Below are 72,089 nucleotides of genomic sequence, written 5' to 3'. Positions count from 1 at the left end.
GTTTTCTATATAGAATATGTTTCATTCCATTAACCAAGCGGCACAGGTCAAATCGCTGGCCAACTAATCCGATACAAAGTTTGGTGTTTCGTCAACCCACAAACGGTTGTCATGCACTAACCTCGCACCATATCTAGTAAAAATATGTGCAACATTATTTAACTATCTGTAACAAAACGACAACTGATCCGGGGCTAAGGAAACTAGATTTTTTGCTTCTCTAACCAATATACCAACAAAATTGAGATGGTTGCTCTTCATTGCTGAAATAAGAACGATAGAGTTTTATTCCAAAATTATCTTCCCAATCCCCAGGCTCGCATCTAGATCGATTGCTGCCAAACAAGCTTCAAACTCATACTGTAGCGCATCTGTTCATGAGCCATGTCGCCTCAAACATACGACGTATTGAGCTACATGCTACAACGTAACTCGTATTTCTTACATGCCCATGATCCGCCAAAAATCTCTCACAGCCTTGCACTTTAGAAAACAACTAGAAAGATAGCACGGCGTTGCCTGATAGCCCCCATCGCTGATTATGGTTAATTATTGAATAAAGCACTATTAAATATTAATTGAATGATAAATTACTTAGTGCAGGTAGTAATAGATATTAAAGTGTGCGGTTAATATATTATATATTTGGATACCAAGAAGATAGGAAATATAGCGACGTGAAGTTTGTTATAGCTGGTAGTACATATTAAAGTCCGCAGTTAATATATTATAATATAGATAATTTGTTCTTTAGCATCTAATGGCATAGTTGATAAGCATCTAACCACATAGTTGATAGTACTTATTGGATTCTAGAGTGCACCCTCATTAGGTTAACAATACTATGATCATTGCAAAAGAAAAGTTGTGCTGCAGTTGGGCTTTTTAACACCTGCACCTTGTCATTGGAGCATTAAGGAGCTGATCACACAGAGATGTGCTACATACATATGTTGCACTGCAATAAGCCCAGAACATTACTAACCTATCCATGAGTCTATCCAATAATAAAATTTTTGACAGTACATCCTTTGTAACTAGAAGTATAATTGACCAATTATCACACAAAGAGATATAATTATATCATCACACTAGCAAAATTAAACATCCTAGCAAAACAAGGAACAAGCATCGATCATACATTCATACCACAATAAGATAGATAAACAGCACAACAACTAAGAGATATCAAACTGACATTACAACCTAAAAGACAATGAGTAATGAGTAGAGGTGATTTGTGCAAAAGCTGTGCTGCTACCCATCCCGCACGCTCGACGTTACCGCAAGGCGCACATGGAAAGATAGCAAGGGTGAGATTCAAAAATCTCAGCAAGTGAATTACTTTAATAAGCTATTGAGCTATAGTTGATTAAACATTCATGTTTAACAAAGATATTGAGATGAATAGCTTAAAATTATCTGAAAAACGTAAATAAGCCTGACGAATATAGCATATGCGTTGTATCCCTTCTCGGGTAACATACGTCGTTGTACTGGTACGTGTGTGGCTAAGTGCAGCAACCAAACTTCCTATTCAAGATGCCAAGCTCATGATATGCTTAAAGAAATAACTTCCAACATGTGAATATACTTCAAGTATTGCATACGAAGAGTATAAACATCTGCAAGTAAATAACATACCCCACTACTTATCTCATAATCCATGAAATCATCAAATATCAGAACGTACACAGATGTAATATGCGCACATTCAATTTAAAAGATTATTAGAGAGTGTGGTAACTAAAAGATGGAGACAACCAAATAATAAACCATAACATAACGCAACCACTACATTCACTTGCCTTCACCGACGATAAAAGCGAGAACTAGATGCATCCCGAAGTGGCAATACCTGAACAAGTGCATAAATTAGCACCAAAATGATGCTGCAACAAAAAGTAAAAGGAGGCACATACGCCTACGCCCAAAAACCCTACAAACCCGACAATCGAGGTCTATGGAACCATATCTTCCACTTAGCTTGTAAGACATCAAGTGAGAACTTCCTCTAAAGAGGTCGAATACCTAAGAACAATAATCGACAATGCGCAAACTAACTCTCACCGGACAACAACACTGATTACCCAAAACCTCCTAAACCGCTCAACCAACATGACCAAGACCCACACCATCAGAAATAAAATGACAAGACCTATGACCTTCATTATAACCATACGATCGAGTCTAACACCGGTTAAACCTCAATTTTCAAATTAGATTGCTACACGCGACGGATCGACCAAAACACTAAACTGGTGATGTAAACGACCGATCTTCGCTATCTACAAGCAACTAAGGACTAGAAGAAATGACCTTTGGAGCGAGATTGCGAATGACGAAATCCGACTAACTCGCAAAAAACCCTTCTTCTCTTTTCTTCTTCGTCCTCCTTCCATTTCTTCTTCCTCCTCCTTCCTATTCTTGTTTCCTTTCCTCTTCCTCCTCCTCCTCCTTCTTCTTTCTTCTTTCTTCCTTTCTTTTCTTCTCTTCTGCATGCTTGGCCTACCGGCCCTTCTTCCCAGCCCTCTCCACGCGCACCCCCTCGCCCCTTGCTTCCCCCATGCTCCACCGACCGGCAACTAGTGGCCAAGCGGCACGGCAGGAGGCTGAGTGACCGCAGCTGAGTGAGCAGTGACCGAGAAGGCAGGAGGCAGTGGTAGACGAGGGCGGCGACTTGGCGACTAGAGGCGGTGGCAGCAGCAACCAGGGGGTTAGGGTTAGAGAGTCAGCGATCAGATGAGTTAGGCCGAGCGAGCGGAGTACGGGTAGGCTTATCCTTATTTTTGTTTCCAAAGGTTTAGATTTATTGGACTTATTATGGATTTACCAAATACCTAAACAAGGCGTTAGATAGCAAAATGGAATCGTCTCGATGAGATCTGCCACCGGGCACTATGCCCATTCGCACTCAATACAGGTAATATGGCGTTCCCACTAAAATCAATGGAGCTATCTGTTTCTTACAATTGTCTTTGCAGCTCCATATGGCTAAGGTTTGGTAGATCAAGTAGCAGCAATGAGGCTGAATTTCTCTTCTCAGTACAGGTCATTGCGATTCTTCTCTTCGTTTTTCAATTGGCAAGTGGCATACATGTACGACTACTAGTTTATTTATGCTTCCCTCTCATGCTGATGACTGCAATTTTTGTATTGTAATGGTCGTGTGAAAATTAAACAAGCTTCTGGAAGACACTGTATTCTTTTCGTGTTGGTTGATATATGATTATTACTCCACTAACTCATGCGCCCATGATCGGAGACTTGATCTGCTTTCTAGAACCGGGGCCCTTCTGTACCTCCAGATCCCACTGCTACAAACATTTGACTAAGCTAATATAGTTTCATAATGGTGGCTTTGGCAGATCCCTCAGTTTATGGCATCAAGCATGCAAATAAATAAGGAATATTTAATTTTTAGTTGCCTTGTTGTGCTAACACAACTGCTGCTTTATTGTTTGTCAGGTATATATACACAAGGGCCCTTTGTCATAGCATCATTTGCTATTCTCTTTATCAAAAACATAAACTTTCTATTCTTCTCTATTCTACTAGATTTTTTTTATAATAAAAAAGAGTTTCGAGCCTCTGCACTATACACTACTGCATAATACATCATCAGTATCGGTTCAAAATCACCATCAGTGACGGATTTTAAACCGACACTGATTACTCAACACTGATAGTCAGTGATATTAGTGTCAGGTACGGAACCGGCACTTAAAATCACTACCAGTGCAGATTCCATCCACGAACCGGCACTGATAATAAATTATCAGTGTCGGTTCCCTATTAGGAACTGATACTGATACTGATTATAAGTGTCAGTTCTAAAATATAACCAGCACTGATAGATCTCGGCAACCAAAAAAATTGCAGAATCCAAAATACACCACATGCACGTGCATTCCTTTTTCTAATGTTTAAGTCACGATAAACACTTAATACATTAATTCAAACTACATGTATTTCTAAAATTACATCAAATACCATTACATACATAGTTGATATCTAAAATTTCAACTCCAAATATTGCATCAAATGATTCAGTGCATAAATGAGTGCACTGGCTGTTGCTTCAAACGGAAGTTCCATTAGACTTTTGTAAATAACGAAATGATTACTATCACACTGAAATTTAAGGTTTGACTGGTACTTTCCTTTTCGGACCTTCCTGCATTGAGAACCAAGTAATGTGTACCCCCACTACTAGGCAAGAAGACGTAAGATTGAAGTCAAGCTACGATCCATCCGCATCTGAGTGTTCCAGTAAAAATCATATAGACAAAGAGCAACAATATAGAGAAAAAATTAATATTATTGAAATAATCCTAGCTACAAACTACATGTTCATGTCATCAACCGTTTCAGCTGTATGTAACCGCGAGAGCCTAGGAGTTATTGAAAGCACATCCTCATTCTATTCAAGCACTTTCAATTTGAAATAGCTGTAGTTCAAAAATATGTATCCAAGTTGCAGGTTAACCAATTGTAGAAGTGCATGAATAGTAGATCTTTCAGCTATAAGTCTTTGGTCTGTTTCGGTGCTCAATGCTGTTAAAGTGATATATCCTTCTTTAGGAAAAACAATGCTAAAAGAGATAGTGATCTTCATTTTATTGTTATCAACCAATGTGGTCGTCACCACAGGTGGTGTACCACCAAGGTCCGCAATAATATCATATAGCCATTGTAGATAAGGAAGCATCTACATCAATCAGCATGTTAGTTTCTAAATTTGTTAGCTGCAAACTGCAATATTAAATGACCTTCTTATAATTTATAGCAAAGGGATTTTCATTTCTAAGCATGCAGATTGTCAGAGGGTTAACTCCTGTCGCAGGGATCCTGAGGGACCCCTTTTTAGAGGTTCGACCGGGGGATGATCCTGAATATGTTCGCCGGAGAAATAAATGGGTATGAATGCGATGGCCGGTGGAGTGGAATGATCTAATGCGGAACGGAGTAAATACACCGGCGGTTAGATAGGTTCGGGCCGCACGGAGGCGTAACACCCTACTCCTGTATGGATACTATAAATTTCTCCGGCCTGGGGCTCCTTGTTCTTTGGTCTATATGTAGCCGCCGGCTTTTTTGATGCTCTCGATCTTCTCTTCTCTGCTTATGGGCAATTATTTCCTCTTCCAAAGCTTATCTTTTTTCCCACACTACTCTCTTCTGTGCCGCCGGCAGCAGTGTGCCCCAAACAGGAGGGGGAGCACGAGTTCCGAGACACCATAAATGGAAAGGGCGTCATCATTACCTCTGGGCGAAGTGACCGGGGTGAAAAAAGCGTCTCACGCCCGGTCGTCCGTCACCATAAATGCACTGGCAACGGGCGCCGTGGAGAGGGCCCACCGGGCAGCCACAGAGCGGCTCGGCGTGCCCGCCCTGTCTTGTTCCCCTGCCACAGCAGCGCGGCAAACGGAACGCCTCGGCCCTTACGACGTTATCCCGAGACGGGCCGGATGGCACGGGATGGGACCCGTGCATTCAATGACCCCACGCCCTTCTGCCAGAGTATGGCAGGAACTGACACCGAGCGCGGCGGGAGCAGTTGGAGGTGACAGGCCACGCACGCTCTTTAAATGCGGCCTTGGGCCTTTGACTGGCTGACACCTCATCAGTGGGCCCCTCGGGGGCCACTGTCAGGGGGCTCTCTGGGTCGTCAGGGAAACGAGTGCTCGGGGGTCACTGTACGCCTCTCCGAGCATTCTCTCCCGAGAATGCCCTTTCTTGGTCCTCGGGGAACCGAGTACTCAGAGGTACTGTTCACCTCCCCGAACACTCTCTCCCGGGCACACTTGTACGGATCCTCGGGGGACCGAGTGCTCGAGGGCTGCTGCACACAACCCCGAGCACTCTCTCCCGGAACTTCCTTCAGTGGGTCCTCGAGATATGCCCAGGGAGCCACCGCTCGCGGCCCCGGGCACACTTCTCCAGGTACTTAGCTTTTCTGACCGTCGGGGGACTCGGGTGCTTGGGGGCCACCGCACGCATCCCTGAGCACTCTCTTCTCGGCACTTAGACTTCGTGGATCATCGAGGAACTGGGGTGCTCGAGGACCACCGACTGTGGCCCCGAGCGCCCTCTCCCGGGACTTAATCTTTTTTACCTCGCGGAGGAAACTCCGCGGGATAGCGCCATGTGGCGGATTGCTGGCCTGGCCTTGGGATTCGGGGACCTCCGGTTCCTGATACACCGACACAGATGTACCTAAGACAAGTCACAGGTACGTCTACATGCTCAAAGAAAAAAACGTCAATACCATATCAATCAGCACATGTGGATAATCTCGTAATTATATCAAATCATCAAATGCAGAACAAGTACCAAACTAGTTACTCGCTAGGAAGTGATGGTAACATCTAAAACACTATTATAGCGATACACATCTAATGTCATGACATATACATCTAATAATAAGCCAACATATTTTGAACTAAAATACATATCTAATTTCAGGACCTAAATTGTCTAACTAAAATTGCTAACTATAATTTGCTAACTACGATTTGCTAACTTGAATTTGAGAACTAAACTAGGTGTTTCGTGGCCCTTCCGGGTAGGAAGGGATACGCCGTTGAGGATCTAGAGGCTGGGAGTACGAGAGTGGTCACTGGACCCGGGTGGCTGGATAGGATGGAGCGGCAATCTCCATCCTGCCTAGATCTACGCCCTCCACCTCCACTGCCACTGTTGCTCGCCATGGGGACGTCAAGGAAGCAACGAGGAGGCGGTAGTGGGCCGGCGTGCGATGAGGACGAGGAGGCGGCGACGGGCTAACGCACGATGAGGACAAGGAGGAAGTGGTCGGTACGCGACAAGGACGAGGAGGCGGCGGCAGGTCGATGCACGACGAGGACAAGGAGGCGACAGTCGGCGCATGACGAGGAGGAGGAGGCGGCAGTGGGCCGACACACGATAAGGACAAGGAGGCGGCGGTCGGCGCACCGCGAGGAGGAGGAGGAGGTGGGCCGACGCATGATGAGGACGAGGACAAGGAGGCGACGAGCCGACGCACAACAAGGAGGCTACGAACGGGGAGGAGGAGGCGACCGGGGAGGATGAGCGGCGTCAGGCTGAATGGAGCAAACGAGGAGAGCGACTAAGTGCTGGATATAATTTAACGCATGCATCAGTGCCGGTTCTAGTTCCAACCGGCACTGATAGTGACTATCAATGCCGGTTCTAGTTCTAACTGGCACTGATAAGAACCGGCACTGATAGTGCATATCAGTGCCGATTCTTAGCGCCTCAATCGTGGTTCATGCGCGAGAGTTTAAGAACCAGCACTGATACATCAACAATACCGGTTACGCTCGAATCGACATTGATGAGGCACTACTTATGACCTGTCCTGTAGTAGTAACACCGTGCATACAACTTGGCTTATTATTATATTATTGTTGCATTAAGCAAACATATATATTGAATAGGGAGATCGAATAACAAACTACATGATAATTGTAGTATCATTCACCACATAGTTTGTTATTATATCGTCACTCATATTCTTGGCAAAGACTCCCATCATGACAACCTCCAATCTTTGGCACTCTTTTTCCCTCACTTTCTCTTAATAATAACTCATCATTTTGCCCGTCCCAATATACGATGCAGGAAATGTAGATATTGTTGTTGAAACAAGGACAAGAATTGGAATTCGTATAATTTACTTATCGAGGATAGCTTCTTTCTACCTCTTTTACGTTTGGATATGCAACACTTTTTTATTGGCATGTGATTTTGCCTCCGTGCCTATCAGGACAAGAAGCGTTTGTAACATCCTGGGATAAGTATATAGCACTTCTTGCTAAGCCATTAGTGTTAGCTATAGTTATTAAGACCGGGCCGGTGAGGTGCTCGGTTCAAAGGTTCATTGGTCCAACCGGTTGGAGCGCCGGCTAATACCCGTTTAAACAGTTCATGTTTCAATCCAAAACACAAGTGAAAAGGTGGTCTAGCAGTTAGAAACAAGTTTTCCTTAGCCTAAATCAAGTTTTCCTTAGCCTAAATCTTCTTTTCAAACCCCACTGGCCTCCCATTTTTCGCATTTGTTTCTCCTCACTCCCACGTTCCCTCCAACTCACGTGCGCTCCTCCGGTTTTCAGCGGGCCAACTAAGAATAGACCACAAGGTTTCACAAGAAAACCATCGGTTAGAGCCGATGTCGTTTTCCCGGTTGAATCCAATTATGGACAGTGGAGCCAACTCTTCCACGTTGTGTTCGGCAAATTTGGCTTAGGCGACCACATCGACAGCCCCAACGCACTTGGTGACTTCCATTGGGTGTAAAATGTCTTTGATATTGTCTCCTGGATCTGGATCTACGGCACCATTTCCACATGACTTGGGCACCCGGGTCAGGAATCCTTTAATCAAATTCTCCGCAATTTTCAATTTCATTGTAATAAAGATGCTCCTACCACATGCCATGCATGTCGCTTAGTTAAGCACACTCGACTTCCTTTTCCAAATTCCACTTCAAAAACACAGTTTCCCTTTGAGCTTATACAATTTGACGTTTGGACCTCCTCGATTTCCAGTATCACGGGTTATCAATACTATCTAGCGCTCTTAGATGATTTCAGTCACTGTTAGGATTATTGGAGCCGGCCCATGTAATAATTCCTAATAAATCTTAAAGGCTCATATTGTAGAGAGGTGGCCCGTATTGAGATACATCCTCTATTAGTACCATGTTGCTAATGGAGGTGGAGGTGGGGGGTTTTTCCCCTATATATATGCAAGGACCCCACCTCTTTAGGTACACAAAAATATAGACTGCTAATTGAGAGTAGCCCTAAAATTGAGAACGCTCTCATTATGTGAGTCTATATAAGAGTTAGTGTTTTTGCCTCTTTCTCTTTCTGTTGTGCTGTCACTGTAGTCTACTCCATCCCGACGTCGGCGTGCATCGGCAACCGGGAGAGCAGGTCTCCGAAACCCTCGCTCTTGAGATCTTGCACTGGGAGAGGGCGAATAAGGTTTTTGGGAAGCGCTCCGCGCGACTGCTCAGGTTCTTCACCACGGCTCATCTTCCTGGTCGCTTGGGTGCTGCCCGCTGTCATCGTCAACAATTTCGGCGCATCGTTAGCAGGATCGATCATGTCATCAACACGGTGCAACCAACATCTTCAGCAACCTCCATAGCTCAGGACGAGTACGTAAAAATAATGTTACTCGTATTTTATTTCCTGCGATTTCTAATTTTGAGTATAGTAGATCTAGTCATATGTTGTGCTTTCGTACACATGTCTAGATTATGCTCTGGTAATATGATCATATCAGTTTGTCAGTTTCTGCTAATGAATTATTTATAGATTAAATTAAATATAAAAGTGCCTTATATTCTAGCAGTCACTTTGTATGGACATTTACTTTGAGAAATAAATCTAAAGTTGCTTCGGTATTTAAGTTTTTCCATGCTTATGTTAGCACGCAATTTTCACGTGCTATTCACTATTTCTGGTCTGACAACCAGCGCAAATTCAACAATGCTGTCATCCGATCCTTCTTTTCACAGCACGACATCGTTTTTCATCTCTCGTGCCCTTATACATCACAACAAAATGGTAAGGCAGAACATATTCTTCGTATTTTGAATGATTGTATGCATACATTGCTGCTACAAGCGTTCATGACATACTAGTTTTGGGCTGAATCCCTACCTACTATACAACTTATCTTATCAATCGTCGTCCTATAAGACCACCTATGTGCTTCTCTCATGGCAGAATCCTCCTGTTGAGCCCCCTTTCTCAAACAACTCTCTACTCCTTTCGAACTCCTCCACGGTTCCCCACCCAGGTATCACTTATGCATTTTCAACTGCCTCTGCTTTACCAACCTCACGGCCACTAGCGTGCACAAACTCGCACCTTGATCGGCGGCGTGTGTCTTCCTCGGTTATCCTCTATATCACAAAGGATATCGTTGATATGTTCTCTCTACTAAATGGGTGATCATCTCCAGGCATGTTTACTTTGAGAGAGGATGCTTTATGTTTGCTTCTCTACATGATACACCGCCACCTTAGATCGTGCTGCACATGCCTCCGCCATGCGACGCGTTGGAAGTATGACCACTTCCTCCGATCTCCACAAGTGTCATGCCTACGCCCACCACTTCTGCAAGAGAACTTTGCTGCTCGCTTCCACACTCATGCCTCCACAAAGCCCCGTGCCACCGGCTGTCCCTAAGCACGCTCACCACTTGATGTCTCTCCCACTACACTTATGTCTGCCTCCTCCATAGTGCAAAGCTCGCCCATCCTCAACGCACCACAACCCACCCACCATATGCTTACGCGTGCATGTGCTGGCATTCATAAACCTAACCCACGCTATGCCAATGTCGCAACAGCGCCACCCCTCTTGCCACTACCATCAACTATATTGTGCCAAGCTCTATGTGATCCCAATTGGCATGCTGCCATGTTTGAAGAATTTGATGCCCTGATCCTCAACAAGACCTGGCAGCTTGTTCCTCACCCTAAGCATGCTAATGTTGCCACTGGAAAGTAGGTTTTCAAACACAAACTATGACCCAATGGCACATTGGAGCGGTGCAAGGCTCAGTAGGTGCTAAGAGGGTTCTCTCAATGTCCAGGTGTGGACTACGATGGGACCTTCAACCCGGCGGTCAAACCTGCAACAATTCGAATTGTTATTGCGCTGGCATCGTCCCGTGGTTGGCCCGTGCATCTCAATGTGAAGAATGCCTTTCTTCATGACGAGCTTGCTGAAAAAGTCTATTGTTTCCAACTGATTGGGTTCATCAACTCCTCCAAACCAGATCGCGTGTGTTTGCTCTCCAAGTCTATTTATGGGCTAAAGTAGTCACTGTGTGCCTAGTTCACTACGTTCGCCACCATCACCAAGCAGATCGGGTTCATCATGTCATGTTTTGACGCGTCCTTCTTCAACCTACGTCAGGATTCTTCAACGACCCTATTGCTCCTCTATGTTGATGATATTGTGCTCACCGCCTCCTTCGACATGCTGCTCCGAGAGATCATCACTTAGCTCTAAGATCAGTTCACCATGAAGGATCTCAGGCCCCTACATTAATTTCTTGGGATCCAGGTCACATGCACAAGTTCTGGTTACTTCTTATCTCAGGAAGAATATGTCGAGGCCCTACTGCAACACGCCAGCATGACTCAATGTGAGTCGATACGCACACCAGTCAATAGGAGCCGAAGGTTTCAACAAAGCATGGTGAAAGCGTCGACGATGAGTCTGAGTGATGCAGTCTGGCTGGTGCGCTTCAATACCTTACAATAATGCACCTGGATCTTACATATGATGTGCAGTAAGCTTGCCTGCATATGAATGATCCCCCGAGACTCACATCTTGCACTGATCAGGCGGATTCTTCATAATGTCTGTGGCATGACATCGTTTGGTCTACAGCTTCGAGCAAGATCATTGCAAGACATTTGTTCATACTCTGACGCGGATTGGGCAGGTTGTCCGGATACTAAACAGTCTACATTAGGTTCCTATGTCTACCTTGGTGACTCAGTTCATCTTGTGGTCTTCAAAGCGACAGCCTGTAATCTATCGATCTAGCACATAAGTGGAATACAGGTCTATGGCAAACGTGGTTGCAAAGTGTTGTTGGCTACATCAACTCCTTGCAGAGCTTGGGTGTGAGACGAAGAAGGCAACGATTTTGTAATGCGATAATGTATCTGTAGTATACATGATGGCAAATCCCATTCATCATCGACAACGGAAGCCCATCGAGTTGGACATATACTTCGTTCGCAAATGTGATGCCCTTTGTCAGTTTCGCGTTTTGCATGTCCCTACTGATCAATAGTTTGTCGATGTTATGATGAAAGGCCTGCCGTCTGAACAATTCCGAGCCTTCAGGTCCAGTCTGTCCGTCATCTCTGGCATCATGAACGATCAGACTGCGGCGGGGTGTTAGCAAGCTTGTGTATGTACATTTATAGGACCTAATCTTTAGGCACTTAGCTAGATATTGGCTGACTTAGCTTCAGTCTGTTACGGCCAACGGTCTGAGTCTGTTAAGGCCAAACAGCCTCTTTGTACATGTATTTTTTTTTTTGGAAATACCGGCAGGAGCTTGGAGCTCTACTGGAATATATTGATAGAGAAGGAAAAAAGAGTTTAGAAACAGAAAAAGGAAGGTGCTAGAAACATAACAAAGAAGCTAGCACAAAGCCAACAAGCGTTGCACACTGGCAAACAAGCGCTGCACACAGGTAGATAAGCGCTGCACACAGGCAAAAGGATTAAGCCACAATCAAAATTGATCTAAATCTTTCGCACCAGCCAAGCACCATGCCTGAGCTTCCTCCTTTATTTTGGCAAGCAATGACAGGGCAGATTTTTCATGCTGTTGGAAAACCCTTACGTTGCAATCTTTCCAAATTTCCGAAGAGACTAATATTAGAGTTGTACGATAAGCTTCGACAAGGACGTCCCTCACCATTGTTGCCACCCGCCACCACTCTGAAATCGGCATAGAGGTTCTCAAATTGGCCGGTGTAGGCAAAGTAATAGTGAACCCTTCTCCGAATCTTTCCCAAATGCGTCGAGTGTACCTACAGTGGATGAAAAGATGGGTTACCGTCTCTGTACATGTATAAGTACAGCAACACCATGATCAATAAACGTGTGTTGCATCAAACCTTTTCCTCTCATTCTACAATCAGCTATGTGATTGATCCGTCTACGAATATACCTGAAGCTTCCCTGAATGTTTGTACTGATAGCATTGATTTCTTGAATGATCGGCTGGCTTGATTCTCCAATCTGGTAGGATGGCCTGTTGTTGGTTCTTCTTGCATTCTACGATCGAGGAGCTAGCCGAATGAAAGTCGTATCCATGTTCCTGCAAAACAGGTATGATTTGTGCTCCCAGCAGGGTGCTTACAGCTTCTGCCTGTGTGGGAGATTCAACTGTAAGAGATGTGTATGTTAAGTCCTGTCTCATTTCCATCTAAGAAAGAAGCATCAGTGCATATGTAGTCAGAATAAGGAAAACGATTTTGAGCCTGGTTATGTGCATCCAAGGCTAAGGGTTCGGTCGGTTGGACCGGGCTGGCCTGACAGGCTCTCGTGATGCAGGTGAGGATCGCTTGATTTGGATCAGCTTGGCTTATGGAGGCGTTGCTCTGTTGGCTGCATGAACGGTTGAACACTTATGTCCAAAGGAAAAATTAAAAAAAAGGTGTTGATGCTGTGTTTATATCGCCTAAAGGCACAGTCCAGCTAATGTTCCTACAGACAATACTAAGAGTTCCAAATGAACCATGTTTTCCCTTTTTCTCTTCTCTATCTTCATCTCTTCTCTTCTCTTCTCTTCTCTACTACTCTCTTCGGTTACAAATACATGATATTTTGGATAAAATTCAGTCAAACTCTTGAAACTTTGACCATCAATAACTTTTGAAATATTTAGTCTCAAAATATGAAAATTATATATGTTGATTTATCTTCAAAAATACTTTCATAATATCATAAACTTATTAGATTATATAAATATATTCTAATTAAAAATAATAATCAAAAGTATGCATCAAAGATAGTGCTATATCTAAAACATCATATATTTTTAACAAGAGGAAGTGCTTAAAAAGAACCTAGTGGTGATGATGTGTAACAGTCCAAATTCTTAAAATCAGAAAAATTTAAAACTTTTGCAAAGAAAATAAAAAGAGTTTTTTAAAAAACCAAAAAAACCCTAAGTGTGTATATGTACATTTATCGATATACATATATATATGTGAGTATGTGTGCTATATGTATAAATACATATATACGTTGAGGGCTATTTTCTTATAAAAGAATATCTATATATATGTGTGTATATGTTGATTATATATTTGATTGCTTGTTTGATTGCTTGAGTATGTGAGCTAATATATTATATTTGTCATCTCCTACCTTGAGCTGGAGTCCGCTTCCAACACGAGCCAGTGCACCGGCCGTCGAATCCGCACCCAAGCCATAGGGAAAAACATCTAGAAGCCTCTGAATTGAATCCCTAGAAGTTCCGCAACCTATAGCCAGCCTTATCTCCAAGGGCCTCGGGTTTGAATGAGGAAACCGCATCGGGCACGAGACGTCACCACCATGGATTCGAACTGAGCTCAGACTCTATCTCTAGCCCTCCCCGCCTATAAATAGTCACCCCTTGATCCTTCTCACCTTGTCACAAGCCTATTGCCCATCAAGCTGAGGCAAATCCGCTGCTAGTTGGCTCGTGCATCAAAGCTCCGCCACCGCCACCGGCCCTCCATAGCCATCACCGACGATGATGTGCCCTATAGCCGAGTTCGCAAGGTGTTGCAGTTTGAGTTTCACCGCTCACTGGAGTAGCAGGAGGCCGGTGACGCGATTCTGGCCAGTCTCTGACAAGTCGCAACCGCCTGGGAAGCCACCGCTACCGTCATCTTCGCTCGGGAGAAGAAGAAGCAAGGTGAGCTGTCCAATCTATAGTCGATGGTCGAGATTAAATCTCTTCATACCCCTTCGGTAGCCAATTAGGAACTGCCACGTGACCAACATAATCCCAGTAAGCCCTTTAGCCTTATCATCACGCCACCTCACACTGCCACGTCAGCCGTTTCCCTGATGTGTCACGCCACCTCAGCATAGAGTGCCACGTGTCAAGCCTAGTCAGTGATGCTTTTCTTTTTATTGTTGTGATGATGTCATAATTGATGTATATTGCATAATAAATAGTTTTCTAGTATGAAAATTATTCTAAAAATAATAATAATTAGGAAATTAATTTCTAATAATATTTTATAGGTTTATTTAATTATGTTTAATATTTTTATACAGCTTAATAATTAAAGTAAATGCTTATAAATACTATAAACTCCTAGAAAATCATAGATGACTCTAGAAAAGTTCTATAAAATTCCTAATAATATAATTTGATCTGTAGATAATCTTTTTAATCCTGTTTTAGTCTTTAGAAAATTGTAACTTGTTAACTGTAGTTCCGTTTTGACCCGTTCTTTCATCGGGTTGTCCGAAAAGGCGTGATATTGTGTGTGATGATGTTTGTTGTGTAATATTTGGTTCTTTTTTGGATCTTGATGTTTATGTGTTGTCTTTTTGCTTATATTCGCGAGTAGACGCCAATATTCCAGAGGAGCTACAAGGACTACAAGACCAGACTTCGCTGAAGACCCAACTGAGTCGAATAAAGGCAAGTTATGTTATTGATCATATTTATCTTAGTTTTATAAATGTTTTATTTTATAAATATGCATGCTAATAATTTTGTTGGAAATCTCAAGTGTTAGATTTTACCCTAATTTTTCCCTTATCATCCTTATCACTATAGTATGGTTTTGGGTTATAGATGGGTAGATGATGCTTAGCTTTGCTTTGGGATGGTAATTATGATAATTGTTTCACGAACTTGACAATAGTCCTATGCAATAATGATAAAATATGATGAAATAATTTTTGTAGCAACATGATGTAGGGATTTGAGCAGATGATATGATGAGATGTATGGTTGGGAAAGTGGTAGTCTTGCTCAAATCTAAGGGCCGGTTCGTGGGGTGATATTTCTGTGTTTACAATACAAACACAAGTCTGGTATGGGACAAGCCTAACTAAGTAATTTGCTTACTCTCAGCATAGTGTAGACCAGACAGAAGAGCGATGAATGGACGATGTCTTGGGATCTGAAAGGCGTAAGAGGGGGCTTTCATTGTTGAGGTAGAATCACGCGACAGTGAAATCTTAGCGTGTAAACATGTGCTGAGATGGGCATTGTAAAGGCTTTGTAGTGATCTCCTGGCAACACACCTTAAGTAGTATGTAATGTGCTTGGCCGGTACTGCAACATTGAGACTTAGTTATCCACTTGCGGGTAATGAAATCATGACTTGTGGGTAAAGTACAACCTCTGCAAAGTTAAAACTGAATATTCAGCCATGCTCATGATCACGAACAGCACAGAAAACCTACCATGATTATAACTTAAAGTTTTGGTTAGTGGGTTAACTATGGTGGTGGAAACCATAGTTGAGGTGTGGGTCAATCACGATAGTGGGAATCGTGATTGAGGTGGTCTATTAATGGTTCAACTATGGCGGTGAGAGTTATGGTTGAGGTGTTGGGTGTTCAACTTTGGTGATTAGAATCTTGGTTGAGGTGGTCAGTTGGTTAAGTCAGGATGGATGAAATCTTAAGATGGTTTGTTATTCACTTAATTACTATAGCTTTTCAAATATTTTTAAATAAATATTGTTTTATGCAAAAGAGTCATTTAGCCTTATTCTTGTCAAAGCCTTCATATGCATACTATTCTTTCACACAACTTGTTGAGTACGACATATGCTCACAGTTGTTATAATCAAACACTCATTTGGGAAAGAATTGGAAGACTTCATGGAAGATACATTCTAGGGAGGTGTTCTCCGTTGAATTTTTCCATGTGGAGTTATCGGTGAAGACGAAGACTACGCTTAGGATCCGCTGCAGTTTATTTGGTTCTTCAACCCTTGAAGATCTTTTGTAAGACGATTTATCGATTAATGTAATGATGTTTTAATGATTATCATCAATAAAGTCACTATACGTTAGGAATGTTTTTTGAGCTTAGCACATAGAAGAGATTGATTTATTCCTTGAACCGGTCTCCACATGATGGTTCACAGGCACCGATGCATCTAGCGCCGTCGCTCCACCGCACATACAAGGCCATGGCCTCACCAAAGTTCAAAAATTCGTTTGAATCCTGAAATACGAAGGTCACTGAATTCCTGATATTCGCGATATTTGGAAATTTTTGTCGAAATTTAGTGAGAATTCGACCGAATTCACTTGGTCAAACTAGCAAAAACCGATCGAATTAGGCATATAGTAATCGGACGATTTCACCGATTAATCGCTTAATTTCGTCGATATTCGATCGCATTTTTTGCATTTCACTTGTGGTCGAAAACCGCTCAATTTCCTTCAAAACCTGCTCAAATTTCATCAAAAACCATTCGGTTTTATCAAATTTCAGTAAAATTCAAGAAAAATAAAAAAAATAGATCAATCTTGTAAAATTGATAGCTAATTCATCTGAGCTTCAAATCAAGTGAAACAAATTTTGTTGGTTTCCTTATAACATGATCTACATGATAAAATATCTATAATCATAAAAAGTTGAATATTTTTTTGAGAAAATGTATTTGCTAAATCTAGTTAAATGCATAGTTAATTCTTTACTAATCCAAAAATCGTAAAATCAATTTTGTTAGTCTTCTTACATGATCCTATATGTTTTAAAAATATATGAACTTATGAAATAGTTATTGGAACATGCAGGATTATGTATATATGTTGCAAATAAATTAATTCATAATTAACACATCACACCTCCAAAATTAGTGAAACCACTTTTATTAGTTTACTTATACTATGCTTTATATAGGGAAAATAATGGTAGATATGAAAATATTAATTACAGTGCTGCTTCTTAACATGTTCACTTTATGCTTATGAACTTTGTAAAAATTGTGAAGAGATTAATAAAACTCTAAATAAAGTAAAACTAATTTTATAGATCATCTTAAGTACATCCTATACATAAAAAATATGTATTTGCGTGTTAATATTTTCCTTAATGTGAACCCTGCTAAATAGGTTGCACGTTTTTTATGGTAAGCTTTTTTTTTTCAAACTTTCTCTCCATAAAATATGATGCAAATGGTATTATTTTTGAAATTGTTTTCACAGTCTTCGAATTGTCACGAGTATTTTTATAATTTTTGTGACTTTGTTTTGAATTTTTTAAATTTAAAATCGAAAAGTGGTCTAATTTAGAATTCGGTGTGTACCGAATGGACCATTTTCATGAACATCGACGAGTTGACAACGAATTTTTGAACGTGTGCCTCGCAGACCACAACATCCACGCCGCTCCGCCCGTCGCGAAGTCCACCTGCTCTAATCGCCCAAAATCCAAAATTAAACAACGTAAACGATGTATTTATTAAAATAGATAATTTATTGTCGTATTTATAATTTTAGCATCTGTATTCGGTACTCGTTTACCAAAAACTAACTTTTAGTATACCGTACGTAAAAAAAAATACAGACTCGACTATATTCAGCAAACGAGGTGCGTGTACCGAATATGACATTATAACCCATATTCTTCACCTTATATGCCGAAAATAAGGCATGTACCGACCGTGGACACTTTGATGTTGTCATTTTATGCCAGAAATCTTATGTATCAGTACAGGTCATATTCGGTACATGAGGTGCTAAATATTCGACACCTCGTATATCGAATACACCTAATTTTTGACATATGAGATGTCGAATATAGGCTACTTCGGGCACCTCGTGTATCGAACATGGTCGGGTCCGCGTTTTTTCGACGTATAGTGTATTGAAAGTCAATTTTTGAAAAATAAAATGTTAAATACAGATACTAAAATTATAAATACGATAATATATTATCTATTTCAATAAATACAATCACGTATATTATCTAATTTTAAATTTTAGCCGCTCTAATCCCCTCCCGAGTACCCAGTCCACAACTCCCTGTACCCTCTGTTCATCCCGCTCCTGACCTGGACACTAGGTTTGAGACCGCGATGGCGCAGAGCACAGCGGCGAGGTCGAGATCCTCGAAGGCGCAGACAATGGCGGCGGACATGGATGCAGCACCGGTGCGGCGGGGTACGTCGTCCGGTTAGGCACGGCGATCCTTCCCTCCTCATCGCCTCTCGCGTACCCCCGCGTCGCTCTCGAGTCGGCGTGCTCCCTCGTTCTCCTCTCACTGTCCCCGCGCCGCGGTCGAGTTGAAGCTCCACGGCGGCGTGCTGTCCTACTCCAAGTGTCGGAGCTACGCCTATGCGCTCGGGGCCAAGGACACGGGTGCGTTGGTGGGCTGTGAGGTCGGCCTGGTCGGACGGTTCTTTGCCACGATCGGTGCTTGCTTCCTTCTGATTCAATTTGCTTGCTTCTTCTGATTCAATTTTCTGGAAGCATTCCAGCAAGTCAGATCGGCTATTTTCTCTTTTCCCATCTCTCCTTTTTGCCCTCTACATGTTTGTTGAAATGTCTCCTTAAACATCTTCTTTGTAATTTACAGAGTACAACAGGCCAACGCCCAGCAGAATACTGATTTGGGAAAAGCACATTGGATGTGCGAACTTTCTTAATGCTTCTTGGGGAGCGTTATGTGTTGATTATCTATTTCAAGCAGAATCAGGTTCGTTAACTTTCTCTATATATTGTGCTTAGTCCTTGTAGTTTCTAGATAAAATGTCGATGAAACAATGTGATCTAGGATGGCTTCGCTATAAAACACTGTTAATCATCAATGGTCAAGTGGAACTTTTTTGTAAGAGTGAATCTTGAACGGCATTGGTGGAGGAGGTAAATATTTACGGAGTAATAATTATAGGCTCTCTGCACAATGATAAAGTATGGAGCTGCATGGTTCATGCTTAATTGCGTGAGCAATCTTGATGTGACAGTAGCACATTCATTTTTTTTTTTAATTTGTGCAGGCTCATACTTCATTCAGCTATTTATTTGGGAGTTACTATCGATAAATGGATTTACACTTTTTCCTTTTGAGTCTTTATGCAAGGTAGCAGACATATCTACTTGTATGAATATGAACTTTGCTTGACCCAATATATCATTTTTTTGACGTGGTGTGTTTTTAGGACTGAGACTTGTGAGCTTGATCGAACATGTTGTGACTTGAAACTTGATGTAACCCTCTACTCTCTATGCTTGCTCTCATTTGTTTTCTATTTATGGTAAAGTCGCTTTGATAATTTCAAAAGCTGCTATGATTACTTACTTGCCATAAAGATCACGTGTGTGCAAACTCCGAAAAGAGGAATTACATGTATGTGTCGTGTTGTTCTAAAGCTATCAGCTATCATTTTGTGCGTTATGATATTTTGAATATGTTTCGGTCAATTATATTTCTTGTGACATTTTCCGGTCCTGTGGCAACATGCATATATTTAACTAGTTAACATAAAAGATAGGAACTCTGCCGCTCAACCAGACTACCAGAGAGAGAAGTATATGGTAAAAAATCGGACTCAAGCCATGCTTCTGACCCTTAAGACTAGCCAAAACCGGCTAGACCTTAACGAAAAATACTTTGAGAATAGGAGGAACTGATGCATCATGAATTGTCGCCGCCTTTTATCACTGCCGTCCTTAGTTCAAACATCGCCCTCATGCACTGACATACTCTTGTTTTGGAAGATCAACCGATTCCTCTCTTTCTACACATTCCACACGATGTAGAAAATCATTCAGTTAAAAAAACGGCGCTGCTTTTTTGATTTGTCATTCACGATGGTATCCCGTCGTTCTGCTATGGATTGGAAGCTAATAGGTTGTGTGCTTTGGTTGATATGGATCTATTCCTTTGCCAAAACTCTAGTCCAAACATCCTGGTCCAAAGGAATGCAAGCAAAGATGGACACGGTTTCCGTTGGTCCATTGCAAAGAATGCAAGATTTTTGGTGCAGCTAACCCCTCAACACAAGATTATCGGCCGTGAAGATTATGTTTTGAATGAGTGTCCAAGCAAAAAAAGTTGCATTTGTTCTCTATCTGCGCCTTCCACATCAAGTGGTTCTTGTATCAGTCATTGCTACCTTTGAATCAAACATGGTAGGTGGATTTCGCGGAGTATTACATGTCTGGAGTCCAATGTCATCTGATGTTGTATGCAACCTCCGGCAAAAGGTGGATCAGCTCAAGCCTAATCAAAAGGGAGATGAATTCCTTGAGCAGCGTAGGGGTTGTTATTTTTCTGCGAAGGGGTCAAATCCAAGCATTGTTTCGAAGCTCTTGTTCCGCAGTTTTATTTTTTCTCTTGAGGAGGCTGAAGAGGTGCAGTTTCACACTCGAGCCAATTGTGGTGTCAGAACTTGCCATTGGCAACTGTGGAGGCGTCCCACTAAACCCTTAGCCCCTAACGGAATCACAATACGCTGGCAAAAAAAATCTGCATGTTGCAACTGTTAGAGAACATCTCTCTGTAACTAACTGTGATCAATTCTCAGGGCACTGCCCTTGCTTGTAGCTGACTTGGTGCTAGTTGGTTAGCTAGACAGTTAGACACTCATGCTGTACAAAAAAAAAAAAAACTTTCCAGTTATAAATGGAGGCAAATAAAGTTGCATTTCATGAGCTGCATCTTCATAAGATTAATTAGCCCTTCCTCAAAGGCTCATCTTCTACCTTAGATAGGATACGCTGGGAGAGACCATGCGGTGTTTGACTTCAGAGATTGGATTTGTTCTTCTATCTTCCTTTATGGATTAATTTGATCAAAATAAGAGTATGTATAGTTCACCTTTATCAGGACTAAACAAGAAGGTAGTTATGTTGTATAGTGGCTGCCATGAAACATAGAGACGAACAATGTGAAGCAAATAGCATTTATCTACCGCATTGCTCCTGGTTTTTCAGCGCTGCTTCTCTCATTTATCTTAACTCTTTGCCCATGATATATGAAGACACAACTAATTTAGATTGTCACAAGCATAGTGATTGCACTAACCTCTTTTGTATATTTAATATGGCGTTGCAGGCTGCGACCACCATCAGCAGCATCAAAAGGCTCTCTGACGGGCTGCTGGATACAATGGCTCCCTCTTCGAATCCGGCGGCTGGTGCCCGGCCACTCGTTCCTCTCCGATACTGAAGGCTGGTACTGCTCTCCTTCCCCTTTCTTGCTTGGTTGATCTAATTCAAAAGAGTTGCTCTGCTGCTGTTCGTGCGGCGAGGGGGACTCCACGCTTCTCTTATCTTTTATGAGTTCTAGGTGCAGTGTTGTTTTCTTTCTTCCTTTTGTTTTTTCTCAATCATTTGCTAAATATATTTGCTTAGTCAGTCAACTACGCAACTCTTTCTTTTTTCTTTTTTGCATTTTTAGCACATGCATGTAACAATTGCAAATCTGTATTCAGGCTGATATTTTACTCCGATCTTCACGAGATCGATCTCTACTCTTTCCAGGTCGGACTTTGATAATTGGGTAATCTGTGCAATGCTTGCAGGGTATTTCCGGGAATGCCTGACCAGTTTTGTCATCAGCTTGTTGGTTCCTTGATGGATGCTTGGAAGGTGCTTTGTGGAAATGCCTTACTGTAACGAGCAAGATTTATGGAATGTGCTCGTGATATAGTCTTTGCTTTATCATAATCAGGTGTATGCGCTGCTTTTAGTAGAGGTATCTTTGCCTTCTTGCATTCTATTTGTGCCATTTGGCTATCCTGAGATTGTCTTCTTATAGTTGCAGAGACAAATCAGAGAATATGCTTTCTGAATGAGAGTCCTGATGAAGTTATCCACAGTTTATTTTACAACAAGAATAATAATTCACTCATTATCGTGTCACTATATGGTTCTAAAAATTTCAGTGCTCTGCGATGCATGACAACTTGAATAGAGTAAGATTTTGGTTCTATATGTTTTGTTAATGCAATGATTTTTTATCCTGTCATCTTCCTTAAAGACTTTGTTCAGCCGTTTCAAGGTAAATTCGACGAGGACAACCAGATGTTGGTTTCCCTCTTTTTGAGATAGAGTCCTTAAAATGGCCTGGATTTGTGGATTTTGATGATGTCAATGGAAAGGTTTTGACTTACTCCGCTCAAGACAGGTACACTGACTTCTATAATGGCTACAAAATACACATTTTGTGAAACTTCTCTCATGCCATATCCCACAAACAACACATACATGGTGTTCGATTTGAAAAAAAATACACCCTACTATATTCAGCATCTGGTAAGAACGTTCAAGAAATAAAAATCAGGTAATTCAATCTTTTCTTCTTACTGTGTTCCCTTTTCCTGTGAATTATATCAGATGCTCTTGATGCTCCTATCCACGATGATGCCAAGGAAATTGATTGGTTGTCATTTCAGTGCCACCTTCCATAATAACGATGAGTGAACACTAACATGCTTTGAATAGACAGAAACTTTTAAATCTAGGATGGTGTTGTGTGTGTGTGTTGATGCAATAGTAGATATTATAGCTGATTTTTGTTGAATAATTTGTGATAAATAGAGCATATATATTATTCCACAAACATAATTACAAGAATGAAAATTCGAGCTAACTATACATATGATAAGGCAGGGTAACAACTGTGTAAGAGCAGTAACAAAGCAACCCTTCATGTGTAACTTGAATAGCCGAATAACAACATAAACCATATGAGACAGTACCCCAACATAAGGACAGCAAGAAGATAAAATTATTGCTCTCAGATTTAGGCACAACAATTGGCCCCAAGCCTTTGAAGACTTGCTCCCTAATTGTTCTATTGATCTAATCAGTGATTGGGCTATCGTTAAGATCTCAACTAGCAAAAGGATCTTGGACAATATACCAAGTGAAAGCACTGGATTGTGAGCTGTACATAAACAGAGGATATCCAACAAAGAGTATTTGGCCAAGGCAAAAATAATACGAGCAAACAGATGGTGAAATCTACTGAAGCTTCCCAGGACAGTGCATATCCAAACAAGAAAGAAATATGCCATCACAGAAACCTGTGGCCAAGAGACCACCAACAGTGAGGAAGCTACCACTCAGATCAACACCAGAGACTAGTAAAATGCCGCACAGACCAACCTCATTAACAGCTCACACATCTAGAGCACCAAAGACCCTAATGCTATTGTTCTTAAGCAATAACCCAATCTAAGATCACTTCTGTCATCACAGAGCAAGTAAGAATAATCAGCCTGCTGTCCAGAATGTAAAAAGGGGATAAAAACTCACAATGAGAGGTGATGTAGAGATTGAATAATCGGGGCAAGGCACGACTCGAAGGTCGCAGTCCCAGAAATCCAATTGCCCGCCGTTGTACCGACAATAAGGAAGAAGGAGATACAATGCCCAAACCACACTGCACGCGGCACGTGTGGGCGAACTTCCGGCTTATGCAGCTCCGGACCAACACCACTTCCTTCCCAATCTCCGAACGCCAAATCAAGCCGAGGAAAGCTCGGATTGAACCGGCCGAACACCACTGGGAGGAAGAGGAAATTGGGGAAAACTCACTGTGAGAATCCTTTCATCGGTGTGCTGTCCAGAGAGGGGAAGGAGAAGGATCTATAGAGAGGGAGCCTTGCACCGGCCGACCGGATCCAAAATCCCAACAGAACTGCAGCACCTCCGGCTCCCAGGCGCACGGTGCGGGCGGCAGTTGCCGCCGCCGCACGCCCAGGTGCCCTCAACCTCCCCTTCCATCGATCTCCTCCTGAAGCCCTAGCAGCCGGCTGCCCTTTAAGGGTAAGAAGCCATGGGCTGGGCCAAACAAAAGCCCAAGCTCATATCAGCTGCAAGATTCAGCCCAAAAGAATTCCAACACATTGAAAATTTCAGTAAAATATACAACAATTTTATCTGTGCACATTTGATTTGATTTTTCAGTTGGTAGTACATGATGTCATTTGTCCAATCTCTAATTATTGTTAACTTGTGACAGCCCTAGGGTAATGCTATTGATTTATACAAGAACACGCAGCTCTGTTCCTCTGAAGATTCTATCTATTGAGGATGGTAAGGTCTTGAAGTCTTTCAGGGTGTTCAATCCCTTGGTCAACTTTTTGGTTGTACAACCAAGAACATTGAGAGTCATTTGGAAACCCTTGCATCACACCATAATGTAGGAAACAAGAATCTTTGCCAGAGCGAGATGTTGCAAGATGTTAGCATAGATTAATCTACTCAATCCACTTTACTCTGCGAAGCATCAATGGTAACACTACTTCTGATTGGTTGCCTGGTACTTTTTTACTACCTTTCGTTCACTCTTGTTGGTCAATCCCATAATTTGAAGTTGAAGATAATTGCTTCTCTTCGTTGTTTTTCCCAGATTGCTAGACAGGTGAAGGTTCGGGTCTTGGAGCGCTCATGAGTATTTCTTAATCCCCTCTACTGTTCTGAGCCAACAAAGTTTCCATCTTGCACTTGCTCTAGCCCCTGCTCTGAAGAATTTTTGAGCTTGGTTGCAAATCAGAAAATGACCGAAGTGAAGCGTGAGGAGATGGTCCATCATCCATCCATGGACCAGCTCCAGGGTTTTGAGTCCTGCATCGACTTGAATCCTTCCTGGGTATCTGCCACATTGCAGTGAACCAACTATGTGATCCCTTTCTTGATCCGTTTGTTGTGTTTATGGATTGCTAATTCTGGGTGATTGTGGGTCTTGCAGGAGAAGCGATTGCTTTGGGGTTTCAACATTACAATAGTGATTTGCGCGCGGCCCGCCGCGCGGGTGAAAATATTTTGATTGGTAATATGTTAGTTTGGTGTTTAGTATGTGTTTTGTCTGTGATGTGATGTTTGGCAATAATCGAAAGTCTGTAGTACTAAGCTGTGCTGATTATATCGGTTGGATGTTACATATAATAACTCATACATGAAGCATAATATAGAACATGTATGGCGCAGCAAAATGAAATAGGTCTAAGCACCATAGGAGAAAACCACACATGAGAAGCGTCTCAGATGCTGTCAGTACAATGTGAAAGGAGTGGTGCAAGCACTATAAATTGTTTTTCTGTAACGACAATTTTTAGAGTACCAACCAACAGCCTATGGGACACAGGCAATGCAGTAAGTAATCAAATTAAAGGGTAGAACAGAAAAAGTTCATATCTATCATGTAATTGTTATCTGCCACATTTCTTTCCTAAGCTAGGAAAAAAGCATATGTCTGCGCGCGGGCGAATCCCACAGTGACGCCTGGACCACACTACCAACTGGGCTGGCCTGAGGCACGCCGCACGGCAACAGAGCCAGGCGATCCGAATCGGATGACCAAGAAGAATTTCAATAACATGAATGCCGTGGCTGGCCTTGGAGCCTCCCGGCTTTTATAGTAGTAAAAGTTGGAGGTGCCTTAAACACTGGAAGACGTATTTTTCCTCCTTTGCAACATAGATTATAAACGATTTTTTTTTTGTTGTGGAGCTAGTCTCTCGCTTAGCTCTTTCGTTTTCCCAGAATATATCATTGCAATATTGATATTTGTATTAGACCACACCGTAGTATGATCAATTTATATAATTATTTTTTAAATACTGGATATATTCCGAAGAGTATTGTACCATGCTATAAGGTGTAGGTAACTGTTGTAAGCTTCGTTGGATGTTTGCACTTCGCCTCTTAACACGGTTACTTTTTGCTATCTCACTATCTGTGCAAATATTTTTTAAATCTATGGCAGATTTTTTTTATCTTGCTCATTTCTAAGAATGAAATGTTATAGGTAATGGGGGCGCAAAAAGTATTAGTATTATTCACGGGAAGAAAATATACTACATACTAAGATTTGGAGGTATTTGGGAGCAATATGTGTTTTAGTAAAACAATTCATGCAGTTGACTTTATTATATAGCTATGGAAGGTAAAGCGGGTGATAAGTTATGTATTTGGAGCTTTGATGTTACCACGGATCAATAAATCCTGAGGACCCTTTTATTAGATCGCACCTGTCTGATGACACAATAGCTTCACAGTAATTAGGGGGGGGGGGGGGAGAAAACAATAACCACACCATTAATACCGTAGGCCTGCAAACAAAGCAATCGATGGTCAGAAATATGTTTATATAGAAAGATGGGTTAATATTTTTTTCTCCTTTTTTTGTATCGCTTTTCTACAGACCTTGGTGCAAAGGGCACTGCAGCTCTTATTCTTATCGCTGCACAGAGTGTATCAGACTGGGCCAATAACGCAGTCTAGTACAACTGCCAATTCATACAGGATAAAAAAAAAAGATTATCATAAGATGCTCAAGCGAGTAATGAAACTGAAGGACAATGTTGATTTGAAAGTATGAGGAACAACCGCACCTGTAAGTGATAAAGGGTAATGAGCCCCTCCTTTTGGAGGTCCAAACAGCGGAGCAGAGGAGGAGGCAACCACGGCCAAGCGAGTAATGAAACTGAAGGACAATGTTGATTTGAAGGCATGAGGAACAACCACACCTGTAAGTGATAAAGGGTAATGAGTCCCTCCTTTTGCCAATCCAAACAGTGGAGTAGAGGAGGAGGCAACCATGGCCAAAAGAAACTGATAATTAGAGCGGCGGACACATGCTGCAGATAGATCTTTGTTCAATAGTAATATTGAAAGCGTGCCTCCATCATCTTGTAAGTAGCCTGACAAAATGTTTCATAATCGATTAAAAAGTACGTTCATTGGAGAAAATATTGCTGCCATTATCTGATAGCAATTAACCAGGGAAAAAGCCTAACAAAATGAAACTTGTTCATGGCTAACTGCATGGCCTGAAAGAATTTTTCTAGTCATTTCTTAAAGGATGAAGCATTCAATAAACATAGCAAAATGTTGCACACTGGCATAAAAACGATCTCAATTATGGTTTGAAGGCTAAAGACATGAAAATTTTAGTAATTGCCCAGAGAGGTTGCCTCTGTCAGAAATAATTAGGAAATGAGTCGGTTCATGAAAAACTGAAAACTTAGCAGCATATCATTCCAGGGTACATGGGCCTTATTACATAGATAGCAATAATCAAGTGCTTTCATATGGCAGTGTGTTTCAATATCAGCACAATTTGTTGATAACTATACCAAATCAGAAGCTTACAATGAGAAGGATGCAATGTGTCCTAATTCCAGAAATTTGAAACATAACATGCTTCCCTGGAATCCACGATGAGTGTATGTAACCTACAAGAGTTTGAATTTTTCAAGTAAATGTTTGACAAGAACCAAAAAAGATGTAAGAAAACATCATGGAATAGCTATATAAACAGCTAAAATATTTGACAGGAAGCAAATATGATGTAAGAAAACATCATGGAATAGCTATATAAACAGCTGAATCATCCAAACTCACATAAATTTTAACGTCATTGTTTTCAGATCATGAATGGCATCAATGCTTGGAACAGAAAAATTGTAGGTGCTGCATGCAATTAGCTTCCATGAAAAATTCTCTAACTAATGCCATAAATTCGCTTGCCTAAAGGAATACCTCAATATGCCTGAGATGCAAAAAAAAAAAAAGAGGAGCATACCTTGTCAACTGAGTGCTTAAACCCAAATATAAGCCATGCGGGACGATGCATGGCTTCTGACCCCGATCAACTCCTCCTACTCCCACCTGAAGCCCTGAAACCTTTGAAAGTGGGAACAAACTATGCACAAAAAGAAAAACTAGATGTTAAACATGAAACAAAAGCAATTAAGAAAAGCAAACAGACATGCTAATGGAGCCATACATGATTATATTATCAGCACCAATATAAGGCCACCACACAGCAGGCTCGAGCTTGTAACTTCAGAAATTTACAGTGAGAATATGTACTTTATGCCAAAAAAGGAAAATCGGTAAGGAAGCATGAAAATCGGAAGGGTTGTCTTATAAATCTGAATCATTTAGCGAGTGCACTGCATCAAAATGGTAGGCCATTAAGATGTTATTTGCATTAGAAACCACATTAGAACTTGAAGCTGTGAACATTACATAACAAACAAAGATGCAAGGACTGTAAAAAGGTTCAGATCAGATATATATCTCCAATATGGTTTTGGCAGGGGAATTTTTAGCAAATTTTTATAACCGATGCCATAAATTAGCTAACTGAAGGAATACCTCAATATGCTTGCTCACTGTAGTACAGCTGCTTCTGAATATTGCTATTGGATCCCAATCGATATCAAATAGCAATAATCAATCATCAGTAGAGATGTACTTTAGTCAGCTAGCTTCTATTATGGAGCTCACAACTTTAGTCTCTTAGAAATCTCAAGAGCCTGCAAGTAAGGAGATGGATAGGTGATGCTTAGCAAGAGCACATCATGTTGCTATTTCTATACAGACAGAAGCACATCAAACTCAAAAGAATAATTGGTAATTGAAACTAATTTAGCATTATCAATAACTACATCAAGATAAGAAGTGCCATTCACAACCTGCAGGGCTCGCCATCTAGTCAACGTTATATATCAATTACTGCCTCGCAAAATAGCTTTCTAAATAATACTTCCAACTCTTTCTTGTGAATAGCAGGTGAAATGCTACAGAGCTCACCAGGTTTTTTTATAAAAAAAATCACATGAAGCAGCGGAATCTTACAAAAGGTGATTAACTGATAAAGCCAAAGGATTGTCAAAGAAACAAGGCACCTTGCATGTCAGTTCTCTGACGGTGTCCTCTGCATGGATTAATTTGAGAAAGCATCTCGATGACTCGACTCAGTAGAATAAGAGAATTTTGCACAGTGGAATGGAAAATGCATTCAAATAGATAGAGCTAAAATATGAAAATAATTGATGAGATAAGAACATATAAATTGCAAAAACACCTGAGCAAGCAAGTAAAAGAGTATGCATCCACAAACGAATGAACATAACCCACCTGCAGGATGCTCATCAGACCATCAAATAATGCCAGAATCACTTGAAACTCAACAACATCCTTGATGGTGCCAAGAATTCAAGTCGATTAATTGTCCGAAAGCCACCTTAATCACTCAGCAATGAAGAGAGTAAATAGGAGAATTGTTAGCAAATAGTTAGGTCTGCCAGTCAAATTTTGGGATACCATTGCCACAGACAACATATTCTACCTACACATCTGTGAGCGAAATAAAAGCCACCATTAGCTAACAGGGGCAAAACCAGACACATATTAAAAATGTTAAAACACTCTAGTTAGGAGCACAGAACAGATCGCAGGCATCAGTTCTACACTATTGAGCATTACAAAGATGAACTGTTAATGTGATAGATCACATTTCCTAGCAAAACATGAAAGCCAATGGAATGAATTATTTCAGATTCTGATATTGCATGATCAATGTTCAAAAGATACCTTGATCATAAGCCTCGAAATTAGTTTATGATGTCAAGTTGCATCTCCACCAAAAATCCCCACATATAAATAAGAAACAACCTAAATGGGAGGCAGGGAATTACAAGAAAGCAACCCAATATAAATACTTATGGAACAGCTGCATCACCACAAATTGGCATCAAACCTTAGAGAAGGCCATCAGATAATCTACTCCTCTGTGGTGCCAATGCTACCAATGTTGATTGGTCACCGGGGTGCCGAATGCAATCGACGTGGTACAAGACCTAAAATAGCCTTCACAAAATATGAACAAATCATCACAGCAAGTAAACATGAAGCGCTAAGAGTTGCAAATAAGAGCTATGCAACACAATCGATAGCAACATATTACCATCTAGGCTGGGCGCAACTCATGGAGTGCTGATCCATATCTCTATTTCATACACAGGAGCTGGACATAGAGTAGCAAGAGGCATAGTAACCAACGCTGGTCATAGGAGCATTGCACGACTATTAATTAATTTTTTGCTCATAGCAATGCAAAATAGTACCAATGGTAAGAAAAGCTAATTTGTATGAAACCTCATCTACATATATTAGTGCATTACTGGTCCAACATTGCGTGGCAATCCATAGCAATAGTTGGATCAAAGAGAACAAAATAAATGATGTCTGCTGACATAAATATGAACAAAGCAAAAAAATTGGGAAAAAAGAAATATGAGTACAAACTGGACATAGATTGGCATCAGCCATCACGTTGGTGGAGAATTGCACTGGCCTCAGTACAGGGCCTCTCGCCGTGCCATCGGAGGGTGGCTAAGAGGGGAGGAGGTGATTGGCAGCGTAGAGGAGTAGTCGGCGCACCGCTAAACCAAAATCCAAATTCAAACTACATGTTCCTGCAAAGTCCACACCAAAATCAAAACCCATCACAGCAACCCAACTTAACCTGAGCCCGTAGAGGCATTATGTCGAACAGCTTCAGGGCAAGAAACGAATTGTCTAACCTAAGCAGAACTTGAGTAGGACATCACAATCTTGCCACTAGGGTTGGGTTTCTCTGCTCCTGTCAAGCCTCCGTAATCACAAGCCATCTATCTCTGCGACCAATCAATAAAAAAACATCAAGCTCAAATCGTGAACGATAGCACATACATGTGCATTAACTCACTCAACTGAAGCAGACAATCCAGCCAAGGAATCAACAACACGACCTTTGGCCACCGAAGCAAAATCCATAGCTGTCAAGGATGCACAGGAGGTGTCCTTTAAAAAAAAGGATGCATAGGACGGAGGGGAGCAGCAACGGGCAGCGACATGTGGACGTTCGTTAGTGGCCTCGGCAGTGGAAGAATTCGACATGGGAGGAGCCGACAATCCGGTACGGGCGATGCAGCGCCGAAAGGGTATGGCGCTGGCAGGCGCACCGCTCCGCCGGAAGGGAGGCGATCAGGCGAGGCGGCCACACGGGAGCGCCAGCGGCAGTGCGGTGTGGGGAGGAGAGGATGGCACCGTGAGGGCTGATGCACCGCGAAAATGTGGTGGCACCAGCATGTGCAAAGCGCCACCGGGAGGGAGGTGGCTGATCGGGGCTACCATAGGAGGGGAGGCGGTGGCGATTGCGTGAGGAGGAGGGGAGGGTGGAGCGGCGCTCGGGCGAGGGAGACGAGGTGGAGAAGGGAGCGATGGGGCATCGAGCCTTCCGGAAGAAGATATTTTACTGAGGCAAATCAGGCAGCTGACGCGTGGACCGCACTAGCTGGGCGCGAAGCGGAGCGCTCCGCGCGCGATGAGGGTTGCACGATGCGCATCGGACGGCTGAAACGATTTTTGCTGACGTGGACGGCCTGACTGGCCGGGAACCCGCGCTGCTTTCATATATTCTAATACTGTCCTTGGGCACCGCTGTGATGTTCCCCACAATGTTGATTCCTCTTATGGGTGACAACGATGTGAGAATTCCGTCTTCTATTTGTGTTTGTGTGACTTGTTGATTATGTCTGCTATCTTCTATTCCGTCTTCTATTTGTATTCACATGAAAAATATTTTTTTAATTATTATGTAAATTCAGAACTGTTGTAGCAGATTGCTGAAAGATGTGATATTGCTTGTTTAAAGTCATTATCAGCTACAGGGCTATCAGGCGCGGCAACGCTATGCCTTCTTTCTAGTTAATTTGGAGTTTTCTGTCAGTTCTAAGAGCCATTGTGTAATTGATGATATCCTTAAGGGTTTTTCTGTATAAGTAGCGGCTGTAGCGAATTTTCCGGAGTCATGGAGAACCTTCCAGCCCCTCGCGGGCGTATTTCCTTCAAAAAGAAAAGCCAATCAGGGTGGCCACAGACCGTCTATCTGCGCTTCCGCTCGCAAAGGATCCTGCAAACCGATGACGCACGCAATGACGCTAATTCCGCGGAACACGGTCTCCTAATACGACCCAGCTGTTAGAGCCAATGATATCCCGACACGTGTTCTCCATCTAACCCGTCAAACCGAACTGCCTAATCTCAGCCGTCCGATCCACCCAACGGGTCCATAAATACCTTGCTGCACGCCACCTCCTCTCCTCTGGATCTAGAATCCTCTCGCCCAATCTCGCCGAGTCCACTCGAGGGGGGGAAAAGAAATCCAGATCTCGCCGGAACTACTTTCGTTTTGGTGATACAATTAATTCGTGCGGTTTGCGAATTAAATCCGCTGCTTCGAACGCGGAACGGTGAGCTTCTCTGTTTCGATTTGTGCCAAAAGAATCCGTTTGTTTCCTGATGCGCAGGTTGATCTGATGGATTTGCTGGGCCTATTACGGCTTGAAGCGAGCTGCGAGGGCATGGATCTGAGCACGGAAGATTCAGATCTGCGCGCTCGCTCCCGTCGGATCACGGATCGGTTAGTTCTCTTCGCCTGGGGCCGTATGGTTTCGTACTTCCGTTTGGGTCTTCTGAGTTCTTGCGTGCCCGAGGTGATCAGGTCGTGACATGTGCTGATCTACCGTGTTGTTGTTTTGTCTTCTAGATCCAGCGAACCGCGGTGAGATTGGGTTGTTCCGGCGGGTTCGCTGCGACGAGGAGGTTGCGAAGCGTGGCCGGTCGGAGGGATCTGTTCTTCTGCTCCTCCTGGCGGGATGATCTCTCTGTACTGATAATTATCCGATGAATTTTCGATAATTATTAGGTCTAAGAGATGTGAAACCGTGCCGATTTGAAGGCAAGGTAAGGTGAAGCATGTAAATCGAGTCAGCGTGTGTCGAGAGGGCAGAAAAAAGGGTGGAAAAAAGATGTGACATGCTAGAGAGGCCTTTGCCATGATGGGTGCGCTCGCATGGCAGGCCGCCGTAATAAAAAAAGATGATTCTTGTGTCTCGGGGGGAGATCGCACGGGGGGTAATTTTTGGCCCCGGGTTCTCCCTCTCATGGTGTCCCCGTGTCTATCTTCGTCTGTATTATCTGCTCGTCGTGCGACTACTACATGATACGGCACGCAATTAACAATGGAGCTACAGCGCAACACCAAGAGGTACAACTGATAATTTAAGCCTGCAATATCTATACCGCTACACAAAGCTATTTACGTTATTTCTTCTTGATCACGTGTTCAATCTTCATGTTCCGTCTTTACGATTTCAAATTGCTCAAGTTAATTAGCCCTTGAACTGGTACATATATTCCCTGCCCAATTCCATGGAAGTTAATAGTAGTCATTCATGGCTAAACTGTCCTGCAAAACAAGATGTCAAATTTGTTCCGTAACTGTGTGTAATGTAACCTACAACATCAATCAAAGCGCAGATCATGGTAGAAACACAGTGACTCTAGTGTCTAGTCTCTAAAAACTTGAAATCCCTAGCTAAGCCGTTTTTCTGTCTCTGGAGCCCAAAATTTGCTGAACCATTACTCTTATGGTAACTGACAATTCCCCACCTGTGGTAACTGAAGTCATAGCGGGGAACTGAAAATTCTCGTCCTAGACGCAATGTGATTCCACGGTGGTTATATCGCTTCTATTTTGTCATGCAACCTCTGATCCCTCTACGGAGGGACATGTTAATTCAAAATTCTGTTGTTTGGGTTTCTGGTCTATTAGAAGTAATGTATCTGTCTCGTCATTGCATGTATATTTTAGTGACATTTGTCGATAGTTCATATACAAGTGTGCAATTGCTGCGACTTCTAGTGATATTGGTCAATATTTCATTTACGGGTTTGCAACTGTTATGACTCTTGATTCTCTATAATCATGTATTGTATCCTTTGCATTGCAACTGTTATGTATTGTAGTTCTCTAAGCATGTATTATAGCCCTGTGTAATGTTAGTTTATGGAAATTGTTGGGCATGTAGACAGTTGCAAAAATGCTGTACGATGGATTCTACAGTTATGTCTTGGAACAAGATGGCTTTATCGGAGTGGTGCTTATAACAAGATGGATTCTACAGCTTTGCTGAGGGAGCGTGTTGATGGTGCGTCCTGAAATTTCAATGGATCATGCGGTTGCTGGTTCTGGAGCAAATTGTGCCCCAAAACCAGCTATCAGGTCTTTGGTACTCCAGCTACTGTAATATTTTCCTGGGTATATCCTTTCATTTATGTTGTCCACCAGTCCGTGTCCGGACTGTACATACTTGTGGACAATTTATTTGGCAGTTGACATCCCAGCTCGTTTAGAGCTTACGAGGTCTCGCTGGTTTTTCTCCAAGAATACTATCATTTGCCAATTTACTTAGCCACCCTTAAGGGTGGATCAATTTGGTGGTGGTTTGGATTTAATGACGCCGTGAAGTTGCAGTTTATCCAAAGTATCGACTATGGTTTGTAAGCTCAACATGGTAAGATGAAAAGGTAAAAACTACTCGGCTCAAGTAATTTGTAAGTTATAATTTGCCTCATGCTTGTACTGTCAGCTGGTGTGCGTCGCTGCAGTAAATGTTGCAGCTGCCGTACGTGATTGCCTGGTGCAGAATCGCGTACGCTGAAAAATTGAGGCCGAAACGCATACGCTGAAATGAGGCCGGACGTTACATTTCCCCTTTTGTTTATTTCGAACGAGCTGGTGTATTACAAAGCGTCAAACTCGAGGATATGGGTAGCTGTTCGTACGTAGAGACCTCCTGTTTCTTGGACATGGTTATTTTTATTCGTCCCACAGGAAGACTCGATCCAGAGTTAAAATATCTACTTATTTTGCTCTACTAAATAAAATTATTTGGCGAAACTCCTAATTTTTGGAAGTAGCTAGGTTTACTTGCCACGATCGAAAATTCTTAACTTGTAATGTCTGTTGGCCTATAAGTATTTATATAAAATTATTTTCATATATGCCAAAACTGAGAACGTCTCTTCGTTTTGCCGTTGGGTTTGGGCGGTTTCGTTTGATTATTGTTAATCTTTGTTGTCTTTCGCTACACTGTGGGTCTTCCCTCAAAATGGTGAGGTCCTCCGTGGGTTGCCTGCCCCCGGGCGTGCGCTCCCGGAGGGAAGGTGGTTCAATTCCACCAAGATCTTTTAGTCTGGACGATAGATTCTTTTATTGCCCGCAGGATTTTGTTGCACAGAGAAATTGATTACCCAAGCAAATTGGCTGCTTCCGTAACTTCGAGGTTTACTTGTTTGCTAATTAAGGCCCCATATGAATACAAAGTTCTATTTAGAGTTTTGGGAAAACTCTAGGCATTCATAGAACATCGGTTTTCGCTAACTTGGTTTTGTACAAAACTTGTACAACTGGAAGGTGTTTGGAGGTAAGAAATTTTGTAATTTTGAAAGGACATGTCTATAGCACACCCGTGTGATGTTGGAGGTGGTTTCACTCGAATTTTGTAGCCGTTAGATTTCAATCGGATGGCTGAGATTAGTTTCCATTTAGCTGAGTAAAATCCGGTCTAACACCCGAGATTTTAATTACACCTACACTACTTGTAAATTACATGAAAAGTTGGTGTAATTCCAATATCAATTAACTGTAACTGTGTTATAAATATATTTAGAAATATGAAACAAGATTAGGAAAGTAAAGTTGAAGATGATATTTGAAAATTACATTACACAAATCACTGTAAATATATCACAAACCTACTGTTAAAAAGGCCCATAATCCAATTCTTGGCCACTACGCAGCCCATCACTTGCTCCACTGTCCAAAGGCCTCAACGGGCCTCACGCTGGCCCAAAAATGCTATCACCATCCCTCAGCCCAAAAACTTGCATGAATCTCAAGTTCTCACCACATCGGATGGACTGAAATTCATGTGAGATGAGAAATAGCCGAGTGAAATATAGTAAACTCGTTTTGAAAACCATAGTTTTACTGACTGCAATCTTTTTAGAGACCAAAGCTGCAGTTTCTTTATGTAGTTTTAGTAGTTAAAACTTCCAATCAATCTCTGAACTTTGTCTCGATCTTCAAATTTCACCGTAAACTGTGAAATCGGATATTTTTCACCTAAACTTTACATTAGCATTCAAATAACACCTAACTGGTATTGGGGTGTGGTTTTGTGTACATGACAAGTATGCATGGGTGGTTTTGCCACGTAAGCTGGCATGTCACTTGTTATCGTTTTTATTCTTCGGTTTTGCCATGTGTTGACTTAGTTATGTTGCTTCCTCGTCCCCATAGCAGACGAGGCAAAGGGTAATTTAGCGTTCTTGGTTGGTCAATTTGAGGAGGCAAAACCACACATTGCCATATAAGTAAAAATATCTGGTTTCATAGTTCAGATTGAAATTTAAAGATCATGGGGTGATTTGGAGTTTTACCTTTTTGAAACTTCGCGCCAAACTCTTTTCGCAAACCATTGTATTGCATGGTGCTGGTTTTTAAAAATTACAAAATTCAAATAGGGCCTAAGTTGTTTTTTGAGACATGAAACTGTAACTACTCTCTCGAAGAGTTAGATATTTCACATCTTTTTTTAAACTGAGCTGGCAGGAGAGCTACATGTGATATTAATAAGAAAAAAACCTAACGGACTGCAGTGCTTAATCAATTAAGAGAAAACCAAGTAAAAATCGTGTAACAAATGGGTTAAGAACATAGCTAAAGAGCTAGACCTAGAGCACCACAAGTGCAAACATAACAACATAATAGCTAAAAGGCAACTACAAGAGCCATCAAAGAGGAGAACCGCAACAGTACCACTCCAGAGTGGCTCGTAAGATCCGACGACTCAAAGCCCCTACACGTAACCTTGAAGACCGATGACCAAAATGATCCGAGAGAGTCTAGCCGGTGGTGGGCGAGGTGATACATCAAAAGTGGTCAAGTAACTCAAGGCAATACGAGCACTTCGACAGACCATTGACCTATCGTAAGTCTTCCTCCTTCCTATTGCTGGTGTCGTCTTTTAAGCCAATGCCTTTCCTTAAGGAATGTATAGCAGGTTAGAAGGGCACAAACTATGGAAGACGACGCGCTCCAGTGCATGGGATGAGCGCATCCGCATAATTAGTGGAGGATACCTCACTACGCAGTTAGCATCATTGTTAAAGCTAAAGATGGATCTATGCTTGCAGGATAGCACAACATGGCTGTGTTCAGTGGTCAATAATGGTTGGAGACTCGGAGATGGATTAAACGAGAGAAGGTTCGAGCGGGCCCTGCTAATCAGCACGCGTTTCGACCGTCCAGATAAGGTAAGCATAACTCTGCCGTATTTCATTTCCTGGAAAACCTTTTCCCAAAACATTTTTAGAAAACTTTTTCCCAACACTTCTTCGGAAAAGTATTTTCCCAAATTTTTTTCTGAAATTTTGTTGGTAAACTTCTAGGGAAAATCACTAGAAAAAGTCTTAAAAAATAGAACCTTAGAAATCATAAAAAATCGGCCAGCAAAAAGTTTCAGAAAAGAATTAAAAAATTTAAAGAATCTACTAAGAGCGTGTTTAGCAAAATTCTACTCCAGGTTTTCTAACTCTGCTCCAAAAATCCATAGTAGAGCAGATATATCATAGAGATAAAGCTAATAGTAAATGTGTTTAGCTAGCAGGATGACTCCAGATACTATGCAAGGCTTTGAGAAATTGTCGATAATACCATTATGATATTATATGTACACTGCTTTGACATACAAACATTTATAATTGTTTGGTTGTACTAAATATGATACATAAAAATTTTATGAGTGTTTTCAACATAGGAAAATATTGTTTTTCTCGGAGATTACAATAATAAAATATAAGTGACCACAAAATAAATCGATTACAAATATTACATCGTTCGTAGATACTCGAATATTACATAGCATTGTATTTTCACACTTGCACTGAAAGAGGGGCTAATCATACAGAAGCAGGAGGTATATCTGCTACTCATGAGACATCCTGAAAGTATATCCATTGCAATGAGCAAACATATCGACATCATTGTCCCGAGTCTTCAAGAAATTGCATCAGGGTCACAACATATGAGTCTTCAAGAAATTGCTTTAAGGTCACATGACATGATCGACAAAGCAGTCACTCTCATGCCAATGCTTACAAGAATCAGCCGACTTGACAGAAGAACCACTGCAAAATCCATGTATTACCTTAGAACTTTCAGATAATACTACGAAATCCAAGTGTTACCTTAGAACTTTCAGATAATACTACGAAATCCAAGTGTTAGCTTAAAACCTTCAGATAGTATTACCCATCATACTTGGAACGTTGCAACTTGCCAGGCATACATTGATATGATGTTTTGCACTTCAGTAGTTGAATTAGTAGATTACGCAATACAGTTCTGCTCAGTTCAGTCATTCGAACTCTGACGATAAAGCAACAGCAAGCATCAACTGCATGTGTATAAGTACAAATATTACATCCTTCATAGAAGCACACATCCAACACATCGTATGGCCATTTCCTGACATTTCACATATTCTTTAGCTGAACCACAAATCATGAGGACTTGAATGATACCAATCACAACAAAAGCCCCAAAGTTCCACAAGAAATCAGCCCAAAATGCACAAACTCCACAGGTCCATCCAAGTTTTAACCAATCCCTGCCAAAATTGATCAGAACCCATTAAAAAAACATCCCGTCAATTGAGCGGTAACCAGTGAGAATCCTACTGAAATTAATAACATCGACAAATCTAGGGTCTGACTCTAGGTAGATCAACTACCTGACAGCAAATCATCCAACAAAAGATCTATTAGCAGATCCATAGCACATCAAATCAACAAGGGCTTCATGCGGATCAGAGAAATTCCAGCAGAAACAGTATAGGTGATGTTGGGCTTCCCTGACGACCCGAGCAGGGAGATGCTGGAGCCCGCCTCGGGCGGCAGCACATCGACGAGCGCGTTGGAGTGGTGGTGCAGTGCGACGGACGCCAAGGGCTTGAGCAGCTCGCGGTCCATGCGTCGCAGGGAGGACGACGGGAGAAGCTAGAGGGCAAGCGGCCTCAGTTTTTCGGCGATTTGGAAGCTGCAGCTGCCAGAGAAGGGGCGACGGGCAGTCGCCAGAACGTGGAAGGCAGAACGATTCGAGCGAGTGAGATGGGAGAGGAATCGGGGGCGGGGAGTCAGAGAGGGTTACGTATTTCACAAATTAGTATCTTCAACAGAACATACCAAAATATGGCTGTGAAATATCTTTTCAGGTACTCTATTAAAATAATTGTTTTATGAAGTTGGCTGATTCACAAATTAGTAGAGTTGAGATATTTATGGTTTGTTTGGTATAGCTTCAGTATCGAGATCTATGCTGAATTCAAAATTTATATAATAAAATAAAGTGGTTTAAATTTTTATTTTTAGTCTAAAATAAAATATCCTCAATCTACCCACATCTAAGATCTAAGATTTCTTAGAATTATGTTTGATCAGCTCTAAATTTTTTTGGATATGAAACTATACCAAACGAAATGAATAGAGTTTGGAGCTGAAACGCCTCAAACATGTGCTAAGATTTATGATTAGATGCACCATAGTCTCTACTCGAGTAGCTCCATGTATGTTGCCCTCGCCGACCACTTGCCGCTGGCCGTTGCAGTTTAGCGAGCTCGCTCCATTCCTCTACTCGCCGCCTCTAAAAAGCGCAAATCTAGTAAGATAGAGAGGGGGATAAGGAGGGAGAAGTGGCACCCTCTCAATGGCAGGTGCACCTTTTCCAGAACTGCCTCTTGAGTGCAATAAAAAAGTACCTAGGCCTAACCTTTTTATCATAATTACACTTTTATACAATCTTAAATCCGGTCCTCCATTACATGTTTCACGCTAGAATCAACGTCTGCACAAGCCCATGTGTGCAGTTAAGTATTTCCGTTACGCATATTAGATTTTTCTCACGTTATGAGAAAAATTCTATGCAGCAGTGCTGTAATTCCATCCCAGTGAAGCACCTTCCTGGATCGACACCACCTGTCCCCCATCGATCTTAAACCATTCCCATTCCCTCAACTCATTCTCAGCATCCTCTCCTCCTGTGACTTCCAAAAGAGCAAGTTCAAATATTCAATTTTTTTGGGTCAATTGATTTTGTTCAGAAAAACCAATTTTTTCTCCTAAGATCAGCCCCAACCATATTCCCTTTATTTCGTTCCCTTCCCGATTCCCTTTCCCGTTCTCATTCCCTTTATTTTCTCTCATCTCCAACAGCTTTCCTTCGAGGGGAATCGCGAAGGGAAAGGAGAGAGAATCCTGTCCTGAAGGGAATGACCCTGGGAATTCCGTCGTGAAGGGAAACCGTTGGAGCGCTGAAGGGAACGAGAATCCCTTCACGACGAGAATCTCGCCCGCGAAGGGAAGCTGTTGGGCGTGGCCTAAGAGTTCAAATGTTAAAAATGGATGAGAGGAGGGGGCTTCAGTAGTTCTTCAGGCTATGGAGTCTTATCCATAAAATTCAGCTCAACAACCAACAAGACACAATACTTTAGAAAGATGCTGACATCATATAAGTTTCTTATGAGGGGGTTGACAAGGAAGACATTGTAATTTTCAGTTATCAGTTTGGCTACAACACTTTCATTAGTTGTGTGTTGTAGGCCATCTTGAGCCTGGACTTCATGTCTAGGCTCCACACTTGTACATCAAAATTATTTCTACTATAATGAAATGGAAGAGCAGCTATCAAATGTTCATTAAAAAATAAATTTAATTATTATGAATACAACTTTCCTGATATCATTGGAGTTCAAGTCATGGATCACAAATGAAAAGGAGACTAGTTTTATGCAAGAAACTTCTGATTGTAAATCACCAAAATACTGCAAATGGAAATTTACAATTTCATGGTTACATCAAAATTTATCAAAATATGCCTACTCCTTAAATGTTGTGTGTTTTGCTACTTCATCAAAATTTAATTTTTGAGCCACCGAGGCATCTTGATCAGCTCCAAGTAAAAGCCTTGTATATCCTCCTTGGATCAAAGGAGTAGCCATGGTAAAAAAAAATCCCCATACATACTGCAAAGTTTGGCATTGCAATATTAGCACCAATTCTTGCATCAAAATTTCCTTGTGTTAAAAAATATGAAATGGTTCAGGACCAGATGCAAGAAAATGAATTATTGAAAGAGAATAACGAGCCCGGGTCATCTGACTTACAATCAATTGCTTCGGATCTTGTCCAACTTCTCTGTTGTCTGATGCATTTTTTATCTTCTCCTACAGATATGAGAAGCAAAAATATTACTAGCGACAGTAGAATGAGATGGAAAAATACATGTTTGAATGGGTAACATTACCTTCTTTCTTAGTAGTCTTCATATTCTTCCCTTTCTTCTTTCAAGTGCATTTCTTCTTTTAGCCTTTGGACCTTTTATCACCTGAGGAATTCTAATTGATACCTTACCTTTTAATATGTCTCCAGCACATTTATTAGAGCTTTGAGAAACCCCACAAAATTTTGCAGGTCTTTGGCTTAGTGAATTATCTACTTCCATGTCAAACTTATCTATAGCTTTCTCCAAAATTATCAAGAAGACCTTTTTAAACTAAGCACTTCAATGCAAAAGTAACCTTTCGAGAGATACGTGCAACACGTGTTTTCAAAGTAATTGTCTGCTTATGATGGTCGGTTCCAAGGATTGGAGCAAAAGGCTTTTCAAACTTGTTAGTCTGAACTATGGTGTCAAATGACATAGCATCACCAAAGCATGCATAATCCATTATAGCTTGACCATCTGAAGAAATTAACTATCCAATCATCCTCCTTGTCTAATTGTATGCATACCTAGCCAAATGGGCTGCCTGGCCCAGCACAGCCCCAGGCCTGTTTAGGCACAACCAGATTAGGCCCATTAATCAAGTGGTCCGTGACATGCCACCACACGTGATGAGCCTTCGACCCAGGTACGACGGCATGGTTCGGTAGGGCGACAGCGGAGCGAAGCGGCGCGGGGCACGGCGGCGGCAAGGCAGGACAACACGAGGTGGGGTGGGACGGCCGTGCCTACAGTGGCGGACCTCAGGCTGGCCCAGTTGGCCAGTTTTAATTGTATGGCATAAAAAAGTAGGATCCTCTAACTGCTTTCTTCAAGCATTCCAGCAGCATTTGCGCATCATTGGATGCAAATACTTTTTGTGATCGCGACCAATATTCTCATTGTTGCAATTCATATGCAAGAAGGGTATATTCTCAGTTCCTCCGTACCATTGCTTGAAAACTTGTACACTTGGGTTGGCTTTATTCTAGCTTCTTGTATTATATATTCACTTATTACTCCCTTCAATTATAAATACATGTTGTTTGGGATAAGACACGATCTCTAATGCATAGCTTTGACTATTATTTTCTATTAGAATATATTTATAAAATCTATTGAATTTATGAATTTATGAAATTATTTTTCAAGATAAATCTACACATCTGATTTTAAGGTTTTAAAACTAAATATTTTGAAAACTATTTTTACTGAAAGATTTAAAAGTTCGACCAAACCTTTTAAAAAACGACATGTATTTATGATCAGAGGGAGTATTTTCTTATCCGCATCTATGATATGCCATTACGACCTCGGCCTATGTGTCTTATTTGGACTAGCAAGATAATGATTGTGTTAGAGCACAACCTTTTGGACTATCCAAATTCCCTTTCGACAAATATTGAACTAAACATGAGCATCGCAAGACATCCTAGTAGTAGCATTTTCATTCAAAGTGTTATGTGATGAGTGAGCACCTCGTTCTCCTTGGTTACTACAAACTATATGCTTTTGATATATAGTTTTATCTCCTCTCATCTTGTGTAGCTCTTTCTAATACTAAACCCAATCTTTCTGGTATAGGTGTTGTACATCTCTTATGCATCGTCCGATGCACTACATGAAAAAAGCACATCAGTGACGGGTAGTAACCATCATTAGTGACGGGTAATGCATCTGTCACTCCAAACATGTCACTAATAAGAGGTCATTAGTGATAGGTCATAGCTCGTCACTAATGACTACAATAATGATGGGTTATAATAGTGACCTGTCACTGATGTACATCTCTCATGTGCTGGGAAGAAACACATTATTGATGAGTTTATCCATCACTTATATGTAGGTCATAAATGACAGTTAATGGTCTGCACTCATCACCGATGTGTGTCTCTCATGTGTTAAGGGAAACACATCAGTGACGGGTAATGGTCTTGACCTGTCACTATTGACCTCGCCCCCTGCAGGTTTCTCCTGTTTCCATGCTGCATCCTAGAGCATAGCAGGATTTGGCAGCCGTCTTTTCCCTGCAAACAACAACAATGCATCCATGTCCATATCAACAAATGCACTTATATAAGAACTCACTTCATCACAGAATTGCAAATGTTACAAAGCTCCAATCAATTCATCACAGAATCATAAGTTATAAAGTTATAATCACTTCACATTACATAAGACCTCACGACCTATGATTTCTACAGTGGAACTCGCCATGTGGTTTGATGACTTCAGACATTATGAACTCAATGATCCGTTGCTGAATCCACTGGAGTGCATTGTCATTGAAAAAACAAATCTCATAATCCTGCATAATTTGACGTGTAACCAGTGTCATGTTATCATAGAATTAAACTAATTACTGAAATTAGTTATGAATAATCTTGTATTAAACTTACATCAGGGGAGTTGATATCCTTTGCTCGGATCATGAGTATGAGCATGTTGTACGCAACATAGAATCTGTAGGTGTTGCCCGGTGGTTGTTGGTAGCACCACAGAAAAGAAAAATTACTGTTAGATCAAAAGGGAAAAAAAATAGCAACATATAACATTTGGTAATCTGTTTGGTAGTATTTACCGCAAACCCAGTCTTGTGTGTCAGTTTATGGTCGTCTTTCACGTTGTAGTCAGGATCAGCTCGAAGGTACTTGTTAAAAGTCATGTATAAAGAGGGGTCGATTAGGGAATATTTAAATGTTAGAAAATTTAACTATATAAACTAAGCCAAGTAGATGACCTTTTACGCATCAAGGAGTCCTTTTACAGTGTTGTAATCACGCTCTCCAGGTTTGCCTTTTGATCCTACTAGTCTTGATGAGTCGAGGTACCACACCAAGTTCTATTTGAGGCAATTGACCAGTAAGATCCAATATCCACCGGTGTTGTGGGTGTCCAATAAATAGTCCACTTTATAATAGTGTTGCATTATCCTGACCACATAGTCCATTGCGTAGTCGCCATGCGTTTTGATGACCGAGACTAAAATGATCTTAGGGTCAAGAAATCTGATGGGCTCCTTCTTCTTTGTTTCTTTGATCAAGTGTCTACAGATAAGAAAATAGTTAAATTCAAGACTTAGTGATATTAATTAATGAATGTCTAGTTTCAAGAGACTTACAATATGAAGATCCATAATAACGATACGTTCATGACATCAAGGTTGAAAATGTCGTATAAGTCATTGAAACCCACAAGGAAGTAGCCATCGTCAGTTAAAAAGTGACGTCATTTATATTGTACGACTATGGATTGAGCCTTGATGTCTCTACAAATCTACGTGTAGTAATTATGCAGGTCAACACATGCTTATCCCGCCCTTGTTAGGTCATCTACCGTCATCAAGGGCTTTCCATATTGGAATTTCATGTGGGAACTAGTCCACGCTTCTCCAATATCCGTGGACTTCTTCACGGGTATAATGGCCCTCGACTTCTTTGGCATGTGCTTCTTATATCCTTTCTTACTGGCTCCCTTTTCCTTCTTCTTTGGGCTTTTTTGGGGGAGATGGAATTGAACCTAGAAGCGAGGCTGCCGAACGTAGAGGAGACAGTGAAGTCATCTTCTCTGGAGGAGGAAAAGGCAGTGAGGACAACTTCTCTAGAGGAGGAAAAAACAGTGAAGTTGTCTTCTCTAAAAGTGAGGGGTGCGGCGGCGGTGCACTGGAAGCTCGTCCAGACTAAGATGTACTAGAGACTACAACATCGCCCCTCTTCCATTAGATCATTTGACAAAGAGCTTCACCTAGAGTTGTGACTTCATCATTGGGGGGAGCTCTAGCACTTGATGGGTGGTATTGCTATGTACTATGTCCACTGTAACCATGACATAGGCAGCACGTATCGGGACCGTATGTTAGAAATGGACGTCTAGAAGTACCTGGCCCCTTTCAACCTCTATTTGATACCCACCAGGCCTAATTACTCTTTTGTGCAGTTTCAAAGCTAGCTATCATTGGGATGGAAACTCCTATTCCCTGTGTTGTAAGCGTTTGTATGATGTTTGCATAAAAGTATCGGACAGGTTGGAGTTTCAACCTTCTTGGGACTCCATGGACCAAGTCTTTATGGGTGATGTCCAGTGTCAATGCATCTACATCCACTGCACCCAACATTTTCCTCTTCTTGTACATTTTGAGGTCTTCGAGAAAGCTGTATTTCTAGCCCTAGGAACTGGATACACCTCGCACTCGGCCTGGGTGCTCCAGGGTTTCCAGTGCTGCTGAGAGAACATCATGTTTCCTGACCCCGGTGAAACAACTTTGACTACCTTCGGCTACCTTTTTTTTACTATTTCTGCAATTGATTGGGTTTCTCTGTTTCTAAATGTGATTTCTTCACTTTCGGATAGCTCACCCCATGCACACAAATATGACTGCGATCGACCCAGGAATTGTAAACAAGGATTTTCACGGCCTTCTTTGCCTAACTTTTTATCCTCTGCATTTTGTCATTTTCCTCATGTACCCGGTTGGACCGGTCCTGTGGTTGTGCTTGTTCCTAGCCCGAAGCTACTTCTTGTCCTCACTCTTCTTTTTGAATTGATATGAGTTCTTCATCTGCACAAAAGCTTCCCGATCTTCCACTTTCAGGTGTTGGTAGATCTCGAAGGGTGCCACCCCTTTATCCAAGTATTAATTAACAAGCTTGCTCTTAGAGCTTCGGTAAAATTTCATGATCGCTTTTATTGCTACCTTGACCACGGCATTCGTTTGACACTCACTCATGTTTTCAGGGTACTCTAGATACTCCTTAACAATATTATCGAACAAGTTCCTCTTCGCTTCGTTACTAAGGTCATTGAACTTAGTCGTTATTGGCATCCTCTCCAAAGCAATGAGCCCTACAACTCTCCGAAATCTATTCATGGCCTTTTCATCCATAGGTGGCAAGTTCGCATTGATACCCATGACAGTAACCTTGTCCGCCTGCCACTGCGTTTGTGTCCTTAGTTTTCGGGCTCATGCACCACTACTATCTATATGACTTGGAGATGCGCTTACTCACAGCCATTTGATGGGTCAGACTATGATATCGAAGATGTGTTGGTAGACATCTAAATAAACAGAGAGAGAGAGAGAGAGAGAGAGAGAGAGAGAGAGAGGATAAGGATATAGCTAGAATAGGATGCCGTACAAATTAGTAGATAAGGAGTAAATGATGCCAAGAGTGCAATAGAATAGGAATCATTCAAATTGGAACAAAGTGATAGCACCAAAATGCAATAAAGCGTAGAAGATGGGACATGCAACGAAGATGGGACAAAATATTGCTTGATCGCATGAGCAAGGCATGCCAACAATGATTGCATTGACTCATCTCAATACCTCTTCGGTGGGATCATAGTTGGGGCTACATGCCCAATGTTGACTCTCTTATTCGCATGAAATATGGCTCAGGTTATGCCACAAGTGCTCACTTTCATTGCTGTCGGAGAAGGACGACAGGTGCAGGCTTGGGCTCCTATCTGACCTCCTGCTTTTATCTGCCCCATCTTGTGTTGGGGCACCCTCTAGTATGAGCATCATCTGTATTTGTGGTTTCTTAGAGGTACATGTCCTCTTCTTCCCCATGATACTTAATCAACCATTAGATTATTTTTTATCTAGAAATAACTAAGAATTTATAAACAGTCTGGCTAAATTGATTCCATATCTTCATGCATTAACTACAATCAAAAATATTTTCATAGATTCATACCTATCATTTTCAAGTCCTTGAAATATAGAGCATCCTCATGATTGAAATAGCGAGACAGTTTATTACATTCAGGAATGCAACATGCTCCCAGTGAATTAATCCATATTCCACTATCACAATTCATTTTTTGCAAATAAATGCATAAGGAACAATAGTTATGTCGAAAAGGATTAACTGAACCATACTTTCCCCAGAAGATATTATGCACAAAGCAGATTATAATAGTATCATATATGGTTTCCTTTACATCAAATCCTAATCAAAACTCTTTCCATTGTCTTTAGTCCTGGCTTGGTTTGGTTCAGTATGATTAGTTTTCCTATATAATCACAAGCATACAAATGCCCGAAGGCTAGTCTAGTCCTCACCAATCACTTTGTTGACATTAATTTTCATTAAGATGTTTATAAATGCATTTTAGTATACATAATATGCTCTGGCAATACAAAGAAACATCAACCATGAAAACAAGATATGGAGATTTGGAAATACTATAACAAATATCAGATATATGGAAAGAAAAATACTTAGTGAGTGGACATAAATGGAAATTTGGTACTCCACCATGGACATAGCGCAACTGCAAAGAGCAACCATTCTTAAAATCTAAAAATTAAACTTAATTTCAATGGTAATTTATGGAGTAGTAACATTTTAAATTAACCCAACCAACGACTCTAGGGTTCACTCTTTTAAATCTTGTTCTAATAGCCACGCTATGTAGGAGTCATCCAAATTAATTGGCTTCTCTAAAGATTGCAAGTAAAAGCAGGTTAATCATGTGGCTCACGTGAACATGTATTTTTCCTTGAATTATAAGAAGGGAGAGGGAGAAACAGGGATGGATGATGAGCCTCACCTCATCATGGTGGAGCTTAAGGAGAACGTTGTTGGGATCGAGGTGGACTGGAGTGGGGAGATGAGGGCGATGGGTGTAGCTTAGGGGTGGTTGCTGACCATGGAGAGGAAGAAGATGGTAGATGGCTCGGCCCTTCTTAGTGGACAACGTGGATGGTGGTTGGTAGAGCTCCTGGTGGTGACGTCCTGTTGCAGCTCCAATCTATGATGGCGTTGGGGGGCGGGGGAGGTGGTGCTCGGAGGTGGCTCAGGGACGAGGAGGCTGGCGACGATCATCTTCCTCTTTGGTGTGGCGGCTCGACGTGGTGGAAGGCGGAGGGCGAAGGGCAGATGCATGGGGGGAGGGCGGAGGTCAGCGGCCTAGTGCTCAAAGATGGCTCGGGGATGAGGAAGCTGGACAATTTTCAAGAGATCAGAGAGAGCTGCCAGATAATCAGATGATGATAAATTTAACTCGGCGGACGATTTTCAAGAGATCAGAGAGAGCTGCCAGAGATCTGAACACTAGATGATCCGCTGAGGAGGAAAAAGAGAGCATCAGACCATCCCGTGAAGAGAAAAAGATTTTGATGAACTAAAATTCAAATAACTTGAAACTAAAATACAAATTTGGCATTAATATTACAAATTTAATATATACAAATTCAACTTTGACATTACAGTTACAAATTTGATATTAAATATTACAAATTCAAATAACTTGAAACCTAAAATTCAAATTTAACATTAATATTACAAATTTAATATATATAAATTCAAATTTGATATTACTATTCAAATTTGGCACTTGAATTCAAATTCGTTGTTTTCGTGTTTTCTTGACATAGATCCCTTCGTTATGTCGAAGACGTAGGTATGGAGTTTTCTTTGTCGGCGAAAGGTGTGGCATGATTGCAGTAGCAAAAAGGGGGATTTCATCAAGTTGATCTATCTCCTCCTCATCAACGATATTTGCAACTCCGACGATGAGACTTTTCCCAGCGAGAACTATATGGTGTTTCTTCTTTGTTATGTTAGTCACATAAAAGACTTGTTAAACATCTTTAGTGAGTACGAAGGATTCAAACTTGTATCCAACATGTTAGTGAATCCATACTTGTCATTAGTGACGTCCTTTGTCCCCTATACCCAACAACACTGAAATAGGGCTACCTTCAATCCCAAATAGTTCAGCTCCCAGATCTTCTCTATTTGACCGTAGTATGTGCCCCTCTGTATGAGCATCTATACGGTCACCACTGTTCTGATATACGCTCTTCTTATCTTAGAAAACCATGTAAAATCCATATCTATTTATATCATACCCTTGATATGTCATAATTGTGTATGTAGGGTTTGATGCTAATTTTTTTTATCAAAGCACTTGTAGGAGTATTCGATTGTTTGATTCAATCTCGGAACTAAGTGGTGAACCTTTACATATGTTGCCTTATAACCCAAGCTTCGGTCTGCACTGGATTCTCTTGAAGTAGCATCTACTTGTGTTCATCAGCATATGGGCACCCTTCGCTCATTTGTTGCAACACGAGAAAATAAGCTTGGTCGTATGTCTTCTGATCAGGAGTTATTGCCATCTTCCTCAGAACCCCTACACCTACGAGCTTCCCCTCATTGTGAGACTTAGGCACGCTAATTGGGTTATTCGAGTCAATGTAATCAATAGACCACTCCAATGCCTCCTCCATCGCGTAACTCTGCACGGTGCATCCCTCGAGAGATACTCAATTCCTTACGTACGACTTGAGAATATCCATAAATCTCTCATACGAAAATATGTGATGTAGTAACATAAGGCCAAGGTAGTGTATCTCCTTCACAAGGTGAGCAGTGAGATGGACTATGATATCGAAAAAGAATGGTGAGAAATACACCTCAATAATACATAGAGTCTCAAAGTGTCTTGTTTCTAGCTCTTCCAGTGACTCTAGATTGAGCACCTTTTGTTCAATTGCATTGAAGAAAAAGCACAAGCTCAGGATAACCTCGTAAACCTTAATTGGAAGGATGGTCCTAATAGATACCGCAAGCAATGATGTCATCATCACATGGCAATCATAGGACTTCATTATGGAGAAATTTATTTTCACCTCTTTCAACGAAGCAAGTCTTGTGATGTTGGACGAGTAACCAAAAAGAACTTTCACACTATGCAAGAACTCGCAGAATTATTTTTTTTCTCCTTCTTGAAGAGAGTGATAGCTGCTAGGGTAGGTGTTTTCCTTTGTCCGTATTATGTACATGAAGCTCTGGTCTTCATCCTATTTCTTCAAGGTCAGCTCGTGCATTCTCATGATCCTTTCATTTTCGCTTCATTTGGAGCAATGTACCAATCAGACTCTCGCATATATTCTTCTTTATATGCACGTTGTCGATAGAGTGGTGAACATCTAATTTTTTTCAATACTCTAGCTCGAATAATATTAATTTCTTGTTCCACATTCTTTTTTGTTCATCATCCTTGGAGGATCATTTTTGCTTGCTAAGGACAATATTGATATTCTTAATCTGATTGTTGACATCTTTCTTGCTGAAATGCCTTAGAGATAATGCTTTCTCCCTTGTACAATCGAACTACTTATCCATATTTTGGTACGAGTGCTTCTTGGTAAGGAAACATCGATACCGCATGTATACTATTTTCATTGAGTTATTTAACCTTAAACTGCATGTATCATCTAAGCAATTAGGGCAAACTTCACCTTTTCTTTTGCTATGAACTGACAAGTTACGAAGTGCTGATAGATTATTGATGGTGACCAACAACATGGCGTGCAAGGTAAAGTACTATTTCTTGCACTAATCCCAAACCTCGACGTCTTTCGATCAAAGTTTCTTAAGATCATCGACTAAAGGCCTAAGGTACACATCGATATAGCTGCCTAATTGTTTCAGTCCTGATATCAAGATTGACAATATAATGTATTTCTACTCTTTATAAAGCCAAGGTGGAAGGTTGTAGATCGATAATACAACAGGTCAGGTGCTATGTGAAGTATTCATGTTACCAAATAGATTCATGCCTTCTGTGCTCATAGTAAACCTAATATTTCTCAATTCTTCAGCGAACCAACCAAATGTGGAATCAATAGTTCGCCACTGAGCGGAATCCACCAGGTGCCATATCATTGTGTCATTCTTACGACACTCCTTATGCCAACACACCAATTGGGTCTCCTTTCTGTCGACAAACAATTGTTTCAGACAAAAAATTACAGAAAAATACCATACCACCTTCCTAGAAAACCCTTTACTTTTCTTGTCTCCATCCCCTTCACCACTGTAATTTCTTCGCTTATATTGATGGGTTCTACAAATGGGGCAATGATCCAGCTCTGCATACTCTCCACGGAACAAGATACACTCCTGCTGATATGCATATATTTTTTGTATTTCCAGTCCTAAAGGATAAATTATCTTCTTTGCGTCATAGACACCCTCGAGCACAAAATCCAGCAATGCTTCAAAACTCTTGTTAATCTAACCATGGGTTGCCTTCAGCTGTAGAAGTTTTACGTCCCTAAATATCTGCGTGTACTTCTTCTTACAGTTAGGATAAAGAGCGCCTTGAAAACTCGCACAAATTTCTAGAATTTAGCAAACCACGAGATCATTACCACTAAAACATAATATGTCCTCATCCCTGAGATCATGGTTCATATCACTGAGTGTAAATCCTTAATCCACACTATCGGCATAGAGCCCCTGATCCATCTCTCCTTCATTAAGGCATTCCTCGCCATGTTTGTTTTAACTTGTATAATTCTCTTTAAATCCACGTATGACCAAGTGTGCATATATGTTGTCTGGTTTTGGGAACTTATCATTCCTGCAATCGTGACATGGACAATACATTGATGTTTTACCCTGATCTTTCATATTCACCAACGCAACACTCATGAAATACTTCACCCCACTCAGGTACTCTGGACAAGTCCGGGTCTCAAGGTACATCCAACTTCTGTCTATCATCTACAATATAAAAGTATTCATTCTTCATTAATAATTACCTTAGTTGCGTGATTAAGCATGCAATTAAAAATTTTATACAATTACACTAGATCTGTAGTATCTCGCGGTAGATTGAGCAACCCTAGTATCAAATCTAACATCAATACAACTCACTTGTACTAAGATTTTGGATAAAGATGTAACATGATAGATTACAACTCGAAGCACAAAAATCTACCAACTATGGGTTAGAGGAGGAGGAAAGATGGAGATACAAGCCCTCAAAGATCTAGCAACAATTCAAATTTTAAATCAACAAGATATTAGAAAGTCTCTAGCGAAACTGAAGAAAATCGCCAGAAGTTGGCGCCATGATCACGCTCTGTAACTGCTGAACGTGCAGTAGCTGCCCAGCTCTAATAACAGAGTTGAGTCATTAGTGAGGGGTCATTACAGTACACATCACTTATGACTTATCATTAGTGACGGGTCATAACATCACTTGTCACTTATGACTGGCCTAGGGAGAACCATCACTAATATATTATGCATTAGTGACTAATGTCATAAGTGACGGGTAACTTTATGACCAGTCATTGATGACATGATCTGGTCCCGATCCAATGCTACATAAGTGACGGGTCGTAGAAAAAACCATCACTAAATAACTCGTCACTAAATATTCTTTAGTGATGGGTCCTAACAATCCGTCACTAATTTCGTGTCTCTATTATTTTTTTTTTCACATAGTGATGATTTGAAAGTCATTCCAACTTGATATACAAGTAAAGTTTGACCATGGTTATAATTCACCTATAGTACAATGTGATAAAAATTTAAATGGTTTAATTACATTATGAAAAGTTATGTTAGGCTCAATTTTGTTAGCTCTGTTACCTCAGTTGATGAATCTTGAAGTGACATGGCTTTGGTTGTTTCCAAAACCGACAAGGTCAAAACTAGCAGCATCATTGTAGATGAATATTGCGATGTCATCGATGTTGACACAGCCAATGTGGGCGTTAACGTCGAGATCATCAATGCATGCATCACCACCGAGACCATCGAAGCACCAACAACTGGCTCGACAGTGGGGATTGAGGACGATGTCGATAGGGGATGAGTTAGTGTAGGGATCAGCGAAGATGAACCACAATGTAGCACGATCTCGCTGGCTATGGCTGGCTCAGCGGTGAGGGTGGATGACAACAGTGACCGGGGCATGATCACGACGGAGAACAACTCGGCAGGCTTGATGGCAGCAGGGTATGGACCACGCTCCCGTCACTTGCATCCAGCTGCGTAGCGGCAGAATTCTCCATCGATGATGGCGAGAGCGGACATTGTAGAAAATTAGGGCAACAAAACTCCTTTCGCTACAAGGTGGACTCATTTTCATTCCAGAAGGTGAGCACTAGCGCCGCAGGGAGGGCGTGGCTCCATTTTTCTCCTGGACGGAAGCGGCTGTATGAAGCCACTGTCCCTAGAGCCGCGCCTTGCTTGCTCGCCTGGAACGAGTCGCTCAGAACTCGCTCTTTCGGAAGTCACAGGAGGAGTCGACGTTGAGAATGAGTTGAGGGAATGGGAATGGTTTGAGATCGATGGGGGACAAGTGGCGTCGATCTGGGAAGGTGCTTCATTGGGATGGAATTGCACGACTTCTGCATGGATTTTTTTCTCCACGTTGATGTGTGGATATTATTCAGTAACTGGCCGATATTGGTAAGGTGAACACACCTCTCTTCCTATGTGTATGTAGTGAATGCAGGATTAAGGGTATGTTTGGTTCGCTACCGCACTTTATCATATTTTGTTAGACTTTCTCTGACAGTTGTTTGATTCCCTGCCATAATTTTAGCATGTTATAGTTTTTTAATCTTTGATCTCATCGGTTATAGACTAATTTCTTTGCTAAACTTTGTCTAAAGTGTGACGAGCAATTTATTCGTCACATCTTAAACACGATTTTGCTAAAAATATTGTAATAGATGGTAATGAATCAAACAGTATTGCTGGTTAAGTGATACGGAATGCTATAGAATATTGACCAAGTCAGAGTAGTCGGCGGTTGCAACCTGCAATTACCAAAGGCACCATCGTCATTCAGTCTGACTCCAACGGTCCAACCCACCGAATCCTTCTCCACAAATTCTACTCCGCCATCTCATCTGCTTCGATAAACAAGCCACGTAATGTCAACGCTCCTCGGCACCATCATAGTTTTTAGGTTCAATTCGACTGCCCGTGCACAAGAATCTCAACGGGAGAGGGAGAGAGAGATCCTCGCCAACGCAGGAAGCTCTGGCTGCGGCGCTGGTCTTCGTCAGGCTCGCCGCAGAGTCTCGGACGCCCGTGGCCCGGTGATCGATGGAGGACAGCGGCGGTAAGGTCTCATGGCCACCTGGCGGCGCCGCCTTCTCCCGCCACGCTGTCGACTAGGTTTGCTCTTGCTCTGCTTCGCCTCAGTTTTTGCCCCTGGTCCATCCCAACAGAGAAGGGCGTCGCATCAACAGTGGTTTAGGTGTATTTAAATCTGCTGAAGCTTAAGCTCTCTTGGCGCAGGTTTAGTTTTTTTTCATGGAGAATTAAACCCCTTGTTACTTGCTAACAATCTCAGGTCCTTTTCCCACCGTCCTGTGGAATCATACTGTGCATATGATTGACTCAAATCGATTATTACCAGATTCGTTCTGTGCCTTTCTACTCTCCGCTTGAAAATTGAGAGGGTTATGGTAAATTTAGGAAGAAATCTTGTGCTGTCGATCCTCATGCCCTTAATAATTGTCTAAGCAGTATTATTGTTTCTTCCTCTCAACAAAATAGCCATATGTCAATGAGACATAAAGCAGTATATATCAGAGTTAAGGAATAAAGCGTCAAATCCTGAATTCCTCCTATTTTTTTAGTGGTCTTTTCAGTGGTTTTATACTTCCATGTATCAAATTTGGTCCTTCTCTTTACTCATTTTCCACCTGATTTCGTGGTTATGAGATGACAATCGTGGTGGTAGATAAATCTGTTTCCATAGGGCATCTTTCTGATCTGCTCTTTCTTTCCTGAGCAGGTCCATCACTATGTTCTTGCAAGCTATAACAGCACCGTCATACCGAAGGGAAAACAACAGCACGAACATCAGAGGTATCATAATAATCATCTACTTTGTTTCTATGTTCGAAAGTACATATACATATGTTTATAATTCAGATACTTTGTTAAGGACCAGCACGTTGCATTTACATTTGGCCCTTGCTATTTGTAACATTTTTCCCGCTTAGGTATAAGCAATTATGTATGTCATCAATAGAGGAACAGAGACCAGCACCTGACTTGCTACACAGGATGTGCCAGTCCCTTTTGTTCATATATGTTCAGTAGACGTTTGCAGGAACCATACTACCACCCACTATGAAGAGCCTGCTGAGTGAAGGGCGACGAGGGACGCGTACGCGCCATCCTTGATGTTGATCAAGGTATCGTGCTTTCCCTTCTCAATGATCACCCCATTCCTCACGACCGCAATTAAATCCGCATTTTGTATTGTTGATAAGCGGTGTGCGACGATCACCGTTGTCCGGTTCACCATCACCCTGTCCAGCGCATCCTGGACCACCCGTTCGGATTCAGCATCCAGTGCACTGGTTGCTTCGTCCAGCAGCAGGATCCTAGGGTTCTTCACAATTGCGCGGGCGATCGCCACACGCTGCTTCTGCCCTCCTGACAACTGAGCTCCACGCTCTCCAGCCATTGTGTCATACCCCTGCATTTTTCAGGTAACAAACACTTCTTTAAAGAAGTCTTTTATGCTTGATTGATTGTATAGCAAAGCCACATCTAGATTTATTGACAAAATCCAATGAAAGAATCTAACCTGGAGCGAAGAACTGATAAATTTGTGAGCATTTGCCAACTCTGCAGCAGCTATGATCTCAGATTCTGTTGCTTGTCCATCCTTCCCATAAGCAATGTTTGCCCGTATCGTATCGTTAAACAAAGCTGGTTCTTGACTAACCAGGCCCATTTGTTGCCTTAGCCATCTTAGCTGAAACTTCTGTATGTCCACGCCATCTAGTAGTATATGGCCTACATCCGGATTGTAGAACCTCTGAATCAATGAAATTGCTGTCGATTTGCCACTACCGCTCTCTCCTACAAGCGCAACAGTCTGAAAAACAAATAATTCAAATTGTTAGCTACATAGCTTTAGTAACCATAATGGGACTTATACAGGATCTTATATGTTAGGAAGGTCACTTGCCTTTCCAGCATGAATTGTCAAGCAGAGGTCCCGGAAAATCTGAACATCTGGCCTGGTCGGATATCTAAAGCTAACATGCTGGAATTCAATATTTCCTTGCAGTGTCTCAACAGTCACCCCTGCATCCTCACTTGGGTCTATCCTAGATTTTCGGTCCACTATTGCAAATATAGAAGATGCAGCAGATTTTGCTTTGAAAGAATCCGATGTAAGGGTACTTGATTGTGACACCCCAATTGCTGCCATTGCAAGAGCAAGGAAAACCTGCATGTAGATGGTCAAATCATTAGAGCTCTTCATTGGAAAGCTACATGATACTTGATCCAGATCATGTTTCTTTGACTTCACATTTATCTAGTCCTTCTAAACGTTTATTTCTTCCTTAACATGAAAGCCAAGCTGAAATTAACATTTTATCAGTACTGCCAGAGTACTTACCCTGAAAACTTTAGGGAAAGTTGTCTTCCTTTCCTCGACAAGCCGAGCACCAGCATAAAAGCTAGCTGCATATACCCCAAATAGCAAGAAAAAGGAAACGCCAAAACCAATTCCACTTATAATCCCTGTCCTGATTCCTGTTCTTAGGGGGCCTTCACATTTTTTCTTGTACAAATCCATCACCTTTTCTTCAGCTGAGAATGAGGCTACTGTTCTTATACTGCTTACTGCATCATTGGCCACTTGGCTCGCCTCCTCATACATCATCTGCATTAACAAATAACAGAATGAAGTTTGAAAATAGAAAAAGGAACCTGAGGTACATGCAGTTCAGTAGAAGAGAACAAACCTTGGCATCTGCACTGAAACCCTGAATAAACTTCATCTGGATCCATCCATTTAGGCCAATGAGCGGTATTAAAGCTAAGATGATAAGTGATAACTCCCAGTTTGAAACGAAGGCAATTACCAAACCAGCAACTAAGGTTGTAGAGTTTTGCACAACCAATTGAAGTGCATCACCCACAAGCCCTCTAACTTTTGCTGCATCAGCTGATAGCCTTGCACCAATAGCTCCACTTGAGTTTTCTGGGTGATCGAACCATTCGATCTCCATGTTTACCACCTTCTCAAATGTCATCAGCCTGATCCTTCTGATCAGCCTGCACCCAGCTACAGAGAAAAGGTACGAACTGAGAGGGAGTGACAGGAAGTACACTGCACCAAACACCAAGAACATGGATGACCAGAACTGTGAATCCCTCCTTAGCAGATGTGGGGGCTCATAGAATGCTTTGATCACATTTGACAGGAGTATCGCAAAGATTGGGAAGATTACTCCACTGACGACCGAGGCAATGGAACCTAGTATGAGCACCGGTATCTCTGGCTTGTTCAGAGATGCAAGGCGGCTGAGAGGCACTTCCTGTGGCATCTCGTCACAAAGTTCCTTAGATGAACCATCCTGAATGTCGATCCCAAGAGGCATACCGAATGGTACTGAGAAAGAGTGGTGGCTGCTGTTATCATGGGATGACCTCCGGCTAGCTGACTTATTTATTGACTGTTTGCCCGAACGAGCTCCAGAATCACCCTTTCGATCAGGCTTGTCCTGCCGGATTGCTTCCTGTAGCCGTATCAGCTGGCTATAAGCTCCTTCTGGATCCTTCAGAAGCTCATTGTGTGGACCTGGTTCAAGAAAATCACAATGTTAAATGGTTCAGTAAAAATGCCATGAGTAAAGGATTTAGGCAATTGATGTTTCACAAATTTACCCTTTTCAACCAGTGATCCTTGATGAATGACAGCAATTGTATCAGCATTTCTAACAGTACTCAGACGGTGCGCAACTATGACAGTTGTCCTGTTTGTCATGACCCTGTCAAGAGCCTCCTGCACAATCCTTTCAGACTCTGCATCCAGAGCACTTGTAGCTTCATCCAATAGTAGGATTCTTGGATCTTTCAGAATTGCTCTTGCGATGGCAATTCTTTGCTTCTGTCCACCAGAAAGCTGTGTCCCATGCTCACCAACAGAAGTATCAAAGCCCTGTGAAATACCAGAGACAGATATCTCAATACATGCTGCACAACTACCTGAACCACCAGAAAATGTAAAGGTTGCTGAATGAACAGACTTCTTACCTGAGGCATTTTATCAATGAATTTGGCAGCATTGGCAAGCTCAGCCGCAGCTCTAATTTCCTGATCCGTCGCATTGTCTTTGCCGTAAGCTATGTTTTCCTTTATGCTGGCAGCAAATAGGACTGGCTCTTGGCTCACAAGGCCAATTTTACTTCTGATCCACCTTAACTGGAACTCCTTGAGATTCACACCATCTATCAGAACATCACCAAGTTGAGGGTCGTAAAACCTTTCAATTAGGCTGATGACCGTGGATTTACCACTCCCGCTCTGGCCTACCAATGCGACCGTTGTGCCACTAGGTATGGTGAGAGAGAAACCCTTGAATATTTGCTCATCAGGCCTTGTTGGATAGGAGAAATAGACATCCTTAAACTCGATATTCCCTCGAATGTCCTCCAGCTTCCTCCCTGTGGTGCTATACGAGTCGATCTCTGGTGTTCTGTTGATTGTCTCAAACATTTTGTATGCAGCTGCTTGCCCACCTGCAAATGCTTTCATGCTTGGCGACGCCTGACCTAGAGCACTGGTGAATATGGTAATGAAATATCAGGTTCTTGAATCGATCATCAGTTTGCTTGGTTAATTTAACTGAAAAACACTCTGAGTATTGTGAAGGAAAGAAAAAGGAAAACAGCAAAACTAAAAACAGAGAGCAGTACACGGGTCAATAAAATTTTCAACAGGTGACACCTATTTGTTGCAAGTACTATGAGAACTTCGTAGAACTTCGAGTTAATTGTTCTAGTTCAATGGACGCCATCTGTTCTGTTGAAAGAGAAAAGCATTTTTGCTTTCTGTTGAGCCTGCCGCTAAAAGTTGGTAGTTAGGTACCATTGGTCCAATATACTACCAGCTTGAAACAGAAGGGACAAGGGTCTATGAGTCCAATCAGAAAAAGGGACATGGGTATATGAGTCGCAATTCTAGTGAACCAGTCAACCTGCTTCCAAAGTCCGTTAAGCAATTTTGCCCACGATAACAAGGTGGTATCATTTGTCTGAAAAGGCACGTATGACAACCTAACACGTCCAAATCATCATAGCACACACGACTTTATCTGTTGCAACCTCCATCAGCTCCGTCATCGGTAGCAATTTGCAAGTACAGGTTAATGAAGTAAACATCCATTACCATTAGCGTAATCATGCGCTAACTACCAATTGCAGTAGTTTCAGAAATTCCCCAGGATTACGAACCAAGAAATTGACTGGACTACAGAACCTATTAAGCTGGAATGGAGGAATTAAAATTTTCAACTACTACTGTTATGGAGCACAAAGATTATTGAATCATATGCAACTTAGAAATGCAGAGAAACTTACAGAGAACCGGTTAGGACTGCAAAGATCACATTCATGACCTTGGCTCCGGTGTACCCCTTCTCAAGGATCAGCTTGGCGCCATACCATATCCCCAGCGAGTAGCCGCAGAAGAGGAGCACCATGGCTGTGCCCATGCCGAGCCCCGCGGCGAGGCCCTCCCGGACGCCGGACTTGTAGGCGCTCTTCAGGGACTTGCTGTATTTATCCACCGCCCGTTTCTCTCCGGTGAAAGATGCAACCTGCAGCGTTCGTCGGTCAGGCACACTGTCGGCATGTCATGGACTCATGGTCACCTCTGATGGTGATGGGAGAATGGTGATGGACACCATGCGTGTATGGGGATTAATTTGCCTGTGTGCTCACCGTTCTTATGGAACCGATAGTCTGCTCCACCACCACCGACGACTCCGCGTAGGCCGCCTGGCCCAGGGACGCCATCTTCGCCACGACGTTCGACATGACCGCGCCCGCTAGGACGAGCGGCGGGATGGTGGCCATCATGACCAGGGTGAGCAGCCAGCCTTGCGCGAAGGCGACGATGAAGCCACCGAAGAATGTCACCACCAGCTGGATGAACTTGCCAACCTTCTCGCCCATGGCATCCTGGATCAGCACTGTGTCGCCGGACATCCTCCCGACGATCTCGCCGGTGTTGGTGTACTTGTCGAAGAAGGCGACCTCCTGCCTCAGGATGGTCTTCAGGTACAGGTTCCGTATCCGCGCCGCCTGCCGCTCGCCGGTGACCATCCAGCACGTCACCTCTGGTCGGACGACAACAGTTCAGCAGCCTTAGTTTGCAGTGCTCAGCTCAGTGTCTGGTTCTTGGGAGCTGTAGCATACTACTACTTACGGACGAACGACGCAACGGCGGAGGCTATGGCGAGGTAGATGAAGTCGAGCGAGACCATGGAGACCCGGTTGACGACGTCGTGGATGCCGAGCGCCCCGCCGAAGGCGTCGATGAGGTTGCCAAAGAGCACGGTCATGAACGGCATCGCGGCCCCGTTGGCCACGGCGCCGAGCGCGCCCAGCAGCATCAGCGCCGCGTCCGTGGAGTCCGCGAACGCGAACAGCCTGTGGAACGGCACCCGCGGCATCGCGCCGCCGCCCGGAGGCTCGCACGCCTCGCGCCCCTTGACATCGCCCGGGCTCTGAGCCGCCGACGGCGGGGAGGCATTCGCCTCCGCCGGTCTCCAGGACTCCGGCATGGCCGCGCGCCTTCACCACGCCCCCCAAGATTCGAAGCAGCTCCGCACTCACGCACCCTTCTACCGGGCAAGATTGGGCACTGCTGCTTGGGGCAAGAACTGCAGTGTGCCGCTGCTCTGCTCGTACGATAATTGATCCCTAACAAGCTCCTGCATACCAGCAGCACCTCACCTGCCACGGCCCAATAATTGTACACACATTCAGTCAGTGGATTCATCTCAGTGCCTCACAGCTAAAAAGCTAGAATCTTGAAACAAACATACATGCCCATGGCAAGAACAACGAACAAGGTAACACACAAATCTGAATCTACAATCTAGCAACCGATGGGTAGAAGATCGATTTGGGAAGAGGGGACGAGATAAAGGAGTGCTGCGAAGTTGGAGAGTCCGACTGCGAACTTGCGATGAAGTAGTAGCTCTGGTTGGAGAAGGGGACAAACCAAGCAGAAAAGTTGGCAGCTTTCGCACTTGCCGCCGGACGCGGACGCAGGCGCCACCACCACAGGGGAAAGAGAAAGAGAAAAGCTTGGAGGAGAAAGAAATAAAGAGAGATCGGCGAGAAGACAGTGATTAAAGCTACGAGACAGTGGCGCAGCTGCGGTGGTCTCCATTCCATGGCGAGCATATAAAAATGTGGAGGTGAGGCTCACACGCATGCCCGCATGCACTACTCACCATGGCAGCACAACAGCCGGGCACAGCAGCTTCAGCAGACCACAGGAATAAGCATCCATCCGTCGTCCAGTGGCAGCCCAGTGCTCGCCAACTCCAACCGGTGGTAATAATGGCTGGCTGGCCGGCCTCCGGGTATTTATAGATGTGGGGCTTTTCCTTCACAATTCAGAATTCATCCGGATCCCGATCACACTGTCAATATCTTTTTATTTTTCAGAGAGCGAAAGGGTTCGTGATCGTCCCACTGTCAAGAAAGCACCATATTTGGCTATATACAATAGCCACTCTTTTAGAACCTACGATATGATGATTATTAGCACCACACAAGTAGTTTCTATATCAGAAATCACAGCCCCATCTTTGAACCCACAATATTCTCCCTATATCTGACATTAATACATTATTACATGATAAGTATCAGCATTAACACTCGAGTAGACTGACGCAAGCTCAATCGTTCGCACAGGAAGATTTTTCCTAGTCTGGAGCGTGCATGAGTCAGTACAGAGATACGGTGGTTGCTACACGCGTTTAATTGTCTGTACGGTCCATGTCTAGGATGAAGAGAGATACATATTCTAAATATATTCTGATAAGATGCTAAACCAACCGGTAAAAAAATCGGCCGAACCACGTTCTGTTAGGACAGAGTCGTCTGTGTGAACAGTACTCGTTTTTTTTTAAGTGTTCGTTTGTTGATAAAAATCAAAACATTGGTCTTATGTTGCTTAAAAATCTTATAATTTTTTTATATATTTTATAATTTATATGTAACCTATTTTAATTGGATTAAAAAAACCTATGTTAAACTAAAAGTCAAAAAAGAATATTTTTATAACTTTTAACAATTGTTAGGGTCTCAAATAAATTCTCAAAAATCTAGAAAAAAATCACTAATATTCTTTTTATATGATGAACTAAATTCTAAAATTATTTTTAGCCATAGGTTATATGGTGAAAAATGAGTTATTTTATAATGCTCTATTTATATGCATTTTTATTATTTCATGTGATAATAGCAAATATAAAAATATTATTTTTGTAAAATAATTAAGTTATACATAGATATAATACATGACTTTTAAGCAATTAAATACATTCTCGTGCCATCCCGTATATTCAATGAAACACATTCTCATATCATACTATACATCTAACCAAACAACGTACATATACCACCTCATCCAGAACCATTCCCGCCGAGAACCATCCTATCCAGGATGGTCTCTTCCTATTCAATTTTATTTAACCAACCAAACACTACCTTAATAATTGCAAGTTGGACTGTGGCACTGTTCTCTCCCACTAGATAGATAGACATGATTGGTTAGGCAATCTGAGTCGTTGACGCATGTGTCGCGAACTCATGTGGGCATCTTCCACATGGATCAAGCGAGCCTAATTCATCGTTAATAGTAGTATTAGCTGCTAATGACCATGGTTCTTAGCTCTGTTAGAGTTTGTGTTATATTCGGTTTGTATAGGTACTGGAGATCAATTTGTTTTGGTAGTTAGAGATAATTTTGGTATGTTCTGATTGTATAGCTGTCGGTGACATGGGAATTAGGAGTCCCCGAGTCCCAAGGTCAGGACAGAAGAATGCCACGTGGCACCATCCCTCGGGGACTACCTCTCCGAGGCCTGAGAAGACCCAGTTCCGGGAGGGGTGCTCGGGGCTATGAACAGTAGTCCCCGAGTACCCGAGTTCCCCGAGGACCCGAGAAGGCAGTTTCGAGAGAGGGCGCTCGGGGCCATGAACAGTGGTCCCCGAGTACCCGAGTTCCCCGAGGATCGAGAAGAGACATATCCGGGAGAGGACGCTCGGGGCTATGAACAGTAGTCCCCGAGCACCCAGAGTTCCCCGAGGACCTAAGAAGCCCCTTGCCGGTGGACCCCACAAGGGCTCAGCGGTGAGGTGTCAATTGGTGAGAGGCCCGATGCTACATTTAAGAGGGAGCATGGCCTATCACTTCCAACCACTCCCTCCACGCCTGTTGTCAGTCCCTGCCACCGCCTGGCAGGGAGGCGTGGAGATATTTAATGCGACGGGTCCCATCGCGCATCATCCTGCGTGGCTTGGAGATTTCGTCGCTGGGCTCGAAGCATATCGTCTGCTGTCCTGCTGTGTCAAGCCTGCTCTGACCGGGCGGGCACGCGGGGTTGCTCGGTGGCTGCCCGGTGGGCCCTCCTGCTGCACCAGCTAAAAGGTGGCATGATGGGCAATAGGACCGGTCGAGGACGCATTTTTAACCCTCTGTAACATCAAACTGCAGCCCCATGATGGTTGCTTTCTATTTATGGCTCTTGAGGACTCGTGCCCTCCTTTCTGGGCACGCCAAGCCTCCCCGACGGGATAAAAGGGGGGAGTACACCCCGGAGAAGAACAAGTCAGGACACACGGGTCACCAAGTCCGGGCGAGCTGAAGCAGAGGTTCACCAAGCTCGAAGCAAGACTGGAGCTCTAGACTTAGACAAAAATCCTTGTAACACAAGATATCCAAAGAAAGGCATTCCCTGAGTATTTATAGCATACACACAAGAGTAGGGTATTACGCTCCATACAGCGAATCTATCTAAAAATCCCTTGAGAATTTACTCCCACTAGCAGTCGATCCTCCGTCCCGCCTACATCCCATATACTCGCATTAATTTCACATACGAGGTAGATTCAGAATCATCCCCTCGGTCGAATCTCGAAGGGGGTCCCTCATGATCCCCGCTTGAGGAGTTCATCCTTCGACAATAGCCTTTAGAGATAGATATTGTACTCTTTCAAACTAATCTCCTGCATATCTCGCATGATCACTATATGCCATAGCGGGGGCTTTTCCCGTCCTATATTAACATGCAGAGCGGCCCATAAGGGTTCAACGCTTCACAATTTATTTCATGGCATCAGAGCCTATCTCTTCTAATGCATCTATGTCAAATTCATCTACTTCTTCTTCTCCTGCGCTTGCCATCATGCATGGCTCATCGCTCGGGCTGCCGGTCACCGAGAAGCTGACCAGGGATAATTTTATCCTTTGGAAAGCTCCAGTGCTGCCGCGATTAGGGGTGCTCAACTCATTGGTTACCTGGATGGTTCTGTCCAGATGCCGCCTGTGACAGTTGAGCTCACAAGAGACGACAAGACCATCGAAGTTGTGCCAAACCTGACACTCTCTCCTTGGATCGCCACGACCAGCAAGTGCTAAGTTATGTTCTGGCGTCGTTGTCCAGGGAAGTCCTCGCTCAAGTGGCAACCCTGACTTGCGTCGCTGATTTCTGGAAAGCAATCCAAGAGATGTTTGCTTCTCAGTCATGTTCAAGGATCATCTATCTACAGTCCAAGCTTACAAGTACACACAAGGATGACATGTCTGCTGCTGTGTACTTCTCCAAGATGAAGGGTTATGCAGATGAGATGGCCGCCGCTGGCAAGTGGCTTGATGAAGATGACATCGTGTCTTATATTCTTACGGGACTTGATGCTGAATACAATTCGCTCATGGAGGCGGTAAGTGCTAGACTTGATGCAGGAAGTTTAAGTGATCTCTATGCTTAGTTGTTGTCCACAGAAGCTCAGTTAGAGGCACAGAAGTCCTAGTACCAGGTGACTGCCAATAGTGTCTCACGTGGGAGAAATTCACGTGGCCAAGGAGGACATGGACGAGGTGATGGCAACCATGGTGGAGGACGAGGTGGTCGAGGATACAACAACAACAATTCGACATGTTCCAAACCGGTGTGCCAACTTTGTTCCAAGGTTGGTCATACCGTTCATCGCTGCTGGAAGAGATTCGATATTACCTTCACTGGTGAAGAAAAGGGCGCCAATACTGTTGTTACTTCTTAGGGTGTTGACACTAATTGGTACATAGACACTGGTGCGACTGATCACATTACCAATGAATTAGACAAGCTAACCACATGTGAGAAGTACAATGGACATGATCAGGTCCATACAACCAATGGTGCATGTATAAAAATTAATCATGTTGGTAAGTCTACAGTTTACACCCCAATTCATGATCTTCATCTTAATAGTATTCTTCATGTTCCAAATGCCAAAAAAAAATCTTATCTTAGTTCATCGTCTTACTTCTGACAATAATGCCTATTTTGAATTTCATCCTGATTTATTTTTGGTTAAGGATCAAGCAACGAAGAAAATTCTTCTATGAGGCAGATGTAGAGGTAAATCCTTTTACAATTCTTCAAGAGTCGTCCTCACCAAGTCAAGCTCTTAGTGCTATCAAGGTGTCATCTGAATGATGGCACAATTGTTTAGGTCATCCTTCTTCAGTCACAGTTCAAAAGGTTATTAGTAGTAGCAATTTACCTTGCTCTCTAGAGTCCAATAAAGAGTCAATTTGTGATGCTTGTCAACAAGCTAAGAGTCATCAACTCCCATATCCTAGGTCTACAAGTGTTTCTAAATTTCCTTCAGAACTTGTGTTCTCCGATGTGTGGGGATCTGCACCTAGTTCTGTTAGAAGAAATAAGTAATATGTAAGTTTTGTTGATGATTTTAGTAAATTCATTTGGATTTATCTTCTAAAGAGCAAGTCTGATGTTTTCAGTAGATTTCATAAGTTTCAGCAACATGTTGAAAGAAAATTCTAACCATGCAGATAGATTGAGGTGGTGAATATAAAAAATTGAGTCCCTTCTTTAAGAAGGTAGACATTTCACATCATCTTTCTTGTCCTCATGCTCATTAACAGAATGAATCTGCTGGAAAAAAAAATCATCATATTATTGAAGTTGGTTTAGCTCTCCTTGCTCATGCTTTTATGCCATTAAAATTTTGTGATGAAGCTTTTTCTTCTGCTATCTATCTCATAAATCGGATGTAATCTAAAGTTCTTAATTTTGAGTCACCTTTGGAACGGCTTTTTGGACATAAACCATACTATACTTTTCTTCGTGTGTTTGTATGTGCTTGTTGGCCAAACCTTCGTCCTTATAACATGCGGAAACTTCAATTTCGTTCCACTCGATGCAGTTTTCTTGGGTATAGTAGCCTTCATAAGGGCTATAAGTGTGTTGACATCACAACTGGTTGTGTCTATATCTCAAGGGATGTGGTTTTTTATGAGACTATTTTTTCTTTTACTCACCTCCATCTGAATGCTGGAGCTCAACTCTGATATAAACTGCTTCTCCTTCATCCAACTTTGCTAAATTGCGATCGCATTGGGGATGTTACAGTAGATGCTAACATGTCTAATGATATTGCTGAGTCTGTTTCAGTATAGGATGAAGAACAAAACATTGTACTCGAAGAAAATCTTGATGCAAGCTCACAAGGAAATCCTGCGGAAGACCATGATTTTATGTCTCCTGGTGCCCCTTCATCTATGACCACAAGAAATCCTGGCGTGGATTCCCGAGGAGTTCCTCTGGTGGGTGATCCAGAGTTTGGGCTGTCCAGTGGTGCGTTGCATCGGTACTTGGCGTCGCTCGGTGCACCTGGCTCAGTGCGCATGTGCATGGCGTCGCCCGGTGCTTCTACTCCAGCACGTGTGGCGTCGCTCGGTGCTGCTATCCAAGCGTGTGTGCCACGAAAGCCTGCACCAACACCTCTTGCATCGCCACGTGAATCTATGCATCGACCGTTGGCGCCTTCAATGCAGCAACCGGCACGGCGGTAGCAATAGGAAATCGAGGCTACATGTATCTCTATGTTACCTCATGTGCATGATTTGGCCAATTCTAGCACACAATCTGGAGATTATGATCTAAGTTTTAATCCGAAAGAGACCGTTGATTTAAGTCTCGTTACTCGGCTGCACAACAATAGTGTTAAACCTAATATGTTTACTGATGAAACAATACGGTATGGTTTTCTTAGTGCAACAGGAGAACCTCAGAACTTACAAGATGTAATGGAAGATTCTAGGTGGAAGCAAGCAATGGATGAGGAGTACCTTGCGTTAATGAATAATCAAACTTGGCACTTGGTTCCACCTAAAGGTGCTAGTAATGTTATAGATTGTAAATGTGTTTATAAGATAAAACGGGAAGCTGATGGAACAGTTGAAAGGTATAAGGCGCGTTTAGTTGTAGAAGGGTTAAAACAACGATACGATATTGGTTATGAGAATACTTTTAGTCCTATTGTGAATGTTGTTTACAGGAATTGGTGTCTTCGACAGTTGGATGTAAAGAACGTGTTTCTCCATGGCGTTCTAGAGGAGGAAGTCTATATGAGGCAGCCACCTAGGTATGAAAATTCCTCTCATTCTGAATATATATGCAAACTGGATAAAATATTGTATGGACTCAAGCAAGCTCCTCGGGCATGGTATTTTAGACCTAGTACAAAATTGCAGCAGCTTGGTTTTGTTGCTTCTAAAGCCAATACATCTTTGTTTATTTTTAATAAGGGGGAGTGATTATATTTTTCTTATCTGTGTGGATGACATTATTGTGGCTAGTTTTTCGGATAATGCAGTAGAAGCTCTTCTTCAGAATTTGAATAGTGAGTTTGCCTTGAAGGAATTAGGAGATCTTCACTATTTTCTAGGAATTAAAGTAAAGAAAGCTACATATGGTGTTATTCTCAGGAAAAATATGCTACTAAATTATTAGAGCAAGTTGGGACGAAACACTGCAAGCCTGTGACTACTCCTATCTCAACATCAGAGAAAATTTCAATAATTGAAGGTAATCCTTTAAAGAGTGAAGATTCAACAAGGTATAAAAGTATTGTTGGTGTTTTGCAGTATTTGACATTAACTCACCCAGATATTGCCTTCTCTGTTAACAAAGTTTGTTAATTCCTTCATGCACCAACATCATTATATTGGACAGCAGTGAAACAAATTTTGCGTTATATTTCCTATACTTCAAAATTGGGGATTAAATTTAGAAGATCATCTTCTTTTTTGGTTAGTGCATTCTCTGATGCAGACTGAGTAGGATGTTCAGATGATAGAAGATCTACAGGAGGTTTTGTTGTTTTTTTTTAGTTTTAAATCTTGTATCTTGGAGTGCTTGTAAATAGGCTACAATGTCCAAGTCTAGTACTAAAGCAGAGTATAAGTCTCTTGCTAATGCTACTGTTGAAATTATTTGGGTTCAGACTATTTTGGAAGAACTCGGTGTTTCTCAATCCAGGTCAGCATATCTATGGTGTGATAATCTTGGAGCAACTTATTTATTTGCAAATCTCATATTACATGTAAGAACTAAATATATCAAAGTTGGTTATCATTTTGTAAGAGAAAGAGTTGCAGATAAGCGTCTTGATATACGTTTTATGTATTCTAAAGATCAAATTGTAGATGTTTTTACAAAGCCTCTTTCTGTACGTAAATTAGAAAATTTTAGGAGTAATCTTAACTTAGATAAGTTATGATTGAAGGGGGTGTTAGAGTTTGTGTTATTTGGTTTTTATAGATACAAGAGATCAGTTTGATTTGGTAGTTAGAGATAATCTTGATATGTTTTGATTGTATAGCCTTTAGAGATAAATATTATGCTCCTTCCAAACTGATCTCTGCATATCTCGCATGATCTGTATATGCCACGGCGGGACCTTTTTCCATCCTATATTAACATACAGATCGGTCCGGGAGGGTTCAACGCTTCACAATTTGTTTCAAGCTCATGTGCGATGTGTGTTCGCTTCTCCGGCACACGCAGCAGCTAGGGCTGTGTACGCGAGTGTTTGGCCATGGCCATTGGGGGCCGTCCCGTCTCGTCTTGTGGCTAGCTCGACTGGCCGTACCGCCGGCGTCTACTCCTACCGGCCGGCCCGGGTCAACTTGATCAGCTGGTTCATGCATGCATGAGAAGCTATCTGCTCGTGACATTCTGCGAATTTCCAACGCAGCAGACAAGCCACACAATATATGGTTGAAACTCGTAAGAGAACGGAAATGTTTGTCCTCTTGGTTTATTTTAGTGCTAGTACCAAACTAGTACCGCCGTCTACTGGTACTATATCTTTGGAGGGTTCGAATTTGTAACAGTAGCGCCGTGTGGGGCTGCAAGATAGAATCCAAATGATACTACTATCAGTATCAACTATCAACTGTTCCTGTTCTCTGTGCCATGGCCCATGGCTTGTTCGTTGTTGATCTAGCAGCCTCCAGGTACTTGCAGTTACAGCAAAGGCTTAATTTTCGCAGGATTTCTGAAAATCCTGCCTCGGTAAACGGGTGGTTTGATTCTTCAGTGTTTACTGGGCATGTCGGTCAGGTGATTTTTGTAGGATTAATCTTGGAGCTTCTCACGTTTCTTTGTGCTAAACAGACCTAAAGACTGTCTCTTGCAGGAGTCAATCACGCTTGCAAGTGCCACTAAGCTTGCAAGAAGATCGATATAATGATTCAGCAAATACAAAATTTACGTGAACAAGCTGACTACCACCGTGAAATCAAACCACCCCTATACTGGTAAGACCATCCCAGCCAATTTTCGTCAGGATCTAGAATTACTTCACAAAGATAATTTTGTTTTCTTTAGCGTTTCAATGGTTTTTCTTCATATTCTTGTTATGAAGGGATTTCTAAGATCATTATCTTTAGGATGAGATTATTTTTTGGATATGACCCCTAAATATTGCTTTTAGAAGAACACTTATTCGAAATAACGTGGCTGCTTGGAATGATTTGATTCTTAAGCTGGCATCTGTACAGCTTAATGATAGTCATGACACATTTCATTAGTCTCTACATCAACATGAAAGATTCACGGTCCGATCGATGTATAGATCCTTGATTAGTCAGTTTGTCATTCCAAAAAACCTTCATCTTTGGAAGCTTAAAATTCCGTTGAAGATTAAAGTGTTCTTATAGTTTCTTTTTAATGGAAAGATTCTAACCAAAGATAATTTAGCAAAACGGCGTTAGGAAGGTAGGATCACTTGTTGTTACTGTCACCATGAGGAAACAATACAACATCTATTCTTTGAATGTCGGTCTGCTAAATTTATTTGGCGTGTGGCTGAAGTTACGTTTGGCTTAAGTCCACCAACAAGTGTCTCCAATTTGTTTGGAAGCTGGCTTAATGGGATGAGTCAAAATCTTAAAAACCTCGTTTTGGTTGGGGCTAGTGCACTTTGCTGGGCTGTTTGGTTAAGTCGTAATGATGTTGTTTTTCACAGGGCAAAAGTTCATTCTTTTATGCAAGTTCTTTTTCAGGGCACGCATTGGTTTTGGCACTGGTCTTTGCTGCATAAGACGGGCGATCAGCCTCTTATAAAGGATGCATGTCGAAGATTGGAAACAACCGTGATGGAGATTTTTGCTCGTTTTGGTTGGCGGTTTAGTAATAGACTACAAGCAGGAACTGGACCGAACGATGTTTAGAATGCTTTTGTTTTTCCATAACTTTTCTGGTTTACCACGTGTTTTATCAAACTTTGTAATAATGAGCGGTTATGTGTATTTCGCTATGCAGAGGTCAGAATAATGATATTTCTTCGTTTAAAAATCACAAATCTCTTTAAGAGAAACTGTTAAAGATGAGAAAAAATATAGAAAATAGAAACAGAAGGGAAATCAAGAATTAAACGAAATAAAACAATATGATTAAAGATGATTTGACACAAGCCTGTCAACGGCGCCCGAAGGCACGGGGACGCAAACGCGAGTTGTTTTTGCTTCGGGGTCACGCATGCGTGGACCTGTCTGCGTGATTTTTCGACGCTGGTCAAAGCCGTGGCGGCTGGTTCACCGGATAGCAATGATGAAAGGCTAGTCAGTACGCTAACCACTTGGATTACGACGTCGACCAAGTGCGGCAGGCAGAGACGTCCCCGCGGCGCGCGCTCGTTTGAGGTGTGATACGTTGCTGGTATGGTTTGGCTCGCACTTGTTATATAAAGTGTTTAGTTTGTTGTATATGTTTGAATAGTTTAATTTAGGTTTTCATTTGATTAATTAAATATGAAATTATTGATATTAGAATTGAGACTGTAATTAATTGTTTCTATGAAAATGATTTTATGATATTGATGAGTAGATTTATCTGTATGATTAAATACAAAAATTTGTATCTGTCGGATTAGATTGAAGACGTATATTTATATTTATCATACCAGATTACAACAATAAATACAGATAACTAAATATAATTTTTATAAAATTATACGTATTTATCAAATCAGGATCTCTAAATATTAGCAAAATCACACCCTTGGTGAAGAGCGGAGAGACCGATTTGATAAAAAGCGCAGCAGGACGCGCGGCCAAGTTCCCGTGCGCCGTACGTGCGTATTTTTCGTGAGTGGCGCTGTGGCGAGTTTTGAATTCTTATGGTTCGCACGCCAGGGCGCTGAAGCGTACACACAGGACGTATTGCAGTCACGGAGTCACCCATGGTTTTTTTTTATTTCTTATTTTTTAAAGTAAACCTCCTCACATTGTGCTTCCAAATTTGAACCAACCAATGTCGCTGGCCCGTAGTACGATACTGTCACGCAAGGACAAATCTGTGGCATGGCAAACGTCAAGGCAGTGGTGCGGCAACAAGTTCCTTGCCACGCCACCAAGAGAGGCGTGACAGTCGCGCCAACTGTCCGTGGCGTGGTCAAAAGGTTTTAGCTT

The 72,089-nt window shown here is 42.1% G+C and overlaps 1 protein-coding gene and 5 long non-coding RNA genes across 16 annotated transcripts; 3 read left to right on the top strand and 3 right to left on the bottom strand.

Annotated features, from left to right (window-relative positions):
* The first annotated feature begins 21,453 nt into the window (after positions 1-21,453).
* On the top strand, positions 21,454-25,266 carry LOC133900011 (uncharacterized). Of its 4 annotated transcripts, XR_009906491.1 has the most exons (7): positions 21,454-21,714; positions 22,064-22,236; positions 22,300-22,456; positions 22,543-22,668; positions 24,511-24,584; positions 24,695-24,783; positions 24,901-25,266. It is a non-coding gene; the product is annotated as an uncharacterized LOC133900011 (long non-coding RNA). The 4 variants fall into 4 exon arrangements; XR_009906487.1 differs by having other exon boundaries at positions 22,064-22,456; XR_009906489.1 differs by having other exon boundaries at positions 22,064-22,456; positions 24,695-24,810.
* A 1,321-nt stretch (positions 25,267-26,587) lies between these two features.
* LOC133909869 (uncharacterized) lies at positions 26,588-30,366 on the bottom strand. Of its 3 annotated transcripts, none has more exons than XR_009908450.1 (7): positions 30,043-30,366; positions 29,421-29,957; positions 28,656-28,816; positions 28,078-28,197; positions 27,645-27,727; positions 26,885-27,193; positions 26,588-26,779 (listed from the first exon to the last, which is right to left on the bottom strand). It is a non-coding gene; the product is annotated as an uncharacterized LOC133909869 (long non-coding RNA). The 3 variants fall into 3 exon arrangements; XR_009908449.1 differs by having other exon boundaries at positions 26,588-27,193; positions 29,421-29,639; positions 29,877-29,957; XR_009908448.1 differs by having other exon boundaries at positions 26,588-27,193.
* Positions 30,367-32,417: 2,051 nt separating this feature from the next.
* Positions 32,418-34,577, top strand: LOC133900005 (uncharacterized). Its single transcript, XR_009906483.1, has 3 exons — positions 32,418-32,748; positions 32,875-33,375; positions 34,199-34,577. It is a non-coding gene; the product is annotated as an uncharacterized LOC133900005 (long non-coding RNA).
* A 3,451-nt stretch (positions 34,578-38,028) lies between these two features.
* LOC133899995 (uncharacterized) lies at positions 38,029-39,373 on the bottom strand. 2 transcript variants are annotated; one of them, XR_009906481.1, is made up of 3 exons: positions 38,969-39,373; positions 38,488-38,845; positions 38,029-38,363 (listed from the first exon to the last, which is right to left on the bottom strand). It is a non-coding gene; the product is annotated as an uncharacterized LOC133899995 (long non-coding RNA). The 2 variants fall into 2 exon arrangements; XR_009906480.1 differs by having other exon boundaries at positions 38,497-38,845.
* A 14,719-nt stretch (positions 39,374-54,092) lies between these two features.
* On the top strand, positions 54,093-68,502 carry LOC133899988 (uncharacterized). Of its 2 annotated transcripts, XR_009906476.1 has the most exons (5): positions 54,093-54,437; positions 55,063-55,136; positions 55,374-55,468; positions 55,547-55,768; positions 66,784-68,502. It is a non-coding gene; the product is annotated as an uncharacterized LOC133899988 (long non-coding RNA). The 2 variants fall into 2 exon arrangements; XR_009906477.1 differs by lacking the exon at positions 66,784-68,502 and having other exon boundaries at positions 54,094-54,437; positions 55,547-55,897.
* On the bottom strand, positions 55,138-61,643 carry LOC133899965 (ABC transporter B family member 21-like). 4 transcript variants are annotated; one of them, XM_062341032.1, is made up of 11 exons: positions 61,546-61,643; positions 60,510-61,039; positions 60,023-60,420; positions 59,660-59,898; positions 58,335-58,860; positions 57,966-58,239; positions 57,041-57,879; positions 56,692-56,958; positions 56,254-56,517; positions 55,867-56,160; positions 55,138-55,755 (listed from the first exon to the last, which is right to left on the bottom strand). In XM_062341032.1, exons 2-11 carry the CDS (start codon positions 60,865-60,867, stop codon positions 55,402-55,404), a joined length of 3,813 nt encoding a protein of 1,270 aa, XP_062197016.1. In that variant the 5' UTR covers positions 60,868-61,039; positions 61,546-61,643; the 3' UTR covers positions 55,138-55,401. The 4 variants fall into 4 exon arrangements, with proteins under 4 accessions (XP_062197016.1, XP_062197007.1, XP_062197024.1 ...); XM_062341023.1 differs by lacking the exon at positions 61,546-61,643 and adding an exon at positions 61,132-61,520; XM_062341040.1 differs by lacking the exon at positions 61,546-61,643 and adding an exon at positions 61,311-61,520.
* Positions 68,503-72,089: the final 3,587 nt, after the last annotated feature.

Source organism: Phragmites australis, chromosome 2, assembly GCF_958298935.1.
Source record: "Phragmites australis chromosome 2, lpPhrAust1.1, whole genome shotgun sequence".
In the NCBI taxonomy this organism is placed as follows: domain Eukaryota; kingdom Viridiplantae; phylum Streptophyta; class Magnoliopsida; order Poales; family Poaceae; genus Phragmites; species Phragmites australis.
This window is presented reverse-complemented; position numbering and strand designations above follow the sequence as displayed.

What these genes read in the sequence shown, in the direction of transcription:
- LOC133899965 (XM_062341032.1), bottom strand. Translation starts at nt 60,867, where the DNA reads ATGCCGGAGTCCTGGAGACCGGCGGAGGCGAATGCCTCCCCGCCGTCG. An exon ending in CGCCGTTGCGTCGTTCGTCC is followed by an intron (nt 60,421 to 60,509) that starts GTAAGTAGTAGT and finishes TCGTCCGACCAG; the next exon opens with AGGTGACGTGCTGGATGGTC. An exon ending in AGGATCACTGGTTGAAAAGG is followed by an intron (nt 57,880 to 57,965) that starts GTAAATTTGTGA and finishes TTCTTGAACCAG; the next exon opens with GTCCACACAATGAGCTTCTG.